Here is a 70,103-nt window from a genome sequence, read left to right on the forward strand (position 1 = left end):
CCTCCATGCTAGCCTGAGACCTGCAACCCGGAAGTCACTCTTCCTCCTCATCTTTGAGGACACCTCCCTGCTGTCTTGGTCTCATCCCCTCTTCATTACAATCTTCCTGTCTGGAGAGAGGGGCGATGGGAATCCTGGTGAGAAAGTGGGGGAGGTGCTGAAGGGAGTGGAGAAGTAGAAAAGGTCGTAACCAGAAACTGACATGAGGACTTCTGATTCGAGCCCATGAGGGGAAATGGTGGTGTCACAACAGGCTCCCCTGTCCGGGCCCTTGGGTCCAGCCTGTGCTGGTCTGCTCTCTGCCATGGCCCAGCCTGGGCCTTGTCCCTCCCCGCCCTCAGCCCCTCTCCTCTGGCTGCAGGACGAAGCTGGCTCTGTTATGAATGACAGCCGTCTGCTCTCCACCCCCACAACCCCAGGCCCACTCGAGTTTCTTCCGGCCCACTGCATTTCCATTCTGTGCTGTCTCTTCATCTTTTCCCTATATATCTTTATCTTTCTTTTTTTTTTTTATCTTTATCTTTCTTAATCTTTTATCTCCATATACCCCTGGACTCCAGGATTAGGAGTCAGAATGTGGGTCTGAGAAGAAAGACTTCAGGTTGCCTTTTTTTCTTACCTGATTGAAGTAACTTGCCCAAGCTCATAATTCTTACAGAACCAGCCTGGAGCCAGGTGTCCTGCTACTTATGACACATCCTGCCTCCCTGTGAGACATGGAATCAGATGACAGGGCTGGGGCTAGAACCCCTGGCACCCAGACTTGGAGTCCAGAGTCCTTTCTATCTGCTGCTATATGTGTGTGTGTGTGTGTGTGTGTGTGTGTGTGTGTGTGTGTGTGATGTGGCACGTGATGGAGGAAGAGGGGAACCTGTGCTCTGTTCTCGTCACCTGTTGCTCCACAAGCCCTAACAGTCATTCCTTCACCCCCTAGTTCACCCCTCTCTTATGTCTCCATCTCTGCAATTCCCTCCCATTATTTCTGCTTCCCTGGAAGGGGTCATGGCCACCTTTTCACCTCCTCCATGAGACTAGTTAGCCTTTCATATTCCTGCAAACACCTACCTCTCACCGTTTTTTTAAGACTTAATTTTTTTTAAAATTCTTAAAAAAAATTTTTTTTTATTTATTTATGATAGTCACAGAGAGAGAGAGAGGCAGAGACACAGGCAGAGGGAGAAGCAGGCTCCATGCACCGGGAGCCCGATGTGGGATTTGATCCCAGGTCTCCAGGATCGCGCCCTGGGCCAAAGGCAGGCGCCAAACCGCTGCGCCACCCAGGGATCCCAAGACTTTATTTTTAAGAAAGATTTTATTCATGAGAGACACACAGAGAGGCAGAGACATAAGGCAGAAGGAGAAGCAGGCTCCCTGTGGAGGGCCCACTGCAGGACTCAATCCCAGGACCCCAGGATCACGACCTGAGCCAAAGGAAGACACTTAATTTCTGAGCCACCCAGGTGCCCCCAAGACAGAATTTTATTGAACAATTTAATGCCACATTTTTCAAAATTTAAAGTACGTGCACATTTATCCTAAACAATGAAAGAAACTCTCTTTTTGTGCCAGGCTATGTATGTAATGGCTTTGACAGTTGGCACAGACTATTAAAAATTCCTCGTAACCTTAAAAACAGGATATTAAAGTTGTTATTAATTGTGAATACTATTAATTGTGCAACTCCTAACATTACTACCGCTTATTGAATGCTTAATATATGGTAAACACTTCTATTTTCAGAAGCTGGAGGATGGGCTGAAGTCAGCCAGGGATGGAGGGCATCTGAGCACCATTCTTATCTACAGATGCCCTGCCTTTGGGATCCAAGAGGGGAGGCCAGGGAGGGTGGAGTCCAATATGTGGGGTCAGCTGGTGGATCAAGGGGAGAAGGGACCAGGTGCTCTGATTCCAAGTTACAAAGACTTCTCCCTGCATCTCTAGCAACCTCAGTGGCTGGGGGACCTCAGGCCTGGGTATTGTGGTAAGGGTATTGGGCTGGGTATTGTGAAAGTCATTGTGCCCAGAGGATATTTGGGCACCCTTGTACCCTTGTTGTACCCTTGTTGTGGGACTCATCTGGGAGATATTCTGCACAAATGGGGGTGGCATGAAATACCCAGAGTATGGTATCTGACTCAAGGGGACAGACAGAAAAGTGGCAGTGTTGTCTGTCATAGCAAAACGGGCACTCAACTGAAGTTAGGGTTTGGGGATTTCAGGGCTCAATTTTCTTATAAAACAAAGGGTTGTGGTAGATTACATCTAAGGTCAATTTGGATTGATATATCGAAATATCTGGTAAAGGGGCACAGAATGTACTGGTAACGTGATCCAGATAGCTGTAATTCCCACAGCATTTTCACAGATATGATCTCGTTAATCCTTATGACATCATCTTCCCCATGTAGGTGGGTCAGGCAATGTTACCCTCACCTAATAAATGAGTCTTGGTGGGGCACCTGGATGACGCAGTCATTGAACTTCTGCCTTTGGTTCAGGTCGTGATCCCGGGGTCCTGGGATCAAGTCCCACATCAGGCTCCAGGTAGAGAGCCTGCTTCTCCCTCTGCCTCTCTCTCTGTGTCTCTCATGAATAAGTAAATAAAATCTTAAAAATAAATAAATAAATGAGGCTTGGTGGAGGTTTTGCCAAAAGTCCCTCAACTTTTTGTGGCAGAGCCAGCATCAGCAGCTGGGGGCCCTGGCCAGGCAGAGTAGATGAGCACCAGACTGGTGGGAGGGTGTCAGGGCCCCAGTCAGGGCAGAAAGCCAGGGTTAGGGTTTACTTTGAGTCTGGGTTGGAGGGATAAATACCCAAGAGAGTGGGAGATTAGGGTGTCAGTGGAGAACTCTGGAGCAAAGGGAGGACTTACTACGGAATGCTGAGTGCCTGTCACAGGTCAGACACCTGTCCTGTCTCAGGAAATCTTCACAGCCACCCCATGAACTAGGTTCTCTCCAACTGGCAAACTGAAAAACAGACCCACAGGCTGTCTGTAGGTCGTTCGTTGGTCCAGGACCAGACAGCTAAAAAAGTAGAGGATTCTGAACTGGAACCCAGTGAATTAGATTCCAAAGCCCTGAGCCAGTCTACTGCTGGTCACGTGGGAAAGGTCTTGGGTGGGTGGGGTGGGGGGGCTGTTCGCTCCTCGGGTCGGGGCTGGAGGGGTCAGATTGCTGGGCTGGCGGCCCTAGGCTGCCGCCAGAGCCAGGGCTGCAGGCGCCTCTGACTGAGCTCCAAAGGGTTACAGCCCTTCGCCCCCCCTCCCCCGCCTCCTCCCTCCTCCTCCCCCAGGCTCTTCCTGTCCCGCAGTTGCGACACCCCATCTGCCACTCTCTCCCTTCCCTCCCACCTTCTCTCTGCTCTCTGCTTTAATTTTCTCCCGGTTCTCGGGACTCAGCCTCCAGCTCTGGCCTTTGGGGTTGGAGGTCCCGGGGACCGTCTCTCCAGTCCCCCCACCCCCCGGGCTCCCCTGCCCGCCGCGCGGGCTCCTCTTGGGACCCGCGGGGCCCGCGCATCCCGGACCCCGCCGCCGCCACTGCCTGAGCCCTGATGGGGGAGTGAGAGGCCACGGCTGGCCGGACATGGGCCTCCCCACCGTGCCTGGCCTGCTGCTGCCACTGGTGAGCCCCGGGACCGGACGAGGGCTGGGGGTGGGGAGCGGGGGGTAGGGGCCGGTGCAGAGGGCGCCGCCCGCAGGAGTGGGCCCTCCCCGCCCGTCCGGACCTCGGGCCAGCGGGGCCCCACTTCCAGCGCGGCCAGGAGTTGGGGTTCCCCAATCGGCCGCCGGCCCTGAGTCGGAGGCAAGGGAGAGAGTGAAAGGCCAGCCGAGGCCAGCCGAGGAAGTCTGCTGGGGCTAGGGATTGGCTGGGAATGTGGGGGCAGGTGATCGCTGAGGGAGGGGTGGGGCCGATTCGGGAGAGTGAGGAAAGGAGTGCGAGAAGGTCGTCAGCCCTCTCCCTGGAGGCCGGATGATTCAGAGCTGTGTCCTCGAGTCAGCTGGCCAGCGGGGTGTGCGGCCCTGGCCGGGCAGACCCCGGCGGAGGGGAGGAGCTGGATGCTAGGGAAGGGGGAAACTGAGGCCGGGAGCAAAGATGGATTGGAGGGTAAGTTTGGGATGCTGTGTCTGTGTGTCTGTGTGGAGGCGGGTATTTGGGTGTCCGGTGGGAACTGGACAGGGGCAGGGCAACCCCGTGGAGAGCCAGGACGCCCACCTGGAGGCACTCCCCACACTGTGCCTCTGGCTCAGCTTTTAGATGGGTGGCCTGTGTTGGACTGGGGACCCTCTCTAGCAGCCAGCACCACCTCCACCTGGTCCTGGCCCTGTGCCGGCCTTCCAGCCCCCTTCCCTCAGGCCTGGACAACAATCTCTTGGTTTCTTCTTTTACAGCTGGGTTTAGGGAAGTTAGTAGAAAGTTGTTTTCGTCACTGGAAAATGTCCCTTTCTTATGCCTCAGCCTTGTTTCAATGCTTCCTTGATCTCCTGTGCCATACCCTGGGTTCCTCTCTCCCCCTACCTGGGTGTATGTTCCCGGCCTGCACTGGCCCGTTTCTTCGGGGTCCTTGCCCTTCCCTGGCCCACGTCCTCCCCGCACTCTCCTCTCCTCTGGATCTTGTCCTGTGTCTCCTAAGCATTCACTCCTTTTCTATCAGTTTCTCCATGAGTCTCCTTTTTTGAGACTTTTTTTCCCTGGTTCCTCCCTCTCTTCTCTGCTGAGTCCACATTTCTAGACTCTGATTTCCCAGGCAGCACCTGTCTCCATCTGGGTCTCACTGTTCTTTTCACTGTCCCACCTCCTGTCTCCCCAGCCCACTGTCTCTTGACTTCTCTCAAGGCTGTACTTCTCCCAGGCTCCCTCTGCCCCCATCCAGTGGCCTGGGCTTACTTTACTTCTCTTCTCTCTTTTGGGGGTAGATCCCTTGGATTCAAATCCTAGCTCCCTCACAGACTAGCCACCTGAACCTGGGTGGCTTCCACGTCTTAGCTTCTTTATTTCTAAAATGTAGGTAATAATCACAACCTCATAATGTCATTTCGAAGATGAAATAGATTGAGAGACAGTTGACCTTTGAACAACATGGGTTTGAACCATGCCGTTCCACTTATATGCAGGTTTTTTCCCACTAAATACAGTATTATAAATATATTTTCTTTTTATGATTTCCTTAATAACATTTTCATTTCTCCAGCCTTCTTTATTGTAAGAATACAGCATATGATACACATAATATGCAAAATGTGTGCTAATCCATTGTTTTATGCTATTGGTAAGACATCCAGTCAACAGTAGGGTATTTGTAGTTACGTTTTAGAGGAGTCAAAAATTATATGTAGAGTTTTCACCAAGTGGGGTGGGCTGGTGCTCCTAACACCTGCATTGTTCAAGGGTCAACTATGTATTAAGTATTCAACTTATTAAATGTTGGGTCTGTGCTAGACATTATTTTAAGTGGGATTACAGTAGCAAGCAAAATCTCTGCCCCCATGTAGTCTACAGTCTAGTAGACGAATAAGGTATAGCAAATAGAAAACAATAAATGTTAGATTTGTATTGTTAGTATTAGTAGTAATTACTTGGTGGCTACTGTGTTTGGAAAACATAGGGTAGGGGTAGTCTGAATTGGTAAAGGAAAGTGTCTGGGGGCTGGGGAGGAGGCTCTAGCCCATGTGGGAGTGTGACTGTGAAGGGACCCAAGCTAAGCCTGGAGCTGGAGGGGAAACAGAAGATATGCAAAGTCTGAGCTTTTCAATTGTTCACCATTAATACTGAGCACTCTAGTATACCGTGTGTGGGTGGATAGGGGGAAGAATACTGGAGAGAGGGTAGTAAAGCTTATAGGGTTTTGTTGTGCCTCAAAGAGCTTATGGTCTGTAAGACATCTTACAGAAAAAAAAAAAAAAGATTTCAGAACAGTCTGGCAGTCTGGGGGGGAAGACCCACAAAAATGTTTTGATGCGGTGCCCTGGAACACCGAAGGGAGACAGACCAGGGAAGGGAACGAGCTGCCTTTTCTTGCCTAGCAGACCTCAACCGTGGTGTTGGGGCTCCCGGAGCACCCTCTGCCTAGAGTGCAGAGCCTACAGTGGATTGTCTCTGACCCAGCTGAGAACTTGACAGCGTGGGCTATGTATTCGCTCTAAACCCCTAGAAGCCATATGGGACCTGGTGCCTAGATGGTGCTTCTAACTCTTTGTTGAATGAATCAAGGAGCAGGCATTGGTCAGATGGAATGAGGAAGAGAAAAACCTCACAGATAAGTGGATTTGGAGCTGAGATTCGAAGTCACTCATTGGAAAGATGGCTAGAAAAAAGGGAGACTGGTTTGAGGGAGAGTAGGGGAATGGAGAGGTGGGGTTTTGTGTTGGGGTTGGTGGTGGCAGGAAGCTGAACATTGTTGCTGGAAGTGGAAGGAGCATGTTGAAGAACAAGAAGAAATGAGAAAATTGAAGGGTGTTGGGGAGGGGATGAAGAGAGAATCTTGAGTGTGGTCCCAGGTAGAGGAATTCATTCATTCATTCATTCATTCATTCATTCATTCATTCATTCAGACACAGTTCTCTGAGGGCCCATGGCATCTGGGAACATGTTCAGAAGAGTAGTGAGGTGCCTCTGCAAGTACTCACTCAGGGAAGGAGTGACCGGTGGAAATGATGTTTGAGGTCAGGCTCTGGAGAGGAAGATTCCCACCCAACCTGTGGGTGCAAGTTGAAGCATGAACACAGATAAGAAAGTGTGTAGGATGGATTGGAGCAGGAAAGAGGCTGGCAGCTGGGCAGTCAGTGGGGAGACAGTTGCAATAATCTAAGAGTGAGGCAGCCCATGGATACGGACAGGACCAAGAGATCCTGTCCTCCGAAGAAGGACTGATGAGGTGAACTGACAGACCCGATGGCCTCAGGACTGGGATGGGGCCTTGAGAAGAGAAGGGTGGCAAGGTTCTCAGTACCGGAACTATGATATTTGTCTAGACCAGGAGATTGACCAGTTGAGTTTGGGGCATGTTAAGGGTCAGAGCCAGATGAAGTGCACACCTAACAGGCTAGAGCAGGGCTTTTCAAACTCTAATCTGCCTTCATATCATTCATATCTGCTGCATGCAGTCACCAGTGATGCTCAAAAGGAGAGGAACACTGGTCAGACTCTCCAGTGGGGGAGTGTGTGTATGTGTGTGTGGGTGGGTAGGAGTGGGTATGATTTGAGAACTCTTCCTCCACCCCCTCTAATGGTGAGGGAGAGGAGATAAGTTTGTTCCTGTAAGGGGGCGCTGACTCTACTTCCCTCTCTGGGAATCATTAGCTTTAACTGGAGTGGAACATAGATAAGTCATCAGATTGGCCAATCAATCTGTATTTATTTGGCTCCTCTCGTTCTGGGGGCTGAGAAGATACCCAGGAGGATAAGACACTATCTCTGACCACACAGTCTCTCAGATTGCTCATCTCATAGAGTCTATGGTCATTTGTGGGAGATCATATCTACTCACCCAGGATAATTATATTATAGTAAAAGCCGAAAGTAGATACAGTTAATTCACGTTATTGAAGTTCACAGGAGGCTGAGCAGCTAATGAGCTTGTGCGGAGGAAGTGGTGTTAATAATGGAGGGCTTCGGGGCAGGGAGGTGGGGTCTCAGCTGAGCTCTTGGAGGAGAAGCTATCCTGAGCTCCCCAAAGATTTTGACATTAAAAGAACAAACATGTCTTAATTTAATGAACAAATTAATGCAGGGGAAGGGCACAGCTAAGGTCTTGAGGTGCCGGGTCAGGGTTAGACCACAGGGTCGCTCTCTGCTCTCTGCTTCTCCGCCCCCTCTGCAGCCTCAACACAGGAAGTCACACTTGAAAGTCTCCCCAGGCGGAAGTTGTGGGGGAGTTGGAAGTTGTGGGGGAGTCGGAGGGGTGCCAGGCCACCCCCTCAACTGTGTCTCCACAGGCACCTCCCAGTTTCCTGCCTTTCCCCTGCTCCAGATGGCAGGTGCAGGCTGGCTAGTGTCTTGGGCTCAGAGCTCACCTCCTAATTTAGCTGCAAGAGCAGATGCTGAGGATCCGCTCCCTAGAGCCAGCTGGTGGGGGCCTGAGGCCCTGGCTACTAGGAGTCAGAGAGGGCTGGCTGGAGCACTGCTAGGGGCTATGAGGGATCTGGGAAATCCTGTCCTCCATCCCTTCTTGGCCTGTTTCCTCACTCCTGGAAAGTGGGCCTTTCAGGGCTCTGGAATTTCTCCTGTACTGCCAGTGGACTTGGTGGGGGTAGGGCTGTGGAAGCCCAGAACTGGCCTTATTTCCTAAGGGTTGTTGGGGGACCCCAGGGAGGTCCCCGAACCCACCCCAACTGGCCAGAACCAGCTAGGCTGTGGGAATGCAGTGAACCCCGAGTGGGAGGGCAGCCTTGGTTTGCCTTCTTTTGGAAATGGGGAGTGTCAGGGGGCTCCTGGGAGAACCCAAGCAAAGGGTTTGTCTGTTGGGTACTGGTTAAACCCAGAGGAGGAGCGAGGGCAGGGCCTGGTCTTAAAGGAAGGATGCTGAGGGGCGGGAAGGAGCTGAGAGGCCCCTCAGGGAGGGGTGGGTAGTGACCTGATAGGAAGAAGCCAAGGGTTGAGGAGATTTCCCTTTGGGATGGAATGGGAGAGGGAGCCATTTCCCAAAACATGTGTGCCAAGTGGAACAGGGGTCTCTTGCCTGGCTCTTTTGAGGAGGAGGGGCGGGGGAGGAAGTATGCTCTGAGTGGGGATTGGAGGGAGAGCCTGGCCCTCAGGACAGAGGGCTCAGATGGGGTCTTAATGGCTGGCTGGTCCCCTCAGTCGTTCTGCTGACTCATGACCCTTGAGGAGCTGGGGAAGCTGCTGGTTCTCTCTCCCTTCCCCTAGCTGCCCTCCCTCTCTGGCCTGAGTCACTGGGCGGAGCTGCCGGGAAAAGCTTTTTCCCTTTCCCGGATCCGACTTAACCCTCAAAGTGCTGGAGAGGGAGGGAGACACGAGGATTGAGAAAGCCTCCCTCCCTCCTGGGACATTTACTCCTCACAGGCCAGGAGTCCCTGAAAAGCTGCCCCCTCCCACCAAGGCTGTCCCAGAACTGGAGCCTCCAGTTTTTATTCCCGACCTTCGACCTTGTCCCCTGGTCCACTTTGCCCCCCTGAGGTGGTGGTGGTGGTGGTGGGGGGCTGCATGGAATTCCAAGTGCCAGCAAACTTAGGCGCAGAGAGCCCTTCTTCAGGCATAGGAACCACACTTTCAGGATTGAGAAGTTCTTCCCATTACCACCCCAAACTCTTCCTGTTGCCTTGGACACCTCAGTCTTGTTGGGCGGGAGGTGACAGTGCTGGAGTGGGCCAAGGATGATGCTGCCATCTGGGTAGGGGAGGCAGTTTGCTGCTGTTTCCCAGGGTGGCTTCTGTTTGTGGCTGAGGCTCCAGCTTCCAGGCGGCAGCATCCCCCAGAGAGTGCCTCAGAGCGGGACCCACCTGCCCACCCTGCTACTGGGCTGTGGGCTGCCATGCCCTCCTGTCCCATGCTGGGGTTTCTGTGATCAGATTAGCATGCTGCTCCCCAGGGTTGAACACACTTTGAGGACATCCTCTTATCTTTACATAAAGTGGCTCTCATAGCAGAGGGCAAAACAAATCAGGACCCAGGGAAAGCCAGAAAGAGGCTGACGGGAGCCCAAGGGGCAAAGTCTGGGTTGGAGCTAGACACTGACTCCTGGCTTTGCTGTCTGGGGCTCAGAAGCCAGAACAGAGCAGGTGGTTCAGTTGCTGGTGGGGTTGCTCCAACGGTATAAAGCGTGCCTCCCAGAATGCCCGTGCAGAGGGCCACAGGGCTCCCTGATCCACTCTCAGCTCTTGACTCGATAGTCCTCTGAGCAGGACCAGTGGCCCCTGGCCAGCTTTAGTTGGTATAAACTACAGATGCCTTTGTCCACTCCTGCCTGCCTGAAAAACTTTATCATCTACCTCATTCCTGGTCTAGAACTTTCCCTTTTACCCCCTCCCCTTTTGCCCCTGGCCAACCTGTGGCCTTTGTGCAGATTTCCTGGTGGAAGGGGATAAGGCATGGAGCCTGAGGGCGTAATGCTAAATGAGGTTCTGATAGAGATTTATAAAGAAACCCTTCAGGACACCTGAGTGGCTCAGTGGTTGAGCATCTACCTTTGGCTCAGGTTATGATCCCTAGGGTCCTGGGGTCAAGTTCAGCATCGGGCTCCCTACATGGAGCCTGCTTCTGCCTCTGCCTGTATCTCTGCCTCTCTCTGTGTGTCTCTCATGAATAAATAAATAAAATCTTTTAAAAAAAAGAAATCCTTCCTTTCTACCCACTCCCCAGGAATGGTGCCCACAGAGACATCACTTACTTCCATACCAATCTGATTTTATAAAAAGCCTTTTAACTGGTATAACACAATCCAGAAAAGTAGACAGATCCTAACTGTTCACCTGTGAATGTTCACAAAGTGAATACACTGTCAACATAGCACCCCGATGGAGAAACACCACCTGAAGCCTTAGGGCTCCAGTTGGAAAGAAGGGCCATAATTGAGGTAACCAGCCAGTTCCCAAAAACACAAAACAAAAACATTCCTTAAACACCTGCCCCGTGTCTAGCACTATTAGCTGTTATGGAGAAATAAGGATAAAATATAGCCCAGGCCTGGGGTCTACTAGCCTTGACTTGGAGGAACAAAAATTCGTAGGAGGGAAGGATTAAGCACCAGATTCCATGGGGCCAGCCGGCTAAGCTCTGAGGAGGAACATCAAGAGTGAGCAGGAGTGGCCTGGGGAGAATGTTTCGCTGAGAAGGGACTTGAGCTGGGAAGGCTTTGGACTTGCCACCTCTAAGGCTCCCATCCTCCCTCTCCTGATGGGATCTCCTCTGATTCTTTCCCCAGGTGCTCCTGGCTCTGTTGGTGGAAATATACCCCATAAGCGTTACTGCACTTGTTCCTCACCCCCGGAACAGGGTGAAGAGAGCTATTCTGTGTCCCCAGGGGAAATATATTCACCCTCAAGACGATTCCATTTGCTGTACGAAGTGCCACAAAGGTAGGAGAAAGCGGTAACAGTGAATCTGCTCAGTTATGGGGTCCTGCTTCTTCCTTTGCCTTTTCCAGAAGTTCTAGAACCTGGAGGGGGAGGTGTCTTTCACCTCCAGTCTCCTAACTTTGCTGCCTCTCTTGGGCTGGGATTTCCTCCCATCTTTCCGCTCTTAGAGACTTGGGTGGAAGATGGCCCCAACTGTTCTCTCTAGCCTGGGGCTCTTTCCTTGAGCTCTCACTGCCACCTAACCCTGCCCCCCCAACACAGGGACCTACCTGTACAATGACTGTCCAGGCCCAGGGCTGGACACGGACTGCAGGGAATGTGAAAACGGAACCTTTACAGCTTCAGAGAACCACCTCAGACAATGTCTTAGCTGCTCCAAATGCCGAAAAGGTGAGTCTCAGGAGGTTGCAAGGGCTCTAAACTGTTAGAGCAGCTTGTGTGCCTGTCTCTGTGTGTGGGCAGACAGAGCTCTGCTGGTGGGTGTGAGTGGGACTGCATGTGCATGCATGAGTGCATGGGTGGGGATGTGTGTACAGAGAAAGGCACACACGCTGCGGTGGGTCGAGGGCTCATACCTCATCTCCTCCCCACTCCAGAAATGAACCAGGTGGAGATTTCTCCTTGTACTGTGTACCGGGACACGGTGTGTGGCTGCAGGAAGAACCAGTACCGGTTTTATTGGAGTGAAACCCTTTTCCAGTGCAATAACTGCAGCCTCTGCCTCAATGGCACGGTGCAGATCTCCTGTGAGCATGGCTGTCCCGACCCCAGCCCCCTCTCTGCCCTAGGGTGTCCCCATCTCAGGAAGAAGCTCTCGACCTCTGTGCCCCAGCCCCCTGATGCAACTCTTCCCCTCCTTCCCACTCCCCTGAAGTCTGTGGGACCACCTCCACTCTGGCCATCCACCCTCTGCCCTTCCTGGTTTTCCCCGTGATCCTTGGGGTGCAGGGCAGTCCTCCCTTAGCTATGCTGTAATCTCTCCCCCCAGGCCAAGAGAAGCAGAACACCATATGCACCTGCCACGCAGGGTTCTTTCTAAGAGAGCATGAATGCGTCTCTTGTGTGAAGTGAGTATCTCTGCCAGCTGCTGGGCACCAGTGAGTGGGAGGGCTTGGGTGGGATGGGGTGGCTACAGGTGAGAGCCACCAGCAGGGCAAGGGAGACACCCCAGGATGCTCTGGCTCTTAGTGACAAAACAGCAGAGTTCCCTCCACCTCTGACTTGCTCCTAAAATCTGAAGAAGTCTTTGGGGAGAGAGGCTCATGGACTTCCAGTTCTTTTAGAGATTTGGATTTGGGGATGACAGGGTATACTGTAGTTCGATGATTCTAGGATGCACATTTTCACATTTCTGAAATCAGACTGCTTCTAACAATTGATGTGTCATGGTTTAGCTAGCAGCTGTGTGTGTGTGTGTGTGTGTGTGTGTAGTGGCATGTAAATAATGGTGCTTCTTATTACTGGTGGCATCTTTGCTGTGAAATGGTATTTCTCCCCCAGTCTCTGTTCAGGCCTCCTCGCCTCTTTTGACTCTACAGAGCTTGTTCTTGCACACATACTTTGCAAAGAAGGAACTTTGAAGGCTCTAACATTCAAGTGACCTGGGTTTAAATCTCAGCTGGGCCACTTGTTGGCTGTGTGACCTTGGGCAAGTTACTTAACATCTCTGAGCCTTAGTTTTCTCACCTTTAAAATAAGGATAATGACACCCACTTGGCAAGCTGTATAGCTACAAAGTGTCTGACACCAAACTATTTGTTTTCTTTTTCTACTAAGTCCTCTCTGTTACTTCAAAGAGCTTTTACACTGATTCCATGTGGTTCTCTCTCTCTCTCTCTCTCTTTTTTTTTTTTTTTTTTTTAAAGATTTTACTTATTTATTCAGGAGAGACCCAGAGGGAGAGAGAGGCAGAGACATAGGCAGAGGGAGAAGCAGGCTCCATGCAGGGAGCCTGATGTGGGACTTGATCCCAGGTCTCCAGGATCACACCCCAAGCTGAAGGTGGCGCTAAACCGCTGAGCCACCAGGGCTGCCCCTCCATGTGGTTCTCACCAAGAACTTGTAAGATAGGCAAAAGTGCCTCTTCCTGTTTCAGATTCCTCCTGAGAGTTCACTTTCCTGAGTTCCTTCTAACCCCCCAAGAATTCTCATCACTCCATGCTGCCCAGTGACAACTCCTAACAGGGGAAGATGTGCTTGTTCTAGAGTGCTCTTTGGCTGCCCCCAACAATATGTATTTCAAAATTTTTCACACACATGTTTGACCCTTCTCTCAAAGTCAGGGATTGTCACTAGCAGTGTTATCTTTTTAAAAAATATATTTTATTTATTTATTCATGAGAGACACAGAGAGAGGCAGAGACATAGCCATAGACAGATGCAGGACTCAATCCCAGGATCTGGGGATCACAACCTGAGCCAAAGGCTCAACCACTGAGCCACCCAAGCATCCCACTAGTACTGTTATCTCAAGAAAAAGCTCTCCAACCTCTCTTTACCATGGGATTCTCATCAGTGAAACAATTCAGTGATAGTTACCATTTTCTGAGCACATACTGTATGTCAGGCAGACTGACCTCACCTACTCCTCTATTCTGACAGGTGGGTAGGAACCTTATTTTACTGATGAGCAAACTGAGGCCTCCACAGGTAAATGACTTGTTGGGAGTCATACTGCCAGCCAATGAATGGGCTGGAATGCATGCCCTGCCTCTGATTGCTTTTGATTTTTTTCTACACAGCCTCCTCAAGATCATTTCCAGTTCTAAAGTTAAATGATTTTGTGATTAACTTGTGTTTAATTCCCCTGCATCAGGACAGGTTTCATTTCCCAGGAGAGGTTTAATTTCTATTATACCAAGAGATACCTAAAAATATTTGCAGAGCAAGGAATTTCCAACAATGTGGAATTTTTTTCTTCTTTTTTCTTTGTCTTTCCACCCTGTCTTCCTCTTATGGGAGGGCTCCTATCCACCTGTGCCATCTCTTCTTTTAGCTGTAAGAAAAACACAGAGTGCACGAAGTTGTGCCTACCCCCCGTGGAAACAGTCAAGGTCCCCCAGGACCCAGGTGAGGAGAAATAACCCGGTTCCCAGGCTCACCTGCCCTGTCCTCATCCTTGCCCCTCCACTCAGCCAGCCAGCCCCACTGCCTCCTGCCGCGGCTGCCTTCTGACCACAGCCTGCCTTGTCTGCAGGCTCCACCGTGCTGTTGCCCCTGGTGATCCTCTTTGGTATTTGCGTTTTATCCTTCTCCATCGGTTTAATGTGTCGCTACCAACGGCAGAAGCCCAGGCTCTTCTCCATTGGTGAGTGGTGGTTGGGGGGGGGGGGGGCAGCGTGCTGGTGGGGACGTGGGAAGAGGTGGGGTGGCATGATGGACCAGCACAGAGGGAAATGAGGAGTGTCCCCTCAGTTCTCTGCCAAGAACCCTGTTGGCAGGAGGTAGCCCTGATGGCTTGTGAGAGGTCACACTGCGTCAGTGCTTCTCTGGTCCCTGGGGCCGCTTTGGCCCTGAAGCATGTCACCACAAGTCCTCGGGCCAGCCCCAGGATGGGCGCAGGGCTGAGAGAGGAAGTGAAATTTGTGACGCTTTGTTTCTTTTTTCTTAGTTTGTGGGAAACCAACACCGACGAAAGAGGTAAGATGAAACTAGGACCGTAGCCCCAGTCTTCCCCGGTTGTCCATTATAATCATACCCAAATGGCCCTCGGCCACCCCTACCTGCCTGTAGCCCCAACCCCTCTCCAGAATGGAGGGTTCCTCTTCTCCGCTAATGCTGTGCCTTCTCTCTTTTAGGGGGAGCCTGAGTCCCGGGCCTCAGTTCCGGGCTTCAGTCCCACCACGGGCTTCAGTCCCATCCCCAACCCCACCTGCACCCCCAGGTCCATCCTCACCCCCAGTCCCACCTTCACCCCTAGTGACTGGCCTCACGGCAGGGCTGCACCAGTCTCCAGAGAGATGGCCCCACCGTGCCAGGGGGCTGGCCCCATCCTCACCTCGGCTCCAGCCTCCACCCCCATCCCCACCCCTGTTCAGAAGTGGGAGGACGGCACCGCCACTCTGCGCACAGAAGGTGAGTTCCTAGCGGGTGCAGAGGGCCGGGCTCCCGGAGGGGCGTGGACGGGGGGCGAGGGGCGGGGCGCGGAGGCTCACCGCCCGCCCCCCCGCCCGCCCGCAGCGGACCCCGCGGACCCCGCGACGCTGTATGCGGTGGTGGACGGCGTGCCCCCGTCGCGCTGGAAGGAGTTCGTGCGGCGGCTGGGGCTGAGCGAGCACGAGATCGAGCGGCTGGAGCTGCAGAACGGGCGCTGCCTGCGGGAGGCGCACTACAGCATGCTGGCGGCCTGGCGGCGGCGCACCCCGCGGCGCGAGGCCACGCTGGAGCTGCTGGGCCGCGTGCTCCGCGACATGGAGCTGCGCGGCTGCCTGGAGGACATCGAGGAGGCGCTGCGCGCCCCCGCCTCCCTCCCGCCGGCGCCCCGCCTCCCTCGATGAGGCCGCGCCCCGCGCGGGGAGGGGCCTGCCCAGGACCGCGGCCCCCGGGCGGGGCGGGGCGGGGCGGGGCGGCCGGCAGGGACCGCTTCCTCTGGACCGGCCGTGGAGGGGCCGGCGTGGTTGGCAGCCACCTACTTGGTGCTACTCTGTTAGTGTACATAGGTTTTCTCAGCAGCTGGAGCCCTTCCGGAGGCTCAGCCTTGTGTGCGTGGCAGGTGTGTGTGTGTGTGTGTGCGTGTGCGCGCGCGTGTGGTCCTGAGAGAGGTTGAGTGTGCCAGGAGCCCAAGCTTGTGGCTGCAGAGATAGGAGGCGCCCTGACCCCCCACCCATTTCGGGCTTAGAGAACCCAGAGAGGCGGCTTAGGGGCCTCTGGGGGGCACCTGGGCCTTTTTCACAGTACATAAGCAATCTCTGTATCAATTATGTTACACTAATAGAAACTGATTGCCCTTCTGCCACTGCTTGGACAAGCACAGAGGAAGCTGAACGGTTCCAAGGCAGGGGCAAGCACAGAACGATGGGGCCGCCAGCCGGAGCAGTGGACTTTTGTAAATACACTAAAACTTTGGAATTAAAGCTCTGCTCCTGGAGGGGCTGCTTCTGAGTGGTGGGTGTGGGAGGCTCCTGATGGGGTGGGATGGGAGAAGCCCTGGCTTGAGCCAGACACCCCACCACCATGATGCCAGCTGACCGAGGAGTAGCCTGTGCTCGCTCTGTGACCCCCCTCCCCACCAGGTTCTCTTTCTTCCCACCCTCGTCCAGCAATGACCAGGCAGTCATTTTTATGCACAACTTTATGGGGAGCTCTGGCGGGTCTGTGGTACAAAAATGTACAGCACTTGACCCCAAAGCTCTCACAGCAGAAGAGGCGGAGTGCCTGAGCCAGGCTTCTTAGTGGGGAGTGTGGTCCTTGAGGTAGAGTCCCTGGGGGGGGGGGGGGCTGACCAGCACTCTCGGGGGCAGAGATTTCCTCTGGGGAGAAATGCCAAAGGTCCTGAGCGTTCCTCACACCTCTCTGAAAAGAAAGGAGTTAGGTGGGTGTTAGGTCAAGTCAGATGTGGGGTGAAGAGTGAGGCTAAGCGCCCTTCCTTGCCATCACCCCTGTGCTGGTAGTGCCCTCCTATCCTGACTCAGTCCCCACCAACGTCCTACTCTGACACCCCTTCCCACTCCATACCAGCCCTCTTTGCTCCCTCCCAGGCCACCTTCCTTTTAGCACTTACGATGTGGACAGGGGGGTGTCCAGTTGTATGATGTAGGGTCCACGCATCCTCTGCAGTTGGCCTCGGGTCAGCTTCCGAGGCCTGCTGTTCCCAGGCTCCTGGAGGCCCTCAATCCTTTGGCTGGCCAGTTCTTCCCGGATCTCTCTGAGCATATCCTCAGCCCGGAGAGGGCGGGGGGAGGGGGTGCAGTCAGGTCCCACAAAGTGGGACACTTCTTCCTCATCCCCTGAGGACTCCCAGGGGCTTTCCCCAGCAGAGTCAGTGTGGGTTGGGGATGGAGGGTGCTGTCCCCAGAGTTGGGCCCTATGCAAGGTTTCCACTACCACGTTCCCGCCCACTGAGGTCCGATCTTCTTCCTCGGACCAGGTTGGTGTATCTCCCCTGGGAAGGCTGCTTCCTCTTCGGATAACTTGCCTTGGCAGTTCAGGGGCGCTTCGGCGTTGGGGAGCTTGGGGGTTGGCAGGCCGAGGGCGCAAAGGAACATCTCGGAGGTCCAGGGTGGAGAAGGTGAGGCGAGGGTCACGCCGAAGGGCCTTTGGGCATAGACGGCTCACATAGTGGGGGCCCTTGGGGGACCCTGGGATCAGGGTGCCATAGCCAGAGTCTGAGATATCATCTGGGACCGAGGGAGAGTCTTCATCTGTGTCTTCTGTCACCACCAGTTGGGGGATGATGGTCGAAAACTCAGGAGTCCTACAAGTAATAGTAAGAGTAAATGGTCAGAGTCTGGTGCTGAGGGATCAATTTCAAGTCTAGGAAGTCTCATCCCATCCAGAAATGGCCCCTCCTCCAAACTTAACTTTGGTATCACCTTCACACTGCATGATTATTTTCTCATCTTGCTGGCTACACCGTAAGCCCCTCTAAGGCGTTTTAGCCACAGCACTTGGGCTAGGACCTTGTATCAAGCAGGTGCTCAGGTATTTGCTGAGAGGTTCCTGAGCTCCCTTCAGGTTATCCCCAAGTGATGGATCTTTTTTCTACTTAACCGTGCTGCTGCATATCTCTGTTCCTGTGAACCAACCTCTGACTCCAGGGATTTGGACCTCCTGGGGCCCTGCAGTGAAGCATTCTGCAAATCCATCCTGGCTTTCCCTCTCCATTCCTGGCCTGGAGAGCTTGCTCTTCTCAGGGAGCTCACGTCTCTTGTGTCTGTGTCCCTCACCCAGACAACGGCAGACTGGCTAACCCCCTAGGCTGTCCCATAGGCCTTTCGTGTGCCTGGGGCCAACCTGTTCTACTCCAACCCATAACCTAGGTTCCTCAATCTATTCCCAATGCCCCCCAAAGGTGTGATGACATTTCTCTGCCTGTGGGTTCCTCTTCTCTTCCTGCCCTCAGCTCCCCTATTTTGAGAGACTTGTGGTCCCCATGGATCTTACCTCCCCTCTGCGCTGCTCTGAGAGCCCTCCGGGGAAGGCGGGGAAGGCGAGGAGGGCCTGGTGCCTGAGGACTCCTGGTCCTGGTCCTGGTCCTGGTCCTGGTCCCGATAGAGAGCCAGGAGCTCCCTCTTCTGTTGGACATACTCCTCTGCCTTCAGCTTTTGCAGCGTGGCCTGGGAGGGGGCATACTTTCATTAACAGCTCTCATTTGTTTGAGACTTGCTGTATACCAGACAGGTGCTAAGTGCTTTACATACATCATTTCATTTGATCTTCACAGATTATGAATATACCATGAAGCCTATGAGGCAGACAGAATTTGTTACTCCTTCTTTACCACAGAAAAATGGAGACTTGGAATAAGTAACTGCCAAGGTCAATGAAGCCAAAGACAGGGGGAATGGAGCAAAAGACAGTGACCTGGCCCTGGGGGTGGCTGGGGTGAACAGAAGGCCCCTTCTCCTGCTTGTACAGTTCTTCCTGCTACTCATGCCCCCTCTGCAAGCCCTCCATCCAGTCTGTCCCCTCCTTCAGGAAGCCCTCCCTGATGATGGTGATGGAAGTGTTCTGAATGGTTCTGGGCCTCAAGTTACTTCTCCTGCCACCAGGGAGGGTGGGGCCAGGCTTTCTCCTCTGCTATCCTTCAGAGATGAAAGCAAGACCATTGCAAGAGGAATGGAGAGAGGATACACCATATTTTTATCTTCTTCCCTCAACATTTTCACACAGGTGCCCTCAGAATAAAGTAGTGACATCTAAGAAGTGGCTTACAGGGCACCTCCACATGCATGTGGACATTTGATACACACCATCACCCTGCAGGGTGGACAGCATAGATATTAGCCCATTTTACACATGAGAAAACAAGACTTAGAGAGACAAAGGCTTTTGCTCAAGGTCCCATGGGAAGAGAAGTGGAACTGGCACTGGGCCTTCTCTTTGAGTCCTGGTTCACCAACTGCACTGTTTTTTGAAGGGCAGCCTTAAAGGGCAAAGTGTTGCTAAAGGATGACATTTGCTTGGGAGGGGGGTAGGGAAGGCAGCAGAACCTGCAAAGAGGTTGAAGGCAGAGGCTGGGCAAAATCGAGGTACTGGTGGCAGCTATGGGCAGCTCTGATATCAGTACTCACTGGTATGGCCGTATCACTGTTAAAATATTGGAGTACTTCCATAACTGGTAAGCAAAGGGCTGCTATCTGAGCCTCCTACCTCCCTTCTCTAGGACTACCCGATCCTTCAAGATCCAGCAGCTACAGGGATAATATGTGGCACAGCAGGGGACCTCTAGGACACCTGCCTACCCCTAAATGCTCCACTCTGATTGGATGATGACCATGCCATACTTGTTGCTATATATTTTGATGATCTCCCCAGCTTGAGGTATACGAACCAGCAAATACTAGACATTTGCACTTTCCCAAAGCCTCTCCAGAAACACAAGAGGTAGCTGGGGCGGGATAGGAGACATGTTGGAGAAATGGATAAACAGGGACAGGAAAATGACATCAGGTTTATATTGCACGTTTCCTTTCTCTGGGTCTCCAGTCCCTCACTGTTGTGAGTGACAAAGCAGTGCAAAAATTCTTAGCAGTCTCAGAAGACTAGTGATTTGGCTGGAGCAAGGGATGGTGGGGCCTGAGTATAGGAAACCAGCACACTGCGGGGCCAGGTCCTGTGACCTCCTCCCTTGTCTCTAATGTGGGATAGAACAATTAGTAAGGACAGTGGGTGGAGTTGTTCTTGGGGCCAGGGTGGAGCTGGAGCAGCCTGCTTGTCTGGCTCAGATGCCATGCCCTTGGCCCTACATGACCCAAGTTCAACTGAGTGTTTGGGAAGTCCAGGAGAGGGATGGTGTGTGGAGGGAAAGAACTGGAAGGAAGGGGTGGGATAATACAAGTATCTCCATTAAACTTACCCCTGGTCCAACTGAAGGAAAAAGAAGGGAGGAAGGGGACCTCAGGAACCAGGGAATGGGGCTGGGTCCTCCTAGACACCTCAAAGCCTCTCTAGCAACCCTGGGAGGATGTTCTCAGCTTGGGTAAGAAGAGAGACAAGTTGGGAAGGGAAGAGGAAATTGGTGCCTGAGCCAAAATGTGACCCCTCCACAAAGCCAAGAAGAGGAAGGGAGGGTTCCCCCAGAAGGAATCCCCCAGAAGGATTCTTCTTCCTTTGCCCTGGTGGAGAACATAAGTCTTGACAGGAAATGCCTCTTCTTCCCACTTCTGCCTCTGAGGTTGCTCCTAGATTCATCTGCTCCTCCCAAAGCTCCTAAGAAGACTAATATGGATCTCTCAAGGTGTCTACAGACTCTGAACAGCAGCTGTGAGGCCTTTTCCCAGGCAGTACCCAACCCTGCCTAGGTGCCACTGACCACCACTTTCTTTTAATGATGACAATAACAAACATTTATGGAGCGCCTATTAAGTGCTGGGCCTCACGCCAAGCAGCATCAATAATTATCCCATCTCTTCTGCATGGTAGTGCCACTATCACTGCAATTCCCAGATGGGGACTGGGGTTGGAGAGGTGACATAACTCCTGTAAGAACCACAGATAACACATAAGAGCTGGGCTCTGGATATTCCCTCAGCTGCCTGCTTCAGCCTCCCTCTGGTCATTTTTTTTTTTAACCTCCGTCTCTGACAGCTTTTTCTATTCCCATCACTGGTTCCTTTTTCCTCTTCCCAGTTCCTAAATATGGAAATTTCTCAGGGTTTAGTCTGTTTTTCCTAGAGAAGCTAATTTTTTTTTTCTGAAAGTTTAAGCTGCCCAGGTTTGACCTGTGGGGAATAAATCTACACCTACATTTCTGTGAGGGGGAGAAAAATAGTCCCACTCCTGGGCGGTTGCTCTATCAAGGGGACCAACAGATATTCTACTGCCCTTATCAATTTACAAAGACTGATGACAATAGAGAGCAGTTTTCTATAAGAATTTGGTGTGAGACAATAGCAGGATACACTAATTTCAGTTTCTTTGTTCTTTGTTTTGCTAAATGAGGACAGGGAGCTTGTGTACTGCTTGGTTATGTATCAGAAGTGACCTCTTTTCACCTGTTAAGTAGGAGTGAGACTTCTGGAGGTAAATTAGTTTGAATAAAATCCCAAGTTTGTAGTGGTCTCCTGGGAGCTCTAAATGTATTAAAAACTATAAATTTGGAGAGTAAAAAATAAATATGAGGATTTTGCCATAAAAAAAAAGAAAGAAAGAGGAACGAAAGATAGAACCTCAAGATCTTGTGTCTTTCAGCCCTGCAGGATTGCCACTTCCTTGAATAACTAAACAAGCCACAAGGCTCCCCAGGGCAGCAGAGGGGGCCTTACTAGAGTCCCTTTCCTACACTATTTAAACAGAGACTAAACTCTGGATTTCCTTTTCTTAAACAGGCTCTCCACATTATGATCTGATATTACAGATAAGATTGCAGGAAGAATGCTTTAGATCATTTAAAGATCAAAACTATTTTCACAAGTTTCAGAAGCATTAGGGCTTCTAATGTGCCAATGACAAATTATTATTATCTATTCATTAAAGCAAGCCCCACGAGAACCACTAATTTGATTTAAATTGTTAAAATAAGGGAAACCTGGGTGGATCAGTGACTGAGCATCTGCCTTCAGCTCAGGGCATGATCCCAGAATGCCTGGATCGAGTCCCACATCGGGCTCCCTGCGTGGAGCCTGCTTCTCCCTCTGCCTGTGTCTCTGCCTCTCTCTCTCCATGTCTGTCATGAATAAATAAATAAAATCTTTAAAAAAATAAACTGTTAAAATAATAATGAAGCATTCTTTAGAAATACTCTACATTAAGATTTCTTTCTTTGTTCACAATACCTTCTTTTTTGTAATTGAGGTATAATTGACATTTTATTAGTTTCAGATGTACACATTAATGATCCAATATTTGTATATATTACAAAATAATCACTTCGGTAAGTCCAGGTAACATCTGTCACCCTACATTTTATAAATTTTTTTTTCTCCTGGCTGAGAACTTTTAAGATCTATTGTCTTAGCAACTTTCATAATTCATCTTTTGTCTCCACCTGAACCCCAGGGCTGTTTCTATACTTCCCAAAGCCCCTAAGATACCTCCACTTGGCTATCTCCCACTACATCATTACCCTAGACCCACCCCTCCCAGGAAGCCACAACTAATCCAAAAGGTTTCTCTCTTTGTAATTTCACTTTACTCAGGGGTTCCATTGCCAAAGCAATCTTTCAAATGGGAACTTTGGGAAGGAGATTATCCTTTGTTCTCTCTAACCTGTGACCTGTATCAGGGAGTATTTACCTAGAGTGGCAGTATGCTGCCTGCTTTATCAGAATGACTTCTTTGACTCTTCTCTATGAGGCAAGGACTGTTATTATTTGTGTCCACTGCAGATGAAGAAATGGAAGCTTAGAGAGGCCACATAACTCACCCAAGGTCATCTGGCTAGGAAGAGGTAGACCTGATGTCTGAACCTGGCTTTTCCTGCATTCAATATAGGCTTTTAACCACAGCTTCCCAAGGGCTCACCTGTCTCTTCCTCTTTAATTCTTTTCTCTACACCCGCCCCCTACATGTTCCCCTCTTTTTGCAACATGTCCCTAAGAATATGGCACTAAACCTCAATATTTCACACCCAAACTGGTATAGTAAATCTCCTGCCACCAATCTCTCCCTCCCCCAGCCCACCTATCACCCTGCCAGCTCTCAATTCAAGAACACACTGATTTCATCATGGTATTCCCTTGCTCAAGAATCAATGGTGGCTCTTTCTTGTCAATCCGTTCAATTCAACCTTGTCCTGTCCACACTCTTCTGTAGCTCCTGGGGGTCCTGTAGAACCTGCCCTCTCATCATTTGCTCACACAAACCCTTTGCTTCAGACTTAGACAGATGTGGTCATTGTCCCCAAAATAATCCAACTCAATTGCTCCCTTGATTTTTCTGCTCAGAGTCTTCCCTGTCCTTGAAAGGCCAATCCAAATCTTTAATCTTTGACCATTCTGCTCCATGATGGGTTGAACAGAAGCCTCAGAAAGATATATCTAGGTACTCACCTCCAGAACCTGTGAATGTGACCTTATTTGGGTCTTTGCAGATGTGCAAACTTCGTCAGTTAAGGATCTCAAGATGAGATCATCCTGGATTTAGGGTGGACTCTATATCTAATGACTGGTGTCTGCACAAGAGACTGAGTGGGAGATTTGGACACAGAGACATATGAGAGGAAGGCCACATGAAGACAGAGGCAGAGACTGGAGTGACACAATCACAAGGTAAGGAAGCCACCAGAAGCTGGAAGAGGCAAAGGTGGATTCTCCTCTAGAGTCTTGGAGAGGAAATGTGGGCTTGCTAACACTCTGATTTCCAACTTCTGGCTTCCAGAACTGTGAGAGAATAAGTTTCTGTTGCTTTAAGCCATTAAGTTTGTGGTAACTAGCACAGCTCCATTTGGATCTTTTGAATTCCTCTAGCCTTTATCATATAAATCTGCCCCGTTAAATACCTTCACGTGCTCCTTGTCATCTATAGGACAAAGTTCAAGTTCCTTAGCAAAGCATCCAGTAGCAGGCATGATCTGAGAGTACCTACCTCCCAGCCTCTCTGCCACTATGCCTGCCTTTGGACTTTATATCCTGGTAATATGAACTACTAGGCCAACAGTTCTCTCAATACACACGATGTTTCATGTTTCTTGCATTCTCCATTTGGAATACCCTTCTTTCCCATCCTTGTTCCCCTAATGAACTCCTACATTGTTCCCACAAATGGTGCTCAGACGATAGCCTCTCTGTGAAGGTGTCTCAGCATACTTCCCTCAGCACTGTCCCTTTCCCAATCAACCCACTAGACAGAATGAATTACTCTCTTCTTGGTCATCGTTCCATTCTGTGTACATGTTTCTAATATTTGTATCCTAATTTGTCTAGCTTGGCTGCAGTGCGTGTTCTCTGAGGGGGAGGAATGGTGCTTTATTATTTTCTGATTCCCTAGCACTCCATGGATGTTGAATGGAAGATGACATTCAGAAGATCATTGTTTCAGGGCGTTAAAACCTTTAGGGGATGCCATCTTGGGCTCTCCCAGTGACCGGCACAATAGCTGGCCAAAGGCTTTCCTTCATCCTCTTGTGGATGGTTAAGGCTGTGTCTCCCTCTTGAGAGGCTGGGCCAGACTGAACCTGCATCCACCCCAGCCTCTTTCTCTTCCTCTTTCCCTCTAGTGCTCCCATTTCTGACCTCTGAGGACCCCTCCACCCCTTCCCACCTCTGGCCTTCACATACCTGGGCCTGCTGGGTCTTCTTTAGCCATTGGGCACAGTCTGTAGCACTGGGGCAGTGCACAATGAAGGCACTGGAGACACACTGGAAGTCAGTGAGATGGATCACCAGGAAGCTGTCTGGGTGGAGGAGAAGGTCTGCTCAAGGGCTAGACCTTATTTGATGCCCATCCTGACTGCTCCTTCCCCTTGCCAAGGGGAAAGGAGAAGGAAGGGTCCCCATAGGAGAGACATACTAGGGTCTCGTAGTGGTTGGCACACAAGCTTCTCCAGCATGAGTGGGGGGCGAATAACCTTGGCTCTGTCTGCCTTGCGCTGGGGTTTGGTCACCAGGAGCACGTCAGAGAAGAGGAAGAGGTACACGTCCAGCTGGGAAGCATGTGCAGGAGAGAGAAAGGGTCAGCTGGAGCAGGGGAAGGGCGGGACACAGATCAGGCTCCTGTGTGGTGTGCATGCATGGGTCTGCACGTGCACAAGGGACAAGTTCAGAACCGTGGAATGCTAATAGCTGGAAGGGGTGGCACTTTGGTCCCACCTCTCACTTTGTAGCCAGGGAACATGGCTGATTCAGGGACATACAAACAACCAGAGCTCAGCCATGCCATGTTGTCTTCCCAACACACATAGACACAGACACACACACACAGACATACAAACACACCTCTTTGCCCACTCCCAGCATTTCTAACTCTTCTTCTGTCTCCCAGCATCCCTCCCTTCTCTTCAATCTACTTCTCATCTTCTCCAATCTTCCTCACACCCCTTACCTTCCCTTCTCGCCCCTCCTTCACTCGCACAGGTCCCTCCAGCAGCAGCTGCCTGATGTGCTCAGAAGCAACTCCTAGCATGGGGGACATCAGGTCCAGGGTGCAGAATGGACGCAGGTTCTGAGGGACATGGGGTAGGGTGGATCGTGGGGCTGGGTAGGGTTGCCTCCCTCTCCCAGCCACAGTGGTTCTATGTTCTGTCACCAGAAACTCCTCCTCTCATCCTAGCCCTCTTGGAGGGAGAGGAAACATCCAGTACTTCCTTCTCACTCTTTGGAACTCCACCTCTTAGGCTTTCCTCATGGGGAAAGAATGCTGGGCAAGGCCCTTCTGTGGTACCTCTGTCCCGAACCCTCCAGGCCTCTGCTCATCTGTTTCCCTGCGGGTCTTGCTTTTTCTGAGCCTCCTTCCCTCTGCCCTCCCTCACCTTCTCCACCTCCTCACTAGATGGCTCCAGCACTTCATAGGGTCCGATGCGCTGGGCTGCAGCCACCAGGCTCTCCTGCTCTTCGCCCTGGCGAACCTGTTGATTGATGTGTCGCAGGAATGACTCCACAGCAGCAATCTATGTGACAGGCGGGGTACGAAAGGAGGAAGAGCTCAGCTCCTTACCCTGTACATGTAACCCAATCAATGACAACACAGGCGGCTAGCCAGTGCCACATGCATATGAAGAAAGAGACCTTTAAGAGTTCCTGGAAATCAGTTCCCACACATCAGTCCCCAGCTCCCAAGGGCATGGCCCTGCCAGGCCACCTACCATGGTGTTCAGGGCCTCTCGGGCATGTGCCTCAGGACTCCTCTTAAGCACAGCCTGGAGCAGCAGGGGGTACTTGGTGATGCGCTGGTGGGGCTTGATGAGCAGGTCACCCAGCATCTGCCTTCCGGAGCGCTTGTGCTTCTCACACCACTGCCAGCAGAGGAGGGCAGGGGGTAAGGGGTCTGCAAGTCCCCCTGCTCCCCCATTCTAGTGATGGACTCAGCCTTGGACCCAGCTGGAGATCAGGGATGACCTGGTTGTCTAGGATCCACCCCAGCCCCTTTCCCAGGCTCCCTCTTTCCCACCTGCACAAAGGCATGGAAGAGAGGATTATTGTCTTGCTGCTCCCGGGCGTATGCCATGGTCCGCTTCACTTGTAGGCAGTATTGGACATAGGGCTGGAACCGCTGGCTGAACTGAGGGACAGATATGGCAGGCAGGGGAAGAAGATCATGAAATCCGGCCTCCAGTTACAGAACAGAGGGAGCAGGGCGGAGAGAGCCTCTCACTGACACTTAGTTCAGCTCGCACCAATCCCTACCCCCCATGACTCTATCCCCTGTGACTGCCAGTTCCTCTCTCTGGATTCCAGGGAGAAACTGAGGTCCCAGGGTGGCAGGCCCTGCCACCCTCTGAGCCCCCATGCATAGCCCCTGCTGTGCCCTGCCGCTCTGGATGTACTCTCTCATCATCAATAATTCAGCTGGAATGTTTTCAGAGCTGGACACTGCAGGTCCCATTTCACACAGGTGGTGGGTAGTGACCTGAGGTTTGCCCAGAAGCCCTGATCCTGTGGAAAAGGACTGTCTGTGGCTCCAGGAGACTATCCCTTCCACCTCTGTACCCCATTCCAGCTCTGCAAGGCCCATAGTTTTCCAGTTGGGTAAAATTGAAGAAGAAAGTCTGATTCTAGGCCTCTTACCACATTTCTCCATGCTCTGGGTGCCCTATAACCTTTTGTGTCCCCCTCCCCCAGTCACCCAGGGGATGCCTTGCTTAGGCTCCAGTCTTCTCCCAGCTGTTTGGCAATGGACCTCTGGCTAAGAAGTAAGATTTTGTAGTTAAGAGATTAGGTATAACCCTTCCCTGAGATAGCTGCATTTCATTTCAAAAGAGTCACTAAAAGACCAAAGAACCTTTGGGGCAGAGGTCATATCTATGGAGAGAAGGGCAGGAGGTGAGACGATATTCTGGGATGGAGGCTATGCCCTTAGACTCCCTCAAGTCAAATGGAATAGGCATGCCCTGCAGACAGGACTTCTCTGGGATCTCCCAGGCCTGCCCCAGCCAGATATGGCCCTTTGTCATGTCTCACCGTCAAGAAGCCATTTTGCAGGCTGACAGGGTCCAGAGGCCGGCCTGAGGTTCGAGTTTCCTCTAGGGTGGGCCCCAGCACCTCCTCCCAAAAGCTCTTGTGGACTCGAATCAGGCTGGGGATATTTCCAAACAAGGTCTCAGCTGACACCTGGAGGAGGGAGCAGAACTTAGCCACAAGCCTTGGGAGGTCACTGTCAGGCAGCCCTGGCTATGGACAGGTGAGGACCCATAAGCTTGGCTGGCCGAGGGTGGGGTCAGGGATGAAGCCTGCAGGGGAGCTGAGAGATCTAAGGGGCTGGGGCTTTCCCTTCTACTCCTCTGGCACTTCAGCTGAGCTCTTGCTGAGTCCTGGAAAATAGCAGAGGCCAGCCTGCTTGCGGTCTAGAGCAGAAAGGGGAGTAGGAGGGCACTGGGTGTCCTAGAAAACGGGGCCATGGGAATTTGGACAGAGCAGCCTGTGGGGCTCTCTGGGATCCTACTCCCCTCCATGGCCTCCGAGCTTGGGATGTGCTGGGTTCTCCTTAGCACCCACTTACCTCGGTTAGCAGTTCCACTCGCTGCAAGTTCAGCAGGCCGGAGACAAGGAGCTGGAGGCAGGGAAAGATAAGGGTTTCAGTGCTTGACCTCCTCCTCTTGGGACCCTAACCTAGCCCTTCTATGTATCCCCACCTCTGGATTGACCACTGCTAACCAGCTTCCCAAAGATCCCCAGCAGGTCTCAAATGGGGGGATCTCTTGGTTGCCTGTCTCCCTCCTTCTCCCCACACTCCTCCGTGGCCCTCCCTTCCTGCCCTGGGGGAGTGGGGGACAAAGCAAAGGAGGTGGGTGGATGGCTGAAGCAGGGGCCTGGTCTGGAGCTGAGGGAAGCTCACATCGGTCATGATCTTGAGCTTCCGTACGTAGGTCAGCTCGGTGGTCAGCAGTTCCCAAAGGGCTTCCTGTTGGTGGCAAAGCTCCCGGCTCATCTCCTGGGGTGGGGATAGTGCTGGTTCAGTAGGGGTGTGATAAAAAGAATGGCAGCTACCACCTGTCAAATGCTACTAGAATCTACTTCATAGATGACCTTTTAATCCTCAAGTGTGTAGGTGGTGTTATCCCCATTTTACAGATGAAGCAACTGAGGCCCAGAGAGAGGTTTCCTGTCTCCATCCAGGTGTCACTAGTAAGCAGCAGAACCAGGAGCTGAACCTAGAGCAAGATGTCTCCAACCCATTTCTTCAGGCCTTTCCTTCTTCCGGGCCTGAGGTGAGGTGTATGCGTGCATCTACAACACCACAGGGACAGACACTGTGTTCCAGGCCCACCTTGTGCCCAGGAACCAGCTCCTTCCAGGACTTCTCAATGACCAGGCCATTGTCGCTGCCCTCTCCTATCTCCCAGTATCGCCGGTCCTCAGGGGGCAGGCGGGGCATCCCAAACATGCTGAATGTATGCAGCCTCATCTCCAGCTGGTGGGCATTGGTGACTTCCTGGGGGAGCCAAAAAGGGGATCAGTCCTGGCCGTTTCCTGGGCATTCAGACCCCTGGCCTGGGGATGGCTGTCCACGCACATGTGTGTCTGGGAATGGGAGGTGGCAAGTAGCACTGTGAGTGGGGACACGGAAGCCTGGGGTATAGGGGAAAGGGTGTTGCTGGAACATGAATAGAGAGGCACCTTGGTCTGACAGAGGAGTCTGACCTAGGCTCCCTGACCAGAGAGATACTTTCCAGGGCTCTTCTGAGATAGACCCCTTCAGAGGGATCTTCTCCTAGACCCTAGAGAGGGCTAGGGAACCAGTGGTCTCAGGCAACATTTTGACATTTGCCTATAAAATGGACACTTTTATGAGGCAGCATGGCTTGGAGATGCATCCCTGAGAGGATCTCTACAGAGAACCAAATCCATCTTCTTGGAAGGGCTGGCCATTCTCTCCACCCTGATCATCTGTGGAGGACACTACAGCTCAGGCTGTGAACATGAGGATGGGAGAAGAGGGACCCCTTACCTTGACTTTGGGGGAGTGTGGTGGGCCAGCCCCAAAATGGCCTCCATGCTTCTTCTCAGGCTCTGGTTCTCGCAACTTCAGGGGAGACACACTTCGGACGTGGCCAGAACTCTTGGCAAAGGGGACGTAGCCCTGGAGGCGTCGACCACTGGGATCCTGGAGGACGGAGAGTGGGGTAAGCTCTTGGGGCACCTCCCTTCCTCCAGAAGTCTCAGAGAGGTAGTGAGGGCCAGGCTCGACTCCAGATGGTGTCCCCTACCGCTGCAAGTGGGGCTGGCTCACTTCTCACCTCAAACCAGTTTGGGATGAGCCACTCCTGCCCTGAGTCACAGCAGCTGCTGCCAAGGAGGCCATGCTGAGCTGGGCAGGGGAACACCATCTTGGCTCCCCCAGTGCGCCCAGGGCTGGAAGTGGGGGCCTCTAGACCAGGGGCATGGGCACTTATACACCTGAGCCCTGCTGTGGATAATCCCCCAGCATCTGCTCCCTCACACATGTGCTCCTTGTACTGCAGGCTTGCACACACAACACACAGTGCACACTGTGTTCTGAGTCCCTCACAGCTTCCCCCCACTGGGAGTGGCTTCCCTCTCATGTGGGGATAAGGGCACACACATGTGTGGCCTCCTCCCCAGGGGGCATGGAGCCCTGCCTTTCCAGTTGGGAGTGGCTGCGCTTCTGCATGAGAGACAGACCACGGCCACAAGTCTCCTGGGCAGGCCTGGTCACATTCCTTGATCTGCCTGTGGCCTAACACCACATACTTCCTAGTCTCCCTTCCTGCCCTCATCCTGGGAGAGTCCCCAACTGTCCTGCCCATCTCCCAGGGCCAAATCCTCTTCTAGGAAGGCAGGGGATACCCCCAGCTGGAAGCAGAACAGTCCCCAAGGTGGAGAGGAAGCTTGGAGGCAGAGGGAAAGAGTATGTGGTCTCCACACTCCTTTCTTTGGTCAGTATTTGAGGTGAGCCAGGAGGGTGGAGCCACAGAGAAGCCAAGGCAGGCCCCTCCACTCCTCCCCACTTGCAGAGTAGGGACACCCTAACCTTTGCTCTTCCTTCAGTGTTGACTCAGAGGGAGCAGGTCTCTGGGAGCTCACAGGCTCCTCCCATGTAGAGGCGGGAATCTGGGAGGTGCCCACCCCAGCAGGGTGGTTCGCTCCCCCCTCAGCCCCCTCCCCCCATTCTGCCTAGCTGCAGGCCTCAGACCTGTCTAACAGCACCTCCTCTGAGGGAGGGCCTGACTTCTCCTGGCTCTCTGCCTCACCTGCTCCATCTGCCAGGGATGGGTGTGGAGTCCTGGGAGCCTGGCCCAACACTGCCCTCCTCTCCCTTGAAACCCAGGAAAAAAGGCAGGGGTGAGGGATAGGAACAGAGCAGGGCTTCCAGAGACCCTGTATCCTCCCTCCTGCCCCAACCAGGTCACTTTTGGGGCAATCTGGACTCACCAGCCCAGGACCTCCTCGGAAATAGGGACTGCCAGGAAAACTCTGGTTGGAGGCCTGATGCCGGCCCCCATAGGTCTCAATGCGGGAGGCCACAAGTCCTCGAAAGGGACTCTCATCTGGAGGAGCAAAGGTCTGCATCTCTTCTCTCCCAGGTCACCTCTGAAGGGTCATAGCTTCAATGTCCAGGAGAAAAGGATCCCCTGAGGCTGCAAAGAGAAAATAAAGGAATGGAAAGGCCAGCCTTGATCAGGGGGAGGGAGAAGGGAAGGATGATGGGGTGGAGGATGGGGAGGAAGAGCCAAGGCCTTGTCACTTATCTGGGAGCAGAGCTGCCTATCTGTGACTTAATGGGGGTAGGGTATGACCCCGCACGCTGGGTAGAAAGCCCCTGGGAGCTATGCCTCCTTCCTCCCATGTATGCACATTTGGGGTACATGCTCCCTCATGAGCCTCAAAGGATGCTGCAATCCTAAGAGTAGCTGGGAGCAAAGGTCACAGGCAGGTCCCCCGGCTTCCTGGATGTCCCCTCTTCCCACAGGGGTATTCCCTTGGTACCTAGCCACACCCTCCCTGAAGCCTAGGGTAAAGCTGCAGGGAGGCCATGGGGTGGGGGGCATCTGGAGACAGCACCACCTGCCCACTATTTTTGTACAGCTGCGAAGCTAAGAATGCTTTTTATGTGTTTAAATAATTGGAAAACATCAAAAGAAGAATATTCCATAACGCATGGAAAGTATATAAAATTCAAATTTTGGGGACGATAAATAGAGTTTTCCTGGAACACAGTCACATTTACTCCTTTCCAACTGTCTACCACTCTTCTCTTCCTAGTGGTAACAGAGATTGTTCCTGTAGACTTCAAGTCTAAAATATCCACTATCTGGTCCTTTACTGAAAGTTTGCCCACCCCTTACCTGGACCCTCCTGGCCACAGACAGGGAGGTGAGGGAGGACAGCTATGAGGCCGCGGGGCTTAGCGACGAGCCAAGTGACAGCAGGCTATGTTTGGTCTTCCCCAGGCTTTGGGAACACTCCACGGAGCTGGGAGCCAGGTGGGGGGCTCCATCCCTTCGCCCTAAACCTGGGTAGAGGACCCACCCTTTGAGTGGGCAGCGCTTGGAGAGCAGAGGCTTCCTAAGCAGGTGCTTGTCCCCCTTTGGAGGGGCCTGAGGACCCTGCTCAGCCCTTTCCTTACGTTTCTCTGATTTAGGAACCAAAGAGGAAAACGTTCATGGTCTCCCTGACCCCCTCCCAGTAATTCTCCCTCCGAGGGCTGGCTGCCTCCCTCTCCGTCTCCCTCCCCCTGGGGCTTGCGGAGCGCCCACCGCGGCTTCCCTTCGCTCTCGCCCCCGCCCCGCCCCGCCAGCCCCGCCCCGCCAGCCCGGCCCCCCGCAGCCGCTCACCTGGGCCCGCAGGTGTCCCGGCGCCCGCCGCCCGCGCTGCCGACCCCCGCCCGCGGGGCTCCCCCGGCGATGCCCGCCCCGCTGCGCGGCCTGGGTCTGGGACCGAGCGGCCCGCGGGACCCGGGCAGCGAAGGGCCGGGCCGGGAGGGCAGGTGGCGGGCGGGGGCGGGGCCAGCCGGCGGCCCCGCCCCCTCGCCGCGGGCCCGGGACCCGGCAGCTCCGCGCCGGCGCCGCTGGGGCCCTGGGGGACCCGGGTCCGGTGCCCGGGACGCAGCCGCCACCCCCCGCCGCCCGACCGGGAGAGCTCGCTGCGCAGCGCCCCCTTCCGCTCCCGCCTTCGCCCCCGAGCTCGCCAGCCACCTGGCCTGTGCGCAAGGCCCCAACCGCGCGCCGCGCTCGCGTCCTCCCCTCGGGCCGGACCCCTTCCAGGCGCCCGAGTAATGAGGCACACATGGAGGCTGGGCGTCGCGGGGGGAGTGGTGAGGGTCATGAGCCAGGGATCTGTGATGTCCGCCTTGTTTGCAGGGGCAGCGGGTGGCCAGCTCTCCCCTCCTCCCCTGCCAGCAGAGTGCGACTGCAGCAGAGGAGGGCACAGCGGCCACGGGACCCTGGGGGCCCTCAACGCCGATCCTCTGGCTGAGTCCAAAGTGTGACCCTTATCTCTCACATGCCTGGCCATCGGGTGGAAGGCTGTCTCTGGACTTTGCCTTTGCTCCAGGGATGGCGCCGGGTGCCAGGCTGAGGCCTGACCCAACGCTTCTCCCGCTCCAGAAGACTAGGGGTGAGAGGGACAAGGGTATCAGATGGGGGCGTCCTCACACTTCCCTGCAAGACGGGCACGGTTTAGGCTTCTCCTCCAGTCAAAGTGCCATCCCAGGACCCAGAGCGGCTGCTGACATAGACACTGGAAGGGCCCTTTCTGCGCATGACATGAATGGACCACATTTTCACATCCCTAAATCATGACACATCACCTGACAGAAGCGCTGGATATTGGTAACCAGAAGTGTCCACGGATGGGGCATCATTGTAATCTCAGGGTCCCAAAGCCAAAGTCAGTAGTGGTGTGGGCTGGGCAGGCCTGAGTGCCTCCTTCCCTCCCCCCTGTCCTGTGGTCTTCCTCCTGCAAATCAGCTGCGCAGTGATTGATTTGACTCCTTCCGTTTGTAGAGCACTCTGAAATTTATGAAACACTTTCAAAAGCATAATCTCATTATTAGTCCTAGGGAAAAGGGGCTCCAGCCACCTCTCCTGTCTGCCACACTTCTTTATTTAAGGTTTTATTTATTTATTCATGAGAGACACACACAGAGAGAGGCAGAGACACAGGCAGAGGGAGAAGCAGGCTCCCTGCGGGGAACCTGGTACAGGACTCTATCCCAGGACCCCAGGATCACACCTGGAGCCAAAGGCAGACGCTCAACCGCTGAGCCACCCAGGCGTCCCTCCCATCTACCACATTATACGCATTAGGGATTGCACATGTTTGAATCCTCACTTGGACTCTGATGACTCCATTTTGTTTGGCAGAGAAATCTTTATCATTGAATGGTTTCTAATTTTGTCTGCCCTCCTCATATTTACCCTCCAAAATTCTCTTTTTTCTGAGCTTGCTGTTATGTGATTGCTCGGTTGTTTCAGAAGAGTGCCTCCAGCTCCCTGCATCCTACCTCCTGCTTTCTGCCTCCAGGGGATCAGCATGGATTTTAGGGAGAGGAGTCGAATGGAGCAGGAACCCTAGTGAAGGAAAGCCTTTTTGTCTTCCATTCACAGCCTGTGTGTGTGTGTGTGTGTGTGTGTGTGTAAGAGAGAGAGAGATTGAGGGGAATAGAGATTCAGGGGTGACAAGAGTAGCCACGAGGGAGAGAGAGCTGATAAACCAGAAGATGGTGATTACCGGCAACATTAAATGACACCCCAGAGAGAGCTGGTGCCAAGGGGCCCCTGGCTTCTCCTCCCAGAATCTCCCAGAAGGAGGTGGAAGGAGGAGTAAGAGCGAAATGGAAGTTGAGAGAACACCAGTGACAGGCCTGGACTTACAGCGCTCTGGGGTGAGCCGGCTGGACTGGCCCAGGGGACGCAGGGAGAGTTAACCCTTTCACTTCCCTCCAGTCTGAGATCCAATCTCCACCCACCACTTCCCCCGGGGGCCTGTCTTCAGCCTCCCTGGGAGGAGAGGTTCCCAGGGAAAGCTGGAGTCTAAAAGCTGGAGGTGTGGCTGGGCACACACTGTGGGTGGGCCAGGAGGCAGGACTCCTGGGATCTAGCCTTGTCAGATCCTTGCCCTCACAAGCTCTCCCCTCAGCGAGCCCCAGCTTCTGACAGGCTGAGGGGGAACACAGCTCAGGGAGCTGAATGAAGCCCAGAGAGCCAGGGGCTTGAAGGGTGGCCTCTACTGTGGGGCCCTGGGGAGCACCTTGTCCTTGGCCCTGAGAGGGGCACCTGGATGCATGTCTGTCCTACTGGCCAGCCCAGACTTTCCTTGCAGCTCTAGCCTGAGTCCTCTCCATCCTCCGAGCCTGAGTTAGTTTCTCCTTTAGTGTGGGTGCCCTTCACCAGGGTATTTCCCAGCTCCACCCCACAGTTGATGAGAAGGTGTCTGTCTCTGGGGCCATCTGGGTTAATGAAGTGCTCACAGGGGCATCCTCCTTGGCCCAGGGTCAAGGAGAGGAAGGGAGCCTGAGGCCTTGAGCTGGGAGGCACCAGGGCACCTGAGGCAGCTAATCACCAGGAGGCCCAGCCACTGGGCAACTGCCAGTGCCTCTGACCAGAACTGTTACCCTATTTCCCTTCTCCACCCTGCCCCCCCACCCCCACCTTCCTTCCATACTTACTGACAGGCTTTGTCTGTACAAGAAGGTACTAGGAGTGTATAGAATACATATTCCCAGTATGAGGAATATATTGTCCCCTTCCTAGTATAAGAGACAGTCCCTGGCTTCCAGGAGGCTACAGACCAGTGGAGAGAGAGACGGACGGTGAAAAGAACACTGATCTGCGAGTCATACATACAAGGAATGAGCCAGGAGCTCCAGGAGCACTGTGGATGGACTAGCAGCTGCATGGAGGAGCCGGGGAATCTTCACAGAGGAGACGAACTTTGTATGGGTCTTGAAGGCTGAGTAGGAGTTTGATCCTCAGAGAAGAGGAAAGGGCATTGCTAGAGGAGGGAACAGTGTGAACAAAGACACTGGCATGTGGAGGAGCATGTTTAAAAAGAAATGGGGTGGGGGTGGAGTGGTGGTGGTGCCTGAGTGGCTCAGTCGGTTAAGCATCTGTCTTTGGCTCAGGTCATGATCCCAGGGTCCTGGGATTGAGCCCTGCATCAAGTGAGGCCCTGTGCTCAGTGGGGAGTCTGCTTCTTCCTCTGCCCCTCCCCCTACTTGTGCTTGTACACATGTGCTCTCTCTCTCTCTCAAAAAATAAAATAATTTTTTAAAAAAGGCAGGGAGAAGGGCAGGCTTTCCCAAAGGTGTCCTGAAAGTCAGCTGTGGTGGCTGCCTGGGACATCCTACCCTCCAAGCAGCTGATCTCTGGGTGGTGGCTAAGGAGGACAAACCCTCTTTCTGGCATTCAAGGACCTCTTCAATATGACCCCAATTACACTCCCTGCCTTCCACTTCCTTCTTCCCTACTCCATCCCATGAAGTGTGCCCAGTCTCTGAGTCTGCCCCAGTGGCCCGGATTCCATGACTTTGTTCAAGGGCATGAGCCCTTCTCCTCAGCTGGCATGATGTTCTTGGCCCCCTTTCCCCCATCTCCATTTCTGCCTCCTTCAGGGACCTTCCCAGGGGGCTGCTTCCTTCATGAAGCATTTCCTGCTAGTCTCCCAACCAGATCACTTTCCTTCCTGCTTTCAATGGCCTTGGCCACTGTGTTTCTTAAAAACACGCCACTCACACCCTGCCCAGTTCTGTTGTTAATCCATATGCCCATGTCCCTCACTAGACACCAAGCTCCTTGAGGGCAAGGCCTGGGAGAGGACTGGTAGCCAGTGTCTGTGGGATTGAACTGCATTGATTCGCTAGAGGATCCAAATAAATTCAACTTATAGGGAGCACCTGGGTGGCTCAGCGGCTGAGTGTCTACCTTCGGCTCAGGTCATGATCCCAGGGTCCTGAGTCGAGTCCTGCATCAAGCTCCCTGTGGGGAGCCTGCTTCTCCCTCTGCCTGGGTCTTTGCCTCTCTCTGTGTGTCTCTCATGAATAAATAAATAAAATCTTAAAAAAAAAATAGACTTGTGGGTGGACTTGCCTAGTCTGTAATCTCTCCATCCCTTATCAAAGGAGCCACATTTTTTTTTTTTTTTAAATATCCAGGACTCTTCCATAACTTCAGTTTGGCATTCCTGCTCTTTCACTGTAGCTTCAGCACTTCCTTGATGCTCCCCCTAAAAGTTTCAGCCCCGTTAGGACGAATACACCGTGTAAGTTTTACCTTGCACATCACTGCTGATAGATTAGTAGTGGTCTCCCTAGAATATTATGCCAGGAAGGATCCTGTGGATGATGGGGGCTCAGGAGAAAGAACCCCAAGATGGTTTAGCAACATGTGCCATGTGAGGAGGCAGCGCTCCCTCTGCCTTCTGTTAGTTCATCAGATACTTTTCTCACATAAAGCCAAGACTGGGGCAGTGTGAAAGCCTGGGTGGGGCTTTTGCCTTTGGTGGAAGCTGACGGAGGAGAGTGAGCAGAAGAGGAGCTGAGGTCTCCAAAGGTAGATTTACCCTCTTGAGATTTCCTAGAGCAAACCTTGGAGTCAAGTGTCTGAATGTCTGGGTCTATGTTCTTACTGTGCCTCCTCCTGATCTTGACATGATCAGTCCCCAGAGGTGGCTATAGACTCAGCCAGACCAATAGGGCTTCGTGGTTCAGGATCCCCAGCAGATTCCTTAGCAGGTAAAGCGAAGGCGATAACACGGGGTTCTCCACCTGTGGGCATGTCCCTGATTCCTCTGTCTTCCTAGGCAGCCAAGGCTCCTCCAGAATGGCTCAGTCAGTAAAGCATCCAACTCTTGATTTTGGCTCAGGTCAGAGTCTTGAGATCTAGCCCTGTGATGGGCTCTATGCTTAGTGCAGAGTCTGCTTGTTCCTCTCTCTCCACCTCTGCCTTTTGAGTGTGTGCGAGCTCTCTCTCTCTCAAGTAAAATAAAAATAAAATCTTTAAAATAGTTTTAAAAGAATGATAAGAATGTATCAAAAGTGAATAATATCTAGGGCAACCTGGGTGGCTCAGTGGTTTAGCGCCACCTTCGGCCCAAGGCATGATCCTGGAGACCCAGGAGGGAGTCCCACATTGGACGCCCTGCATGGAGCCTGCTTCTCCCTCTGCCTGTGTCTCTGCCTCTCTGTCTCTCTGTTTCTCATGAATAAATAAATAAAATCTTTTTTAAAAAAGTGAATAATATCTAGAGATTATATCTAGAGAATAATCTCTAGATACTATCTAGAGAGTTATTTCCCAGCTTCCTATCTTTACTCCATTGCACCTAGGGCCATGGTCTCCCCTAGTGGCATTCCCTGGAAACCCTATGACTTGGTTTCTGCGACCAGGAGTGGACACACTCCCAAGCCTTGCCCTTCCCACTTGAATGGGACCCATGTGTTCTTGCAACCCAACATGCCTCTTCGGGCAAGAACACCGGCTAATGACTTTGGCAGATGGCCCCTGCTGCTACCTGATAACCTCCAGCAATGCTGCTCCCAATGTCTGTGCCTTTGTTCAAGTGGTTTTGATTAGTGGAGTCATTTGATTTCCTCCTTCGGGTCCATACTGACAGTGGGTCTCCACCTCTTCAGCCTGAGGTTAACTCAAAAGTACTTGTAATTGTGAAGCATAAGGCTCCAGTTGGTCTTTGTAAATGTTCTCCAAGTTAGTACAGCTTCGCTCCCTGCCACGCTCAGCTTCTAGCTCTGTGGCCCTCATTACTTAGTCTCGGATTACGGAAAGGCCTTGCTCATAGCACATGTATTTTGAGGCTCATGTGCCCAGGATGGTTGGCTGTTTCGTCCCATCTCATTATGATACATCTTGTGCAGATCAGAAGCACGGGCAGATGTTTTACTCTTTGAGTGGATGCCAGCACCACAGTCCTAGATCATTATTTCTAATTTCATTTGACAACCCAGATTTTCAGGGAGTTCCTTCTCATCTCTGACCCAAATACCTCCAGCTCAAACTTAAGATAATTTCCTCCTACTCCCAGAACTGTCCTTCTGCATGAATCCCTTTTCAGATAATTGAATTTGGGTCATTTTAGAGACTATCCTTCAGAGACACTAGTTCTCTCAGTTTAGGTGGTTTATGTGGATAGGCACCTAGGTCTGTGTGCCAGGTACTGTGCTGGATGCCCCAGTGTAGATTAATCAACATACCCTTACTACAACCCAATGAAACAGGTATGACTGGGATAGTCCCATTTGATAGATGCAAGGCTGAATCTCGGAGGTCAAGTAACTTGGCTAAGGTCACAAAGCCAGCATGTGGAATGACTGGGATCTTATCCCCACATCTAACAAGGCTTTAGAGCTAGGGGTTGGTTCAACCACTAGCCTCCAAGCAAGAGACCTCTGTGTACATTTAGGAAAGATGTCTTCCTCTGACTTTACCCCCACTTTACATTGGCCTCCACCCTAATTTTGCATTAATCCTCTCTTTCTGCTTGAACAACCTTCTGTCATAGCCTCATGCATTCCTTCCTGCTCTTTGTTCGATGTCAGCGTCTTTGTTCAAAGGCAAGCCCTTCACCAGAGTTTCTGGGGCAAGAGGACTTGACTTCTCTATATCTTCATCCTCATATGTAAATGAGGATAATGATATTAAATTTTAGGATAATTATTAATAATAACAGCTAATGTTTTAATAAAGCAATTATAGGTGCAGGCATAATTAAGCACTTGACATGTTTCATTTTATGTAATCCTTGCAAAAATTCTTGAGTTAGATATTACCCTCCTGGAACAAATAAAGAAACAGGCTCAGAGAGATTAGGTAACATGCTTCAGATGACCAGGATTTGAATTCACATTTGTCTCTCTCCAAAGCCTGCACCTTTTACCACTCTCCTTTGAGAAAATAAATGGGTTGTTCTGTGTAGCTTGCCACACTGCAAGAAAACCAAGGAAAACCCACTCTCTTGTTTCAATCCTCAAGGTCATCTCAGTATTCAAAGAAACAGAAATCTAACTCCCAAAGCCTTGAGAAGTAACACTGACCCTTGCTAAAGGCTGCCGACTTGGAGCACAGGGTCTTGTGGCTTACCACGCAGCATCTTGCTTTTAGGAAGCAAGATGCTTCCTAAAAAGAAGCATCTTTGCACAGTTATTCCCTGTCCCCAAAAGAACCCTCCTCATGGTATCTTTTCAAACCTCTCTCATCTTCTTTTGTCTCCTTCCAACCCCTCTGCCTGTCCTTCCCTCCCTAGCTCCACTTCGTTCCCTTTACAAAGCCATTCGTTCTCATCTTGCCATCTGCAACTCTGTCCACCCTTCTGCTCAGTAAAACCAATGATTTTTCAGAGCCTACCATTCTCTAAAGGGGGCAGTAAACCCATATGAGTTGAATAGGATTGTCCTTGGCATGCTGAGCACTGAATGCACGGCCCGCCCGAGGGAGGTGGAAGGAAACCCTAATGAGTTGATGACACAATGGAGAGGGGAGTTAGAAACTGACTTTCCCATGCCTGGGTGGCTCAGTTGGTTAAGTGTCTGCTGTCTGTCTACAACTCAAGTCCTGATCCCAGGGTCCTGGGATGGAGTCCCCATTCCATCTCTTATTCTCCCTCTCCTTTGGTACCTGGGGGAGGGAGGAGGAAGTGGAGTTATTTGTGCCTTCTTATTCACCGGCTGACTCAGTGCTGAACATTGTGCAAGACTCAAATAAACCTCCATCCGGCCTTCCTCATGTTTCCAGTGCACGGTGCCCTTAGGCACAGTGCCTACCTTTGATTCCCGTTGTTTCATCCCCGTACGTCCCTGTACCATTTGTCTTGCCTTTACTGTCACCAAGCCTTCCAGGGTGGTGTCTCATCTCCTTAACGAGACCGTAGGCTCCTTGAAAGTAAGACCTTGTCTCTCCAGAGTGCCTACCAACATGCTGGGTACATGAAATGAAGGAACTTAAAAAATAGATACTACAAAATATTGGATAGGGAGGTTGCTGGGAAATAAGGTTAAGAGAGGTCTCTGAAGTTTGCCTCCTGGCTCCATCACTCTGGCAGATCAGCCCCGGGGTTTTCATGCCTCTGTGGCTCTCTGCCATCCAAGAGCACCCTCCCACACTCCCTCTGGGCTCAGCCTGGTGATTCGCTTTGGCCAATAGAGTGACAGAAATAACGATGCACTAGTTCCAGGCATAGGCCTCAAAAGGCTTTGTGCACTTTCATTCTCTCTGGGAACCTTCCCACCATCATGAGAATAAGCCCAGGGTAGCCTCCTGGAGGATGAGAGACCATGCAGAGTAGAGTCAAGTCATCCCAGCTGAGGCTGCTTTACACCATGAGTCCCCTGATCCATGACTGCAAATGCCTGAGTGAGCCCAGAAGTGAGTCTAGTCTGGCCCAAATCAGCAGAGCCTCTTAGCCGACCAAAAGACTCATGCACAAAACTAATTACTATTAGCCTGTTATTAGAGGTTTTGTGAACATTTGTTATGCAGCATTAACATGACAATAGAGAATTGATACAACCATTTACCACCTCTGTGACCTTGGGCAAGCTATTTAGTCTTCATGTACTTCAACTTCCTTATCTGTAAAATGGGGATGCAGTGGACACTGTTGACAGCTTGCAGCTGAGTTTCCCCTTTCATGGTTTGTTTCAGCTGAAGAGCTGCCTTACTCAAGTTTCTGCCCTCTCCTCTGGGACAGCCTATATCGTGACTGGCTGATGTGGAAGTATAAAGTTCCAGCCCTCTTGTTCCAATTTGGGCCAACTCAGCAGGGTCATCGTCGCTCCAGAGCTGCCTGTGGGATCAGCTAAGGCTTTTCTTGCAACTGTGTTGTCTCCCTACTTCTTCCCCAGCCTAGGTAGGCCTGTTTCATTTGTCCTCCACAGGAGTTGAGGCCAAGAGTGCCTCCAATAAACCTCTTCCATTTCATATCTTTATCTTACAGTCTGATTTCCCAGAACTCACCCATGGGAGGGGCCGCAAATGACCATGTGGTGAGTTATGGCCAATGAGGTGGAAGGGGAAGAATCACATGGCAGTTTCCTGAAATGTTCCTTGTTAAGACTATTGTCTTCAAACTTTGTGCTTGTTCCCACTACCAAAAGAATTTTGGAAAACTATATACCCCCTTGCATATTTTTTAGACCTAAAATTTTTCCTTATAGTTTTAAATGCAACTTTTAGTATATTATTAACATCAAAAAATAAAATCACTTTTATTTTAACTTATTTTAAAACATCTTTTTAAAGTTGCAAAATAATACAATGACTTCTTATATACACTTTCCTTAGATTTATCAGTTATGAATATTTTGCCCTGTTTGCTCTCTCTCATACTCTTCACATCAGAATTATAGTATAAAATTGATCAAATAGAAATATATTTCAAATTCACATTAAACTTAAAAGTTTATTGGGATTGTACTTTCCTTCCTAAGTAAGATGGACAGAGCTTCCCCCTGACTTAAATTTTTTTATAGAGGCAGCATAGTGCAGTTGTTTAGCTCATGAATGGAATCAGGCAGCCTGTATTGGAAGCCTGGTTCTGCTATTTATTAGCTGTCTGGCCTTGGGCAAGTTATTTCTCTGTACCTCAATATATAATAATATATGTTATATATTATTATAGATAATAATATCTGTCACATATGGGTTGTGATGAGGACCCAATGAGTTAATATTATAAGGTACTTAGAACTTTACCTGATGTATTTTAAATGCAATTTATGTGTATAATGTAAATAGAATGCATCAATGGACACATAATTATCTATTGCTGAAATAATGAAGATTCTGAGCAAATTAACAAGACAATATGGCTTACCAGTAAATTGGACACTTATGAGAGATATATTAATGATTGTTGCTGAATGCATTATTTATAGGGGATCACATCACAGATGTTATTAAATTAATCTAATAGAAACATGGTTGGAATAAACAAATGAGCTGAGAAGTGATTGATAATTGACAGCAAGTGGGAGACTCCTGCCCAAATTAAAAAAAGAAAAGATCCTGACTTTCCATCATCCAATAATTTGGGGGCAAAAGTTACTGAAAATTTTTTCTATAAGTCAATAAATGTTTACAAAAATATGAAACACTGAAGTGCCTTTGATATATGCTTTTTATTTAAAGATGTGTTCAGCTGTTGAAAGTAAATCTGAAACTTTTCACTTCCTCCTCCTTGAAGGAATGTGCAAAGGAGAAGCGACCCAGATCAGATGACTGACAGAGCTGGCTGGCCACTCTTTAACCGCTGGTGGCTCAGTGAAGGCACGGAGTGCGCTTCATAGCAGGTCAGCATTGACCAGATCCTTTTTTTTAGGAATCACAAATAGATTTTTTTTTAAGATGTATTTATTTGAGAGAGAGAGAGAGAGAGAGAGAGAGAAAGAGAGGAGGGGCAAGAGGGAGAGAATCCTCAAGTAGACTCCCTGCTAGACTGAGGAGCCTATCGCAAAGTGGGGCTTGATCCCAGGAGCCTGAGATCATGACCTGAATTGAAATCAATAATTGGGCAACGAACTGAGTCCCCCAGGCGCCCCATGATTAGATTTTTAAGTACTCTCTACACCCGGCGTGGGGCTGGAACTCACAACCCTGAGATTAAGAGGCCCAGGCTCTACTGACTGAACCAGCTAGGCACCCTTAGGAATCATGCATAGTTAAGATGGATAGATCGGGCATGGAGCTCTGCTATGAGTTTGTCGTCTGCATGACTAAATGCCTTTAGTATTTCATTGCTTTGTGCTCAAAGGATTCTCCTTCAGCACTTAGGCATTCTGGGACAACTCGGGGCACGTAGAAATTAATACTGCCATCCTGCTGCCCTGCATGATACTATAACTGAATCCAGAACATCTAAACGTAGGCCATGATATCTTCCTTTTAATTTTGCACTGTGCCTGTAACAAAAATATACACATGACAGAGAAGGCATGAAGACCTATCATAGGTTTGTGTTGATTTGATTACAAAGAGATTCACCAAAACCCATATTTTGGCATCTGTTTTTTGCGGGGGGGGGTGGGGGGTGGGGGGGGACCAAGCTTTTCCAATCTAAGCATTATATCTTAATAAAAATCGGGAGGGATGAGAGGCTGAGGCTGAGGTGTTTGACAATGGCATGGATTATTTTTAAACACCTTTCTCCTCTCTTAGACAAAATTATTTTCTGCAGTAATTGTGAAATGAAATGATTCCATTTCATGCCTACTCTTACTAAACAAAAAAATTCCCACTTGGAATCTGTCCTTCTTTTCACTGTTTAAATTTCAAACACAAATAAGAAGTCTAAGTAGACAGGTGCAAAATAACTCAATTTACTTCTTTTGTCTTTACATCCTCAGTGCTGTCATCCCTTCCTTTGAATCTCCTTTTTAAACGCAGAGATAGTTTGCCCAGATGGATGCGCTGACCTAGCATGAAGGGGCCGTATGATCCAAAAGGGGCCCACTTGGCCTGAATCAGGAGTCGGTGGTGGTGGGGGGGTTGTATCACTGGAATTTCCAGAATTGAAATTCTCTGTAGAATATAATGTTTCCTAAAAAACACATTAAAAAAATGCTAACTTGCTAATCTATTGTTGAAAGCCAGTGATAACTACAGCACTAGTTTAGATTTAGAACTTAGACCAACAAAATGTTTTCTCAGGAAAGGAATGTTTTTCCACTGATATTTAGAATTGCTGGTTGAGGTGATAAAGAGCAGCTGGCTTTTGGTTGATCACTGTTTTAAAATTCTCCACAACGCACCCCATAGCCTGCTGTCGGTGGTGAGACCACAACTGGTGAGAGGTCTCCCTTTCTTTTCTAAAGTAGCAAGACAGTGGTGCATGCCAATAGGCAGGTGGGACAAGAGAATTGGCAGAGGCCTTGGCTGCAGGCAGGAGTGTCTTAGGAAGGAGGGACAGGGAGTTTGAGCTGGTGGAAAGCAATTGCCTTCCAATGGTGCTGAGTACCTGTTGGCAGATTTAATGACCTGTTTTACACGGCAGCCAGCACAAGCCCTTGTTCCTGTCTCCCTTCTGCTGTCTGGAGCAGATACTGCCATCCTGGATCATGAGGCTGAGGGACTCACCTGTAGGGCTGGCAGAGTGGGAAGGAGCCTGAAACCTCGAGGATTCCATGGAGAGCACCCTGTATCTCCAGACCTTATTCAAGTGAGTGAGAAATAAGATTCCATGTTTTCTGGGGTTCTGGGAAGGCCCTGACATTTAAGGGACCTGATACCTAAAGGATGAATAGGTGCTTTCTGAGTAAAAAGAAGAGCATTTCCAGCAACAGGAAGCTCAGGTAGGAAAGTCAGGAGCCAAGAGACAGCATGATGAGTTTGAGGAATGGAAAGAAGCTCAAGTTGGAGAGACACCTGGGTGGCTCAGTGGTTAAGCATCTGCCTTTGGCTCAGGATGTGATTCTGGGGTCCTGGGGTGGAGTCCCACATCAGGCTCCTGGCAGGGAGCCTGCTTCTCCCTCTTGTGTATGTCTCTGCCTCTCTGTGTTTCTCATAAATAAATAAAATCTTAAAAAAAAAAAAAAAAAAGAAGCTCAGGATGGGGAAACGCAAAGTTCAAGGGGATATTGGGGGTCTTGAGAAGAAACTCCAGAAGAAGTTCAAACGATTTATCTGTGCTTGTTAGCCTTCCCGAATATCCGAGTTGGGAGCTCTGCTGTTCTAGGAAGTTCTCAGAGTCCAAACCAGAAATCTAGGGCCCTGCCCTCCCAGGGTTGTTCCAGGCAACTTCTGTTAGTAAAGAATCCTGTTTATTACCCTCTGACTCACAGTCATCTGTGGTTTCCATGGTTGCCACCAACAATAAAGCATAAATCTAGTCCTGGAGAGTGGGGAGTGCAGGTGGGGCTATTCTCTCGCTTGTCTGGCTCAGCACCCCAGCAGCTTTGTCCAGGATATAGCAGAGGTGATTGGTGGGGAGAATGTGTGTCTACAGAATCTCAGGTGTGACTTTCCTTGGGAGAAAATGAAAGAGAGGCTGGGGTATGGAGCTAGGGGTTAGGAACAGATCTCTGTAGGCAGGTGTGGGGGTACATAGTCACACAGTGTGTGACAGAGAACTGTGCAGCTCCTGCCTTCTCCAAATACTTATGGGAGGACTCAGGAAATGGAGAGACAAGGAATCTTGGGACACAGAAGAGTCAGAGAAGGATTTGGGAGACCTTGGGCAACCTTCTTCACCAGGGACAAGCAGGGTTCTTTCTCTATTGTGGTGGATAGGCCAGATTTACAAATGCAAAGCCAAGAGGAATGGTCTATTTGACAACTGCTGGAGATGTACACAAAGGAACCAAAAGAAGGGAAAACCAAAATATAGATTTTAAAAGATTATCTCATCTCATACATTTGCATAGTCTTACAGGTTACAAAGCGCTTGTTTATCCATTGTTAATTTGCTTTTCACAGAACTCCTGGGAGGAAGCCAGGACAACAAAGAATACCAGTCTATTCTAAAATGGGGAGACTTGGGCTAACAGAAGTTAATTAACAAAGCCAAGGTCAAAACTAGGACTAGAATCTAGCCCTCTTGGCTCCCAGCCCAATGTTCTTTTTACTTAATCGGTGTTTCTCAAACTTTGGCATCCATTAATGGATGTCTGGTACACACAAGTACCTAAATTTTTTATACACTTAAAAATCATCACAAATTTTAAAATAATGTAATAAAGCACTTACAAAGTAACTTTGTTACTTTGTTTTAACTCAATGAAAGAGATACATTCGTGATCTTCACTAAAGTATCTATATTCAGCTTGGTATCCAGTATCCAGTATATTTTTTGAGCCATGGCTCAGATCTTGTATCCAGTATGGGTTTTTTTTTTTCTTTAAGATTTCATTTACTCATTTGACAGAGAGAGAACAAGCAGGAGGAGTGGCAGGCAGAAGGAGAGGGAGAAATAGGCTCTCTGTCAAGCAGAGAGCCCAATGTGGGGCTTGATCCCAGGACCCTGGGATCATGACCTGAGCCAAAGGCAGATGCTTAACTGACTGAGCTACCTAGGCGCCCCTGTTTTTTTTTTTTTTTTTGACCATTTCTACCAAGTTAGAAAAATGGAAGGAATGGCATCAAGTGCTTCATCAGACAGTCCTTGGTAAGCAGATTAAACTCAGACTCAGAACTGTGGACAACATTCTCAATGAAAATGGTTGGTCAAACTACCAGGACCTAGGTCTGTAAGCACATTATGTACAAAAGTTGGAATATTGACTGTTTTAACCTAGAAGTTGGGGGCAAATGGATTCCTTATCTAATTCTTGGCTTTGTTCAGCATTGGAAAGCAACTTCTTATCATGATGTACAATCTCAAGACTGTGTGTGTGTGTGTGTGTGTGTGTGTGTGTGTGGTAATATACATAACATAAAGCTTTCCAAGGCACCTGGGTGGCTCAGTGGTTGAGGGTCTGCCTTTGGCTCAGCACATGATGGGGGGTGGGGTGGGGGAGGAGATCAAGTCCCGCATCAGGCTCCCCACTGGGAGCCTTCTTCTCCTTCTGCCTATGTCTCTGCCTCTCTCTCCGTGTCTCTCATGAATAAATAAGTAAAATCTTTTTTTTTTATAAGTAAAATCTTTTAAAAACACATACACACACACACACATAAAGTTTTCCATTTTATCAAAGTGGTTTTAAATATACCCAATAGCATATTTTTTTTTATTTCTTTCTCAAGTAAAGCAAATGTTGGGAAATAGTAAAACTTTGAAGCTGCTACTGTGCCAGAGTTCTAGTTTTGAGACATCCTGATATTGTATCCCCAACATTGTGAGATTTTGGTCTTGAGTGATAGGTTCTGACATATCACTAAAGTACATTATGTGAGTAGGCCATTTGCAATTGGAGAAATATTCTTTGTTGGCATTATCAATGTCATGAAGTGTCACCTTGCATTTCAAAAACTCATGTAATGAAAAGGAAGCAGTAGACTATCTTTATTGGCAGATGACATGATCCTATATATAGAAGACCCTACAGAATTTACAAAACACCAATTACATACAGCTCATAAATAAATCAGCAAAGTTGCAGGATACAGGATCAATATACAAAAACCAGTTGTGTTTCAATACAGTAGCAATGAACAATCTGAAAGGGAAATTAAGAAAACAATTTTCATTATAATAGCATCAAAAATACTAAAACACTTAGGGATAAATTTAACAAAAAAAAGTCAAGACTTGTACACTCTGAAATACTGTTAAAAGAAATTAAAGATCGTCTATGCAAATCTAAGAACATCTTGTGTTCACTGTCTGAAAAATTTAACATCGTTAAGATGGCAATACTTGCCAAATTGGTCTCCAGATTCAAAGCAATCTCTGTCAAAACTGCTTTTTTTCCCCCAGAAATGGGCAAGCTGATCCTAAATTTCATATAGAGTCATAAGGGACCAAGAACAATTGAAACAATCTTGAAAAAAAAAAATTGAAAGACTCACACTTCCCAATTTCAAAACTAATAATAATCATGACAGTGTGGTACTGGTGTAAGGATAGACATATAGACCAATTGAATAGAATTAAGAGTCCAGAAACAAACTCAGACATTTACAGTTAATTGATTTTTGACAAAGATAGGAAGACCATTCAGCAGGGAAAAACTTTTTCAACAAATGATGCTGGGATATGTGGATATCCACATACAAAAGAAGAAGGATTTCTTTCTTTCTTTTTTTTTTTTTAAGATTTTATTTATTCATGAGAGACAGAGAGAGAGGCAGAGACAGAGGCAGAGAGAGAAGCAGGCTCCCTGAAAGGAGCCCGATGTGGGACTCAATCCCTGGACCCCAGGATCACGACCTGAGCTGAAGGCAGACACTCACTTGCTGAGCCACCCAGGTGTCCCATGAATTTGGACTTCTATCTCATATCATACACAAATCTTAACTCAAAATGAATCAAAGATCTAAATAAAAGAACTAATGGGATGCCTGAAAAGGTTATAGAATTATCATGTGACCCAGCGATTCCATTCCTAGGTGTATATGCCTAAAAAAACTGATTACACATTCACACAAAAACTTGTATATGAATATTCATCGCAGTGTTACAATAGCCAAAAATAGAACCAACACAAAGTTTGTCAAGTTATTAATGGAGAAGCAAAATGTGATATAGCCATATAATGGGATATTATTCAGCTATAGAAAGGAATGAAGTATTGATATATGCTACAACATAGGAGAACCTTGAAAACAGTATGCTAATTGAAAGAAGCCAACCCCAAAAGACCAAATACTGTATGATTCCATTGATAAAAAATGTCCAGAGTAGGCAAATCCATAGAGGCACAAAGTAGATTAGCAGTTGCCAGGGGGTTGGTGAAGGCAAGGAATTTGGACTAACTGCTAATAGGTGTGGGGTTTCTTTGTGCGGTGATAGAGGTGTTTTGAAATTAGTAGTGATGTTTGCACAACATAGTACATATACTAAAACCTTTGGAGGGTACACTTTAAAATGATGAATTTTATGTTCTGTGAATTACATCTCAATAAAGAAGTTAAACTAGAACAAAACATTCATGTGAGCACCTTTGCCCCACAGAGTCAGAGTACTTTCTAGGCTTTGGGAGAAGGAAGCAGTTTCTCTTCTGTGCTGCTCATTTCTACCTGAACACACTGGAAAGAATGTATCCTTGGTGACTGCATTATGAATCACCGGGAAATGTTTCTATTTCCTTCAACACTGAATTGGATTCAGGAGGCATACTGAAGACTCTCAGGGGTTCTCTGTGAATTAAAATGTTTCAAACTGACCTTCAATACTAGTGACCAACAATACTAATCTTTACTGAGCGCTCGATATCTGCCAATTATTGTACTAAGTAAGCCCTTCCTATGTATTTCTTCACTAATCCTTACCCCAACTGTATGAAATAGGTATTATTATTATTACTACTACTGATCATCATCATTTCCAATGTTTATTTTTTAAGGATTCTAGTTATTTTTTTTGTTGTTTGTTTCAGAGAGCGAGAGAGAGAGAGAGAGAGAGAGAGAGAGAGAGAGAGAGAAAGAGCACAAACAGGGAGGGGCAGAGAGAGAGGGAGAAGCAGGTTCCCCACTGAGGAGGGAGCCCAGTGCAGGGCTCCACCCCAGGACCCCGGGGTCACGACCTGAGCCGAAGGCAGATGCTTAACCAACTGAGCCCCCCCAAGAGCCCCCCATTTCCAATTATTTAGAGGGAAAAAACTAAAGCACAGGAAGGTACAGCTTCTTTCATTACATCTTCAACCTCCTGCCTTCTTGCTCCCCAAACCAGTGCTCCATCTGTACTGATGCCAATGCGTCCCTTTCATTCACAAAACAATCTCTAATAGCACAAACTATTTTTCTCTTGTAGGAGGGATTTTTAGAAAGAAACAGAACAAAACTTCACTATTTTGCCATCATCAATGTTGTCCCCATTCCAACAGCGATTTTACAGTCTGTGTAGCACCCTGTCTGCCAGCTACATGATCTGCATCCGTGGCCTTTGATAAAGCTGCTCTCTAAGTATTTAGGTCGTTCATCTCACAACTGCTTTGTCTATTGTTGTGGGACTTGGACCTGTATTCACTCTGAGGGGGGAGGACAACTTTGAGTGATGTGCCGTATTTCTGATGCGTTCTTTTGTCTTCAGAGCAAAATTAAATTTTTATTCTGGGAAATGCTATTTTGTGCTTATTTTGAAAAAGAAAAATCTGTAGGCTCTGGCCACGACAAATTTTAATGACTTTGAGCCACTATTTGACATTTCACAGATGATAATGCATTGGGGACGAGGGGTGTACAGTCAGTAAAACATAGTTTCCAGGTAGCTCCTCTCTGGAGGTTTTTTTTTGCTTGATGTGCAAAATAATCACTCTTAACATTTTCCTTTGTCTCAATATATGCACACATACTATATGCCCACTGAAATCCTGCTCACTGAGCATGGATGACATTGTTCTGAGTTGTCAGATTTATGTTGCTATCATCATTGCTGCTTTTATGACTCCATAAAGCACTTTTGAACCATCAATGACTTTTTATAATTTGGGGATATAACATAGCACAACAGTATGAATACAGAGAGTATATTTTAAAACATAAACAAAAACGTGCGTAAGCTGGTCCCTTTAGTTACAGCAGTCCTGAAATCTTCAGAAGTGTAATAATTATTAACATAATGAGATGTCTGTGACAGCCATAAGTAATGTCATGTTTCAAATCTGTGAAACAGAAGGAACAAAATCATTTATCACTGTTCTCCCCCGAACCTACCAATTTACAGTTGATAAAACTGTCATTGGAAACGTTCTACTGCTCCAAGAGATTTTTATTTTTACTTTATATTTTTAAGAGAATTTATTTATTTGTTTATTTATTTATTTATTTATTTATTTATTTATGAGAGACACAGAGAAAGGCAGAGATACATATAAGCAGAGGGAGAAGCAGGCTCTCTTTGCAGGGAGCCCTATATGGGACTCAATCCCAGGACCCCAGGATCACACCCTGAGCCGAAGGCAGATGCTCAACTACTGAGCCACCCAGGTGCCCCTCCAAGAGATTTTTAATTCCTATTAGATGAGCTGCGAGGGAGGTGATTGAAGGATAAATAGGGAGACAGAGGCCACGTGAAGTGTTGAGGGTAGACTCCCAGGGTGGAGCATAATCCCAAGGAACCCTGCCTTCCTCGGCGGGCCCGGGAGTCCCTGCCGGCGGTACAGCCCACCACGAGGGGGCGCTGGACACCTAGGGACGCCGGCCTTGTTCAGCGAGTCCGTTTAGAATCGTTTGCTCCAGGCATCCTTGAGCGCTATCCAAGCTTCAGCAATTTAATCGTATTCATCTGGTCTTCTTCCTTCATAGTAAAGTTTTCCTTTTTTAAAGATTTTATTCATTTATTTGACAGAGAGAGTGCACAAGCAGGGGGAGTGACACACAGAGGGAGAGTGCACGGCAGGGAGCCCGTGCAGGATTGGATCCCAAGCCTCCCACCATGACCTGAGCCAAAGGCAGAGGCTTAACCCACTGGGTGGCTGAGCCACCCAGGCGCCCCTATATAGTAAAGGTTCTTCACCTGGTGACTGTGGTCAGGCTTCTGATGGTCAGTGAACATCTAGAATTTATACATAAAATATGTGTGCCTGGGATGAGCTGTATATTTTGGTTAGAGGAAAGTTTTATAGTGTTAATAAAACTTTCGAAAGGACTTGTGACATTTTCCCTCCCACCCCCACCACCCCCAAAAGCAATACTATCCCGTTGAAGGCGTAGAATGTAATGCATCCCCTTGACGGTATAGAATGCATGATGTTAGGTACTAATCTGTTGACATCTACGAGGGGCAAGCATTTATTTTATTTTGTTTTATTTTATTTTATTATTTTTTTTGGGGGGGGGGCAAGCATTTAATACATGTTATTTAACATAATCCTCAGAACCACCTTGCCAGATAAAGAACCTGAAGTTCAAAGAGGTGGAAGTACTTTGCTCCAGACCACACGGCTACCTAGTGGGGAGGCTGGGATTTAATTCCAGGAGTGGTTGACTCTCACTGCGATGTTGCTATTCCCAGAAAAAAAAAAAAAAAAAAAAAAAAAGCAAGAGAGACTCGCTCACCAGCAAACATACAGGAATACTGGCATGTGTCCAGTGGTGTGCTGGGTGTCAAGGGTGGAGGGGAAAACGGGACAGACTTGCTCCCTGCTTTCCTGAAGCTTAGTGCCTGGAGGAGGTGCTGGTAGTGGTGGTCACGTCAGCAGGGAAAGAGTCAACATACATGCAGGCAATTGCAAAATAAGAAAAGTGCTCTGAGGGAAACACTTCAGGAGAGGACAGCTACATAGAAAAGGGGAGGGACATCTGGGTGGTTGAGCATCTGCCTTTGGCTCAGGGCGTGATCCCGGGGTCCTGGGATCGAGTATCGGGCTCCTCACAGGGAGCCTGGTTCTCCCTCTGCCTGTGTCTCTGCCTCTCTCTCTCTGTGTCTCTCATGAATAAATAAATAAAATCTTAAAAAGGGGGGGCGGGAATCTTCAGGTAGGATGGCTAGGGGAGGCCTGTGGAAATAGCGATGAGGTAAGAGTAAAGGATAGAAGGGGGCGGTTCTGTGGGTTAAGCATCTGCCTTAGGCTCAAGTCCTGCTCAGGGTCATGGGATCCAGCCCCGCCACACCCCGCCCTCGGGCTCCCTGCTCAGCGGGGAGTCTGCTTGCCCCTCCTCCTGCGCAGACCCTCCCCAGCTCATGCCCTCCCCCAGCACACGCGCCCCCCCCCAAGTTCTCTCTCTCTCTCTCTCTCTCTCTCTGTGGACGGAGCAGAAGCTGCCTGCAACCCCCGCCCCCCACTCCTGGGTGGGCTCTGTGCCACACCCTTCAGGAAGCTCCCTACTGTCTTGCCTCCCTAGAGGGAAAAACAGCCTTAACTTGACCATGGCAGGGCCTCCACTGTCCTGGAGGTCTTCTTTAGCATGTGAATATTCTTTCAAAGGATCCTTGGGTGGCTCAGCGGCCGAGCGTCTGCCATCTGCCGTCCCTTCCAGGCGTGACCCGGGTCCCGGGATGGGTCCGCATCGGCCTCCTTGCGGGGAGCCGGCTTCTCCCTCTGCCTGTGTCTCTGCCTCTCTCGCGAATAAGTAAATACGATCTTGAGAGAGAGAGAGAAAGAGAGAGAGAGAGAGACGCCTGGGTGGCTCAGCAGTTGAGCGTCTGCCTTCCTCTCGGTCGTGATCCTGGAGTCCCAGGATCGAGTCCCACATCCGGCTCCCTGGATGGAGCCTGCTTCTTCCTCTGCCTATGAATCTGCCTCTCTCTTTGTGTCTCTTATGAATAAGTAAATAAAATAAAATAAAATACTCGGGATGCCTGGGTGGCTCGGTGGTTAAGCGTCTGCCTTTGGCCCAGGACTGATCCTAGGGTCCCCGGATTAAGTCCCACAACGGGCTCCCTGCATGGAGCCTGCTTCTCCCTCTGCCTGTGTCTCTGCCTCTCTCTTTCTGTGTCTCTTATGAATAAATTAATAAAATCTTAAAAAAATAAAATTCTTTCAAAACCTTCCCTTCTCCATACCTCCCCCAACTCCCAAGTCTATAATCAGCCACCCCTCACAGCCCCTGGAGGAAGCAGCTGTTTGTGTCCGTGGGTCCTTTCCCCATGCATTAATAAAACCACCTATTTTTACACCAGACTTCTCAAGAATTCTTTCTTCGCTGTTGGCTCTGGAACTCACCAATGCTACTCCAAAAAACAAACTACCTCAATATTCTCAGGGAAATGAGAAGCCATTGTAGGATTTAAAACAGGGGAGAAAGGCCAGCTAATTTATATTTTTCTTATTTTATTTTATTTATTAATTTTTAATTTTTATTATTATTATTATTTATTTATGATAGTCACAGAGAGAGAGAGAGAGGCAGAGACACAGGCAGAGGGAGAAGCAGGCTCCATGCACCGGGAGCCCGATGTGGGATTCGATCCCGGGTCTCCAGGATCGCGCCCTGGGCCAAAGGCAGGCGCCAAACCGCTGCACCACCCAGGGATCCCTCTTATTTTATTTTTAATTGTAAAAATAAACACATAAAATTTACCATCTTAACTACTTTGTAAGTTTACAGCTCAAGTAGCTTAAGTACATTCATACTGTGCAATTCTAGAAGTCTTTTCATTTCCCAAAACTAAGACTCTCCACCCATTAAATAACCACTCTCCCCCTGCTCCCACTTCTCAGACTACTCTATTTTCTTTCTGCGAATTTGACTACTCCAGGGATTGCCATGTAAGTGGAATCATACAGTACACAAGTATACTGTATTTTTTGGTGACTGGCTCATTTCACTTAGCATTATGTTCTCAAGATTCATCCATGTTGTAGCATGTGTCAGAATTTCCTTCCTTTTTAAGGTTGAATACTATTCCATTGTATGTATGCCACATTTTGTTTACCTAAGTCATCTGTTCATGGACACTTCGTTGTTTCCACCTTTTGGCTACTGTGAGTCAGGCTGCTGTGAGCGTGAGTGTACAAATATCTCTGCAATACCCTGCTTTCAATTGTTTTACTTTTCTTTCTAATTCATGTTTTAGAAATGATAATACATGAGTTTGACACAAATTTCAAAAGAGTAATTTTACTATGTCTGGGATGGAGAAGCACTGGAGACCATCAAAAGTGTAAGGATGTTATGTGGTCCCAGTCAGCAACCGGGTAGCCTGTCCTGAGGGGGCAGGCCTGCTGATGGGGAATAGTGGACTGTGTTGTTCCATTTTTAAAGTCCTGGGAGTCCTACAAGGGGCCATGTCAAGTAGACAGTTGGGTATGAGTCTTGTGGGCAGGAAATAAACTCTGGGAGTCTCTGTGACATAGATAGTATCGGAGGTCATGGGGATGGTAAAGATGGCCAGGGCAGAGCAAATTGGAGACAATGGGGGCCTAGGACCAGACTTTGATGTTTACAGTTGGCTGGAGGAGGCAAAAGCTGAGGACTAGAAGGAGAAGGAGGAAGTATGGGGCCTAGGGGCCAGGAGGAGGGAGTGATCCATTAGGGGGTGGTTGTGACAGTTGTTGGGGGGGGGGGATCAAGGGGGATCGGGAGGCACCAACAAAATTGTGGCAGACCTTCCTGCTTGTTGCCCCCACCTCAGAACTTTCCCATCACCAGCAGACTGCCCGAGGACACGAGGACACGTAATCAGGGGGAGACTGGACCTATGCAGGAAACCTGAACCATACTTACCCAGACCCCATATAAGGGCATGGGCAGTTATTGCCCCAGGCCGATTTCACCAGTAATCCGCCTAATACCAATCATCCCCTGCAGACACACAACCCCTTACCCCCCTGCCCCCTGCCCCCTGCGAGCCAGGGAACCCTGCCCCAGAGTGCATCCCATTAAAAGCCTGTCTAGACCAACTTTTGCCTGGCCTCTCTATTGATCAGATTAAACCTGACAACAGTGAGAAGGCAGAGAAGCAGTGTCCCCCTGGCCTGGGCCACATGGATCTGTTGGTCACATGGACTAGAGCAGTTCCAGACCAAGCTAGGGGCAGAGGCCAGCAGAAGGGAGAACAGGTGTGCGAGCATGCAGACAGTGCTATCAAGAAGTTAGGCTCTGGGATCCTTGGGTGGCTCAGCGGTTTGGCACCGCCTTCAGCCCAGGGCATGATCCTGGAGGCCTGGGATCGAGTCCCACATCAGGATTCTTGCATGGAGCCTGCTTCTCCCTCTGCCATTGTCTCTGCCTCTCTTTCTCTGTGTCTTTCAAGAATAAATAAGTAAACTCTTAAAAAAAAAAAAGAGTTTAGGCTCTCGGGCAGCCCCGGTGGCTCCGAGGTTTGGCGCCGTCTTTGGCCCAGGGCATGATCCTGGAGACCCGGGATCCAGTCCCACATCAGGCTCCCTGCATGGAGCCTGCTTCTCCCCCTGCCTGTACTCTGCCTCTCTCTCTCTCTCTCTCTCTGTGTGTGTGTGTGTCTCATGAATAAATAAATAAAACCTTTAAGAAAAAAAAAAAAAAAGAGAAGTTAGGCTCTAAAGATGGACAGAGAAATGGGCAGTCCTGAGCAAGAGGGATATGGAAAAAGAACAGAGTTTTTGGTAGTTGTTTTGGCTTTTAAAATGCATTCCACTATGGAAAACAGTATGAAAGTTCCTCAAAAGTTTAAAAATAGAAATAGCATTATGATCCCATAATTCCACTGTTGGGTATTTACTCAAAGAAAATGAAAACACTAATTCACTAATTCAAAAAGATATATAGGCATCCCATGTCTACTGCAGCATTATTTACAATGGCCAAGATAAGGAAACAACCTAAGTGTCCATTGAAAGATGAACTGGATAAAGGTGTGGTAGATAGACAATGGGATATTACTCAGCCATAAAAAAGAATGATATCTTGTCATTTGCAATGACATTGGCATGGACCTAGAGGGTGTTATGCTAAGTGAAATAAATCAGACAGAGAAAGGCAAGTACCATATGATCTCACTTACATGTGGAATCTTTCTTTTTTAAGATTTTATTTGTTTATTTGAGCATGTCGCACATGCACATGTGAGAGAGAGAGAGAGCGAGAGAGAGAAAAAAGGGAGAAGGAGAGGGAGAATAAGTCTCCCTGTTGAGCACAGCGCCCAGTGTGGGGCTTGATCTCAGGACCCGGAGATCATGTCCTGAGCCAAAGGCAGACACTTAACTAACTGAGCCACCCAGGTGCCCCCTATATATGGAATCTTAAAAACAAAACAAATGAACAAAAAAGGAGAAACAGACTCATAAATACAGAGGGCAAACTGGTGGTTGCCAGAGGAGAAGATGTGGAGAATGGGTGGAGCATATGAAGGGGATTAAGAGGTACAAACTTCTAATTATAAAATAAATAAATCATGGGGGTGAACAGCATAGGGAACATAAGCAATAATATTATAACTTTGTAAGGTGATAGATGGTAACTATGCTTATGGTAGTGAGCATTTCATAATGTAAAGAAATGTAGGATTACATGTTGTACACCTGAAACTAATATAATGTGTGTCAACTGTACTTCAATAAGAGTAAAAAATAAAGAAAACTGGGGGCTCAGTCAGTGTTGGAGGGAATGATGGGGGTGGCAGAGTGGGGTAAGAGGAGAAGTCGAGAGGATGGGATCCAGGGCTCCTGTGGACTGTTGGTCTCTGGGAGAAGGGATCCATTCTCTGGGGTGTCAGGAGAGGAAAGGAGATGGGGTCTGGTGTAGGTGGGTGAATTTGGTCATAGAAAGTTGGGAAAGCTCTTGTGTGATGGCTCTGTGTTCTGGAGAAGTGAGAAGAAAGCTGTCAGGTGAAATTTGGGAGGGATAGGGGGCCAAGAACAGTTTTGTGGGACAAGGAGAGTGGGAGAGAAAGCTTGCTTCAGAAATGTCTTAGGGGCAGCCCCGGTGGCGGTGGCGCAGCGGTTTAGCGCTGCCTGCAGCCTGGGGTGTGATCCTGGAGACCCAGGATCGAGTCCCGCATCGGGCTCCCTACATGGAGTCTGCTTCTCCCTCTGCCTGCGTCTCTGCCTCTCTCTCTCTGTGTCTCTCATGAATAAATAAATAAAATCTCATAAAGAAAGAAAGAAAGAAAGAAAGAAAGAAAGAAAGAAAGAAAGAAAGAAAGAAAGGTCTTAGAATCGCTGGCTGCCACCGGGGTCCACTGGAGGGTGGTAAGCAAGAGATCATAGCAATGTCATCTGCCTGATTGATGTGTGCTCTCCAGCAAAGCTTGACTGTGTGGCCTGGAGAAGTTCATCTGGGGCTGAGATTTTGTTAGGTGATTATGATGTGAGGGAGGAAAAGGGATTGAGGATTTGTGCAAGGGAGTGACCAATGACGATCCATTAACCATCTGCTGGTGGGGAGGGAAGAAAAGCCAGAGGAGGGGCGACAGGCTGGAAATCTCTATGACACCAAAGGACTGGTTTACAGGAAGTCCTTGAGCAGGTGACCGGAACTGGGATGATGGGACAGGTGCCTGGGGAGACGGGGCAGTTTCAGGTACATGATAAGATCCAAGGTGTGGGTCAGTAATGGGAAGTTGAAGGAGGAGGATTGTCATCAGGAAGGAAGAGGCCCAGGATAACAGGTCATGTGTGTGGATGTTGAGGCTGCCTGAAGGAACTGGAGGAGATGGGTGGAGAACTAGATGCGGACCAGGAGCTAAGTCTTCAAGGAAGGAAGTGGAGTGGCCAGGAGGCCAGATGACAACAAGAGGGAGGACAGGGTGCTAGAGCTGGATGCCCAAATTCTTCAAGGATGTTTATAAGGGATGTCAGGGGTGGTTGTTGGGACATAACTTCTGGAAGCAGCCATGAAAAGCAAGAAGGCCACCAACCTCACTTCTGGCCCCTAAAGTATGTGGGGAATGTGAGAGAGAGCATGTTCAAGGCTAGATTTGAAGAAGAAAATTCTGACCTTGACAGGGCATGAGGCATGAAGACTGGCAGCTGACAGAGCCCTAGAAAGTGTCCTTTCTTCCTGGAGACGTTTGGGAGCAGAATTGTCCCCCACTTCCCAATGCTTCATTTCGCTATCTTCCAATTTTTTTGAAGTCTGCTAGGGGCTGTCTGGCCTCATCTGGTGTAGAGACTTAATTCATTCCACATAATTCTACAGAGCCTCAGATATGTAGACTGTTCTAGGCATTGCAGAGGTGACAGGGATTATAACAGAGAAAAAGAAATCCTGGTCCCCAGGAGCTGGGTCCTTAGCAGGACGATTTGTTTAGTTTCCTGCCCCCCCCCCCCAAATATTTTATTTATTTATTTACTTGAGACAGAGAGAGAGAGAGAGAGAATGAATGGGGACTCAGGGGGAAAGGGAGAGGGACAAGCAGACTTCACGCTGAGCAGGGAGTTGGATGTGGGGCTGGATCTCATGACCCTGAGAACATGACCTGGGCCCAAATCAAGTCAGCCCCTTAATAGACTGAGGCACCCAGGTGCCCCTGTTTAGGTTTGTTTTTTATGCAAAAGCTACCAGCAGAGTAAATTACTCATGGGTGCTGGAATCTGGATGTGGAGTGCATTAAGAGCGTGAGTCACTTTTGTTGCTTGGAGGTAGGAAGAAGTGACGGAAAAAGCACCAAGGCTCAGTGTCCAAGGGCTGGAGCTGTGTGACCTTGAATAAATCATTTACTTTTTTAAAGACCTGTCCTGTTGGCTGATCTGTAAAGCAGGGGAATGATCCCTCATTCCTTGGATTGTTGTGGAATTAAATGAAAGTGTTGCCTAAATAATTAAGTTCTCTACAGATTGTCATTATGCTATTAACTCTTTATCTCTTTCTTTGAGGATGGACACATAAGAGCGCCTACTTCCACCAGGTGGCTTTAATAAAATTTATTTATTTAAAATGTAAATAAAATAAAGCACATAAAAGGTTTAGCAAGATGTTTGGTACATGTAATGAGTAAAAGCTGGCCTCTATCATCAGTCCCCTGTTCATCTCCAGAGAATTCTTTGCTGTTTGATGACCAGACTCCATCAGGAAGGGGAAATGGGTAGTTGTGTCAGGCTGAGGGCTGGGGCTCAGGATCCTGGGGGCCAGGCGTGGGATCCCCCTGGGCTTGACATGGTGAGTGGGCAATTGGGGGAGGGGGGCTGCTCAGGGTAGTGCTTCAGTTCCTTGGGGATGAAGCAGGAGGAGGCGGCCCATTGATGAGGAAGTCTTGTGAGATTTCTAGGAATAAGTGTAGCTGGAGGAGTGGATGGGGACCCTTGCTTTCTTTTGTCTGCTCCTTCCCCTGACCTCCAAACTCCCTCACCCATGCATTCATTTGGTACATTTTCATGGAGGGCCTACTGGGTGAAAATCCTGCAATTTGCATGGGCAGAGTGGGGTGGTGGGGGTGGGGGTTAGCCAGACAGGCTCACTGTTCTCTGGGCCCACATCCCATGTGGGGACAGAGGTGAATAGGAGTGGTAGCTGGTAGCCTAGGTCATTGGTCTTCTCCCTGGAAGCTAAGGGTCTGGTCTTTCCTCTTGGAGGTTGGGGTGGGTGGGGAGGACCTCTCCGCTTCCTGCTCCAATGTGGCATTGGCTTGGGGTCCCCGAGAGGGTGCAGAAATTCATCTTTTTTTAAAATAGATTTTATTTATTTATTCATGAGAGACACACAGAGAGAGGCAGAGGCACAGGCAGAGGGAGAAGCAGGCTCCATGGGGGAGCTGATGTGGGACTGGATGCCGGGACCCCGGGTCACGCCCTGACAGAAGGTGGATGCTCAACCGCTGAGCCACCCGGGGTGCCCCAAACTCATCTTTTAAATGGACAATGCACTGTGAGAGAGAGAGAGAGAGAGAGAGAGAGAATGAGAGATGGGAGATAATGAGAGAAAGAGAAGAAAGAGGAGAGAGAAAATGAGAGAAAGAAGAGAGTGGGGAGAGAGGTCCCGGCTCAGCGGCAAGAAGGAGAGAGAAAAAGGGAGGGCGAGAGAGAGAGAGAGAGAGAGAGAGAGAGAGAGAGAGAGGGGGGGGGGGGGAGCGAGGCAGGGGCGCGGACGCGGGCGGCACCTCCCCGTGTGGCCGCGAGGGGGCGCCCCGGGCCGGCCTCCGGGACCCGAGCCCGCGGCGTGGGGCGGCGGCTCCCGCGGGTGACTCACCGCGGCGGTGGGAGGAGGAGTCAGCTGCCGCCCCCGGCCGGTGCCCCCTGTGCTCGGCTCGGCGCTCCGGGGGCTCATGCGGGGTGCAGCCCGGGGGCTCCGGGTCTCCCTCCGCGAGGCCCGGGGTGGGGCCGGGGCCAGAGCTTCGGGAGGCGCCGGAGCTCGCCTGGGTTTCCCGGAGGCCCTGGCGCCCCCGGTGGCCTTGCCTGCGGCGCGGGGTGCCCCTCGGCCTCCCGGGCACCTGCTCCAAGAAGGTGGGAAGCGCCCGGCCGCAGCCCAGGCCCAGAGCCTGCCCTGCTCCCTGGGAGAGCCCCCGCTTCCAGCGCTCCTCCCAGGAGGTCGGGGGATGGGCGCCCCGGGGTCCTGGCTGCGGGCTGAAGACGGCGCCCCGGGGAGCCCGGGCAGGACCGCGCGGGACCAGGGGCCGCAAGGGCCTGGGAGGCCTCGGCGCCCAGCCTGGTCCCTGCCCAGAGGGCTCCGAGGGCTCTCGGTTACCCATCGTGTTTGATTCTCACGACAGGAGACAGAACTACTGTGGTTATCTCTGTGCGGCCGCTGAGGAAGCAGAAGCTCAGAGAACTTGGGTAACTTGCCCAAGATCACACAGCTAGGAAGTGCGGTGTGGGATAAACCCCGACCGGGCCTTTAGACGCGTTATGCATGCAAATGACTTCGAATATTAGTGGCATGGGGCCATGCCCCAGAAATTGTTTGCATTCAGGGTATCTGAAGAGGACGGTGTTACACACAGCACCAGAGGGGCGAGCTATTTCCCTCTGGCCTTGTTAGCTCTGCCCCTCCTGCCCGAGGCCCAAGCTCTGTAGCTTTCCTGGGGTGCCACAGGCCGGCCGAACCCTGAGTGGCACTCATGTCCCATTGCTGATCATCTGTATTGTCCCAGGACCTGGCCTCTGGCCGCCTCCATTATCCCTGCTGGTTTCGTAGGCCACGCTGTGGCTTTAAGGGAAGTTACCTTTAGCAGAGTTTCCCAAATACTTGCCAACAGAGTGAGGTGGACTCAAGGCCCATTAGAATCAGTTAGGGAGCATGGTAAACACACAGATCCCTCACCCACTGGAGAGCAGAGATCCTCAGACTTGGTCGTACACTGATGCTCGAGGAGTATCCTTCAGGACTTGAAGAAAGCCTGGGTTCTTCCCTCTAGGGACTCCCGATTGAATACACCTAGGAGTCAGCCTGGGCAATAGGGATGATTCTGGTGTGCAGCTGAGATTGAAAACCACGGCTCCAAGGACTGAGTGAGTAGTGTCAAGGTGGCTCTAGGAACCTGTAATTTTACGAGACAGCTCCTACAATTTTCTTGTGTAGCCCTGTTTGCCCAATTTCTTCTTTTTTATTTTCATTTTTCTTCAAGAAAAATTTAAAATTTAAACTCGATTAGCCAACATATCATTAGTTTCCCATGTAGAGCTCAGTAATTCATCAGTTGCATATCATACCCAGTGCCCATCACATCACGTGCCCTCCTTAATGCCCAGTGACCCCATTCCCTCATCTTCCAAACCCATTTTTTTTGCAACTGTCTTTGAGCAGTGTCCCAGATTCTTTCAATGGAAGCATCTGTGTCACTCCTTTGGAGTCATGTCCCTTCTCAACCTCTCTGGGCCTCTGCCTCGGTTTATAGGATTTGTTTCTTTACCAGGCACCAGCCTTTTCACCCACATAGTGGGGTTCACTTCTTGCAGGTCCTGGGCAGGGCGGTCATGCCTCTGAGCTTCTCAGCTGGGGTTGGGACCCTTGGGCTCTGAGAGCTCAGACCAACATGCTGGCAGCCCTAAGACCTTCGTGAATCTTCATATCTGTCTTCTTTCCCCCAATTTCCAGTAGATTGTGTTATCAAGACATGTGAGTTGGGCAGAGTGATGACTTTCCCTCCTCCTGGGTCACATTGTGTATCCCTCTCTTTCAGTGTTGTATTCCAATCTGGAGTAGAGTTGTATCTGTCAGCTCCCAGCTTGATAGCCTTTTTTGCTTGTCTTTGGATACTGGGTGTTAATATTGTCCATCTCTGCCTTTTTCATTTTTGAGAGAAACAGAGGGTGAGAAGGGGCAGAGAGAGAGAGAGAGAGAATCTTAAGCAGGCTCGACTCCCGGTGCAGAGCCTGATGTGGGGCTCGATCTCACAACCCTGAGATCATGACCTGAGCTGAGATTGAGAGTCAGACACTTAACTAACTGAGACACTCAGACGCCCCTGGATATTAAGTGTTAAACTGGATCCTAGGTGCACATACTATAGTACATGTTAGGCTAGGAGACTAGGGACCTGTGTGTTGAACTAATTATGTGTCCTGAGTCATATTACTTAACCTCTCCGACCCTCAAATTCTGTCAAATGGTCACAAGGTTTCTGTGTGGTTCAAATGAGATAGTCTACAAAGGTGTGCTTTGGTAACTACAAGTCAATCATGATGCCAATGTCATCTGTATTCATTGAGTTGGATAAACTGAGCTGTCTCATTCCTGGTTGGCAGAGTAAGGGGTAATATATACCCTTTCATAGGGAATACTCATGTTGTCAGCAGATGATATTAATGGTATATCCTAGAAGTTTGCCTCTTGTCCTCATTGAATTGTAGTGCACTGACTGAGAGCCTACCCTGTGTACCAGGAATGGAATTAGATGTGAGAGGGTTCTAGGCTTTTTGTTAGCAAGTCAGGCAATCCACATCAAAAAAGAAGTGGGTAATGGTGGGTGAAAACTCAGTACTATAACCACTGCATGCTTTGGAATTTCAGAGAGAGTGTAGCATTAATGACCAGAGCTTAAATCCTTGATGTAGATAAAGAATTACAACCAGCCAAGTCTAGAAGGACAGGTTGGAATTGGATGGAGTGAGGGGAGGATGCAGGGAAATATGCTGTGAGAGATGCAGAGCTGGGATGAGGAGAGGCCTGAGGGAGAAGTATTGCATTTACAGGCCACCCCTTATTGCCCTGATTTCTATAGTAACGAAGCTCAGCAGGATTGACCTAGACATGGAGGCCTCTTAGGCACCAGCATCACAAAAGGGTGTCATAAGTGGTTGTCAGACAAGGCTATGGTTCCTTCCCTTCCTTTTTTTAAGCAAAAAGGCACATCCTTCTTCTAGTAGTCTCTGAAGGGAGACCTGGTGCCATGCCCCTCTAGAACCTGCTGCTCACTGGTAATCATTTTTGGTGCACTGACAAGGAAGGGTGAATGAAAGCCTTCTTCCTCCCATCTCACCGGCAGGGTGCAGAGGCAGGGCAGCCACAGTTTGATACGTGTTTATGTTGCCAACACAGTAAAAGTTGCTTATTGACAACAGTTTAAACATGTTAGGTTGCCAGGTCACCCCTCATAGATAACTCCCCCATAACCAGCTCTCCTTCACACTGGGTTCTCTGTCACCCCCTGTGCCACCTCATTGTTATTTCCTCCCAACATAACATCATTTGTCCCAACCCAAAGTCCCCCCCTCCAGTGCCCCCCATCCCTCCCAGAGCTGCCATCCATTGTTCTCTTAAAAACTCTCTTTGGGAATGGATGTAACAAGGGAAGTTACTCTGGAACTGAGGAGGAAGGAAAGAGGGACAGGAATGGAATGGGTGGGTGATGGAAAAAGTGACTTCCAGCCATTCCCAGGGCTTAGGTCTGGAAGGCAGTGCAGTGGTTGCTGTGGTGATGCTCAGAAAAGCACACAGCTGTTTGCTTTCTTCTCAGGACTGAATAATGTGTGTTGTGCCTTTTCCTCACTACTCTAAAGCCTCAAGCCCGTGCCTCATATGGAGTACAGATTCCCCAGGTTTAGCTGCTTGCGCTTCAGTTTCCCAGCCTGACCAAAGGAAGACAGAGTATGATAGATATTCCATTTGCCCTGCTCCCCACCCTTCTCCACTTGCTCTGCACCCCAGAAGCCTTACCACTGTGGATCTCCTCTAGTGGGCTCCTCTGCCCTCTGGCTTCTCGTCAGCCCATGGGAGGTGCCTCAGGACCTGGAGGATGAGAGGAGAATGGGATGGGCACTCATCCCCCTGGCTCACTTACCACTGGGCTGCTGATGGGCAGTGGCTTTATTCCTCTCCTGAATGCCCCAGTTCCTATTAGGTAGCCCTCCTCTGAAGCTCCAGGCCTGGCTGGCTCCTGCTCCCTTCCCCTTGCTTCTCCATACCTCGGAGGGGCAGTGGCTTCCAGCTCTTGCCAGCCCCAGAGTGCTTTTCCATCCCTCATTGGTTTCCTTCAACCCTGCCTGGCCCTCTATGGTTAGCCCCTGCATTAAACTCTTCACAGTTACCCTCTTTGGATGCATTTCTGGTTTGCTGAGATCTTGGCAGATACAGAGAATGTCTCAACAATGAGGAAGGTAGGTGGTAGTCTCAGGACTCCTTTGTGGTCAGGGCTCTGGCAGGGTGGCTGTGTGGGTGCGGTAGTCTCCTCTGTGTAATTTGAGACATACCCAGACGACTGTCTTGCTCAGAAATAGCCAGGCTAAAATCTTTAAGTCAGAGGGCCATTCCTCTGGATTAAAACGTCTATCTGTAAAGAGGCCACACTTTCTAGCAAGGTGAGCACGTTATCTAGTCATTCATTTCTCAACGTGTCTTAGTTTCATCAGATAACACGCTTTACAGTAAGTTTCATAAATGCAACTTCTGTGTCTTCATTGTGTAAACATGGGTGGCATGGGGTCTGGTGTCTTAAATATCTAAATATCTGGTGTATAAATTTATTCACTATTCAGTGAATGTTTCCTTGTTTGTTTTTTTTTTTTTAAGATTTTATTTATTTTACAGAGAGAGAGAGAGAGAGAGAGAGAGAGAGGGAGCGCGCATGTGCGCGAGAGCCCTAGTAGGGGGAGGGGCAGAGGAAGAGGGAGAAGCATGCTCCCTGCTGAGCAGGGAACCTGATGATTCTCAAATAAATGAATAAATCTTTTTAAAAAAGAGGGAGCAGGATAAAGGAGATAAAAGGTGCTGGGGCAGATGTTATTGAAATTTTATGTAGGGTATTTGAGCGTTACTGAGAAGTTGACATTTGGGCACCTGGGTGGCTCAGTCAGTTAAGTGTCTGACTTTGGCTCAGGTCATGATCCTAGGGTCCTAGGATTGAGCCTCCCCATTGGGTTTTCTACTCAGCAAGGAGTCTGCTTCTCCCTCTACCCTTCCCACCTGCTCATGATCTCTCTGTCTCTTACTCTGTCAAATAAATAACAAAAAATCTTAGGGATGCCTGGGTGGCTCAGTGGTTGAGCATCTGCCTTTGGCTCAGGCGTGATCCCAGAGTCCTGGGATTGAGTCCCATATCAAGCTTTCCAAAGGGAGCCTGGTTCTCCCTCTGCCTATGTCTCTGCCTGTCTCTGCCTGTCTCTCATAAATAAATAAAATCTTTTAAAAAATAATTAAAAATTAAAAATCTTTAAAAAAAAGAGAGTGAGACAGAAGTTGATATTTGAGCAGACCTGAAGGAGTGGTGAGGATCTAGGCAGCTACTGGAAGGAGAGAGTGATATACATAAAAGGAAGAGCCAGAGCAAGGGCTCTATATCTGGACTCTGCCTGGCACCTATAAGACACAACAGTGTGTTTGGAGCAGAGTGAGCAAGGGGGAAGTGGTTTGCCATGACGTCTTCTTGCTCTTCTTGCTTCCTTTCCTGTGTCTGACCTACATTTTAGGGTCTCTCACACCAGGTTTAGGCCCCACTGAACCCCACTGAACCCTCTAACCCAGTACAGACTTCCTCTGTTCCCCTTGCTCAAAGTAGCCAAATCTCCTCCTGTTTCCTTAGTATATCTGATCTCATGGACTGTTGATAAGGAAAACAAAAACTCCTAATAAATGCAACAAATGTTGCTCCTAGGAGTCTTTTTTTTAAAAAAAAATTTATTCATGAAAGACATACACAGAGAGGCAGAGACTCAGGCAGAGGGAGAAGCAGGCTCCCTGTGGGGAGTCCGATGCAGGACTTAATCTCAGGACCCTGGGATCATGACTTGAGCCCAAAGGCAGATGCTCAACCACTGAGCCACCCAGCGGCCCCTCTCCTAGGAGTCTTTAATGTGGATATTTTAGAATCAATTCCACACTGGTGAAATTTAATGCAGTGTAACAGACTGTATTAAAAACAACCAGGTATTGTCTGGTCCAAGATGGCAACATAGGAGGCTCCTAAATTCACCTCCTCCCATGGACTCACCTAATCTATAGCTACACTTGGAGCAGTTTCCTCTGAAAGAAATCCAGGAATCAAATCAGTGACTTCTATACATTGGATGGATGAGAAAATACCCACCTCAAAATGGGTAGGAAAGTCTGGGACACAATCTTGCCATAACCCTTACCCCTACCATGGCATAGCAACATACAGTTAGGAGAGAATTCACAACTCCCAATTTCTCTTGAGAAGCAAAGGCATGGACCCAGTATCTTATGCCCTAACTTTTAAGATTGCCACTTGAGGGCCAGAGTCCCTAAATACCTAGCTAGGAAAAATAATGGGGCTTGTATCTACAGGACCCACAAGGGTATAGCAAACAAAGAAATGGTTCTTAATGGGATGCCCTCCAGGACTCAGAGTAGAGAGAGCAGACAGAAATGTCTACCTCTGTATTTCCCAGAAAGAGGCATATTTGCATACTTTAAAATTTGCTGCCTAAGGGGCAGCCTTCTAATTTAACACACATCTAGGGGCTAACTTGTGATCCTCCCAGAAAGCAGATGTGGGGAGGCTGGCAGAGTTTTCTCCATGTTCACCTTCTGGCCTACTCCAGGTAACCTATATCTCCTTGGGAGAGGTTGTGCACATGTTTGGTGCTCTGGCTTTTGCAGCTGCTAGTTAGAGGATGCAGCCCTTGATCACTTGGCTCTGGTGGCTAGCAAAGCTTGTGTTTGTGGATCTCACAGGATTGTGGCCAAAGAAAAGAAAGAAAGAAAGAAAGAAAGAAAGAAAGAAAGAAAATTGTTCTTTTTAAAAAAATTATTTATTAATTTTGGAGAGAGAAGAGGGGTGGAGGGAGAGGGAGAGAATCCTCAAGCAGACTCCCTGCTGAGCATGGAGCATGATGTGGGATTCAATTCCAGGACCCCCAAGATCATGATCTGAGCCAAAATCAAGAGTTGGATGCTAAACCAACTGAGCCACCCAGGCGTCCCAAAAAGAAACAGTTCTTAACCAGCTATTGTCCTAGGGCTCAGAGGGAGCAGATAAAAATATTCATTTCTCAGTCTTTCTCTGAAGGAGATCTATTTGCCTACTTTAAAAGCTACTGCCTAAGGGTCCAGCTTCTAATAAGCTTGCATTTAAGTGATAAGATCCTCCCCTCTGGGACACTGACAGGTCTTGGTACATGCTAAACTGCTGGGAGCCACTAAGAACAAAAAAGGTGGCTTGACAATCACGTAGTTTTTTTTTTTTTTTTTTAATTTATTTATGATAGTCACACAGCGAGAGAGAGAGAGAGAGAGAGAGAGAGAGAGGCAGAGACACAGGCAGAGGGAGAAGCAGGCTCCATGCACCGGGAGCCCGACGTGGGATTCGATCCCAGGTCTCCAGGATCGCGCCCTGGGCCAAAGGCAGGCGCTAAACCGCTGCACCACCCAGGGATCCCCACAATCACGTAGTTTTGAGAGACAACTAAGGGCTCAGGATGGGCTGAACAATAAGGTTCATCTCCTACATGATACCAATCCTTCAAGACTAGAACTGAAGGCTGTTTTGTCTAATGTGTAGAAACCAATGCAAAGAGTCAAGAAAAGGGGTGCCTGGGTGGCTCAGTAGTTGAGCATCTACCTTTGGCTCAGGTCATGATCCCAGGGTCCTGGGCTCCAGTCCTATATCAGGCTCCATGCAGGGAGCCTACTTCTCCCTCTACTTCTGTCTCTGCCTCTTTCTCTATGTCTCTCATGAATAAATTAAAAAAAAAAAACTAAAAAAAAAAAGTCAAGAAAAGTGGAGAAACAGAGGAATATGTTGTGAACAGAAGAACAAGGTAAAACTCCAGAAATAAAAATAGAACTTAATGAAATAGAGATAAGAGATTTTTTTGTATAAAGAGTCCAAAAAATAGCCATAAAGGTGTTGTTCACTAAGGTCAGGAGAACAATGCATGAACAAAGTGAGAATTTTAACAAAGATATAGGAAGTATATGGAAGCACCAAACATAAATCATAGAACTGAGAATACAATTACTGAACTAAAATTGAGGAGAGGTTCAGTAGCAGACTAGGATCAAGTGAAAGAAAGGATAAGCAAACTCAGAGACAGTGAAATTCATTTAATCAGAAAAGAAAAGAATGAAAAAGTAAAGATAGCTTAAGAGACTTATGGAATACCATTATAGAAGTCCCAGGAAGGAGGCAGGACCTGGTTGCATATCAGTTGAGCATTTAACTCCTGGTTTCCACTCAGGTTGTGATATCAAGGTAGTGAAATCAAGCCCCATGTTGGGCTCTGTGGAATCTCCTTAAAAGATTCTCAAGGGGAACCCTCTTATACTCTTGGTGGGAATGCAAACTGGTGCAGGCATTCTGGAAAACAGTATGGAGTTTTCTCAAAAAGTTGAAAATAGAACTACCCTATAACCCAGCAATTGCACTATTAGGTATTTATCAAAAGGATACAAATATAGTGATTTGGAGGGGCATATGCACCCCAATGTTTAAAGCAGCAATGTGCACAATAGCCAAAATATGTGATATATCACATCTTATTTATCCATTCATCTGTTGATGGACATCTGGGCTCTTTTCATATTTTGGCTATATGTGTACATATATACATATATAATGGGATATACACACACACACACACACACACACACGTATATACATTTATATGATGGGACATTACTCAACTATCAAAAAGAATGAAATCTTGCCATTTGCAATGATGTGGATATAACCAGAGGGTATTATGCTAAGCAAAACAAGTCAGTCAGAGAAAGACAAACACCATATGATTTCACTCATATTTGGAATTAAAAAAAAAGATTTTATTTATTCATGAGAGAGACAGAGAGGCAGAGACATAGTGCCCCTTATATTTGGAATTTAAGAAACAAAACAGCTGAACCAAGGAGAAGAGAGGAAAAATAAGATGAAAACAGAAAGGGAGGCACACCATAAGAGACTCTTAACTGTAGGCAACAAACTGAGAGTTGCTGGAGGGGAGGTGGGTGAGAGGATGGGATACTTAGGTGATGGGCACAAAGGAGGGCCCTTGATATAATGAGCACTGGGTGTTATATGCAACTGATGAATCACTAAATTCTACCCCCAAAACTAACAATACAGTATATATTATCGAAATTGAATTCAAATAAAAATGAAAAAAAAAAGATGCTCTCTCTCTCTCCCTCTGCCCCTTGCCCCCCACTCTCTCTCTCAAATAAAAATAAATAAACCTTAAAAAAGAAGCCCCAGGAGGAAAAGAAAAAGAGAAAGGGGTAGAAATATTCAAAGAAGTAATGGCTGAAAAATTCCCTAACCTAGGGAGAGAAACAGACATTCAGATCCAGGAAGTCCAGAGAGTTCCAAACAAGAAGATTCCAAAGATACCCACAATAAGATACATTATAATTGAGTCATCAAAAGTTAAAAACAAGAGGAGACTCTTAAAAGCAGCAAAAGAAGAAAAAAAAAAACTGTTGCATAGGGAACCCCATAGGACTATGAGAAGATCTTTCAGCAGAAAATTTTCATGCCAAAAGAAAGTGGCATGTAGGGATGCCTGGGTGGCTGAGTGGTTGAGCGTCTGTCTGCCTTCAGCCCAGGGCATGATCCTGGAG

General features: G+C 49.3%; 2 protein-coding genes across 4 annotated transcripts; one reads left to right on the forward strand and one right to left on the reverse strand.

Moving 5' to 3' along the window:
- Positions 1-3,302: 3,302 nt before the first annotated feature.
- Positions 3,303-15,981, forward strand: TNFRSF1A (TNF receptor superfamily member 1A). Of its 2 annotated transcripts, none has more exons than XM_072766160.1 (10): positions 3,303-3,623; positions 10,879-11,032; positions 11,294-11,422; positions 11,629-11,778; positions 12,021-12,099; positions 14,028-14,101; positions 14,229-14,339; positions 14,643-14,671; positions 14,830-15,106; positions 15,212-15,981. In XM_072766160.1, exons 1-10 carry the CDS (start codon positions 3,585-3,587, stop codon positions 15,526-15,528), a joined length of 1,359 nt encoding a protein of 452 aa, XP_072622261.1. In that variant the 5' UTR covers positions 3,303-3,584; the 3' UTR covers positions 15,529-15,981. The 2 variants fall into 2 exon arrangements, with proteins under 2 accessions (XP_072622261.1, XP_072622260.1); XM_072766159.1 differs by lacking the exon at positions 3,303-3,623 and adding an exon at positions 3,970-4,106.
- A 326-nt stretch (positions 15,982-16,307) lies between these two features.
- On the reverse strand, positions 16,308-32,217 carry PLEKHG6 (pleckstrin homology and RhoGEF domain containing G6). 2 transcript variants are annotated; one of them, XM_072766158.1, is made up of 16 exons: positions 32,082-32,217; positions 30,679-30,884; positions 29,234-29,389; positions 28,553-28,717; positions 28,121-28,216; positions 27,785-27,835; positions 27,247-27,396; positions 26,237-26,347; positions 25,932-26,081; positions 25,599-25,736; positions 25,172-25,291; positions 24,641-24,773; positions 24,409-24,524; positions 18,134-18,306; positions 16,752-17,444; positions 16,308-16,543 (listed from the first exon to the last, which is right to left on the reverse strand). In XM_072766158.1, the coding sequence occupies exons 2-16, from the start codon at positions 30,814-30,816 to the stop codon at positions 16,534-16,536; spliced, it is 2,400 nt and encodes a 799-aa protein (XP_072622259.1). In that variant the 5' UTR covers positions 30,817-30,884; positions 32,082-32,217; the 3' UTR covers positions 16,308-16,533. The 2 variants fall into 2 exon arrangements, with proteins under 2 accessions (XP_072622259.1, XP_025851155.1); XM_025995370.2 differs by lacking the exon at positions 32,082-32,217 and adding an exon at positions 31,593-31,759.
- Between the last annotated feature and the right edge of the window lie 37,886 nt (positions 32,218-70,103).

This window comes from Vulpes vulpes, chromosome 8, assembly GCF_048418805.1.
Source record: "Vulpes vulpes isolate BD-2025 chromosome 8, VulVul3, whole genome shotgun sequence".
Taxonomy (NCBI): Eukaryota; Metazoa; Chordata; class Mammalia; order Carnivora; family Canidae; genus Vulpes; species Vulpes vulpes.

Coding starts and splice junctions, on each gene's coding strand:
- TNFRSF1A (XM_072766160.1), top strand. CDS start 3,585: ATGGGCCTCCCCACCGTGCCTGGCCTGCTGCTGCCACTG. Junction 11,033..11,293: donor CTGTACGAAGTGCCACAAAG/GTAGGAGAAAGC, acceptor CCCCCAACACAG/GGACCTACCTGTACAATGAC. Junction 14,340..14,642: donor GCCCAGGCTCTTCTCCATTG/GTGAGTGGTGGT, acceptor CTTTTTTCTTAG/TTTGTGGGAAACCAACACCG.
- PLEKHG6 (XM_072766158.1), bottom strand. CDS start 30,816: ATGCAGACCTTTGCTCCTCCAGATGAGAGTCCCTTTCGAGGACTTGTG. Junction 27,836..28,120: donor AGCTCAAGATCATGACCGAT/GTGAGCTTCCCT, acceptor CCCTGCCTCCAG/CTCCTTGTCTCCGGCCTGCT. Junction 17,445..18,133: donor CAGAGCAGCGCAGAGGGGAG/GTAAGATCCATG, acceptor TATTACTTGTAG/GACTCCTGAGTTTTCGACCA.